The 72,089-nt window shown below is 42.6% G+C and overlaps 1 protein-coding gene across 1 annotated transcript; it reads right to left on the bottom strand.

Annotated features, from left to right (window-relative positions):
- Positions 1-16,744: 16,744 nt before the first annotated feature.
- On the bottom strand, positions 16,745-44,451 carry LOC134571249 (putative methyltransferase DDB_G0268948; the record flags this gene model as incomplete). The annotated part of the gene is made up of 7 exons (XM_063429423.1): positions 16,745-16,844; positions 19,484-19,621; positions 27,574-27,674; positions 34,983-35,196; positions 42,259-42,419; positions 43,751-43,775; positions 44,420-44,451. Coding segments are annotated over 7 exons (771 nt in total), but the record flags the coding sequence as incomplete, so codon positions are not given.
- Between the last annotated feature and the right edge of the window lie 27,638 nt (positions 44,452-72,089).

The raw sequence follows: 72,089 nt of genomic DNA, 5'->3' as shown, positions 1-72,089 counted from the left end.
GAGGACTTAGAGTCCTGGTGCCACCATCAAGGCATATTGAGATAGAGGGCTTTACACGGGAATGGGAAGATGCAGCAGCAGCGTGCTCCTCAACTTTTATGTCCATAGTGTGTAAATACGAGACCATAAATCTGACAAATATTCAAAAAACTTTGGACACTGAGATTGAGAATATTCAGAAATTTAAGGAAGACCCCCAATTCCAAAGTTTAGAGGTAAAATTAAAAACTAATCTAGATAGATTCTCATATCAAATCAAAATTAAGAAACATCACAAATTTGTAAGAGACACCACTGATTTTGAAACAGGGAGAGTCTATCGCCAGACAAAAAGGAAAGTAAGGATTGATTCGGACCATTTCAGTACCTCTGAATATGAATCCACTGACACTGAGGGGGAATCTATAACCACTAATCTAACACCTATTGAGCCAAAAAGCATACTAAGAAAGGGGGTTGATTTTTTAGGGCTAAGACAGGCAGACGAACTCCAACGTCCCAGAACAAGACAGGCATCGAGAGGCAGGGGACAGTGGAGACAACGACGCCAATAACTAATGATCTAAGGATAATTAATTTGTCCTCATTCACACTATCTGACACCCAACGAAAAACCCTCTCTAAAGGCCTGTCTTTTGTACCTACACCTGTATTTAATAAATTCATCTGGACAAAAGACTTGCACTTATTCGCTCGTAAATTGGCCCTACATAAATATCATATGCACCAAAAAGAACTCAAAGCATCCAGCCTAGGCCTAACAATAAAGGATATGGACTGCCTGGATGCTTTGGTCGAACTTCTTGATTCCAATGACCCCAATGCCAGTGACATCCCAACCACTCACCTTACACCAAAGAGTCGTTTTACACCTTACATAAAAGACTATAAGAACATTACGGTCTTCTTAGAAATGGTGTGCAGGGAAATTGAAGAAGTTGAATTGGGGACCATGCGTATTGAATCTCTTAGCAACCTCACAAGGATAGAACAAGCAGCACTAAAAGAACTCAAAGACAATGATCAACTGGTGATCAAACCGTCAGACAAGGGCGGTAATGTGGTCCTGATGGATCACTCTAACTACAAACGGATGGTACAGAAATTATTAGATGATAGGGAGACCTATCAAGTATTAAAATGCGACCCTACGACTCAATTTCTTGCCGAAATTAAAACTATGTTGAATCAGGCCCTAACTGACAATCTGATCACCAAAAATGAATTTGAGTTCATGCTAGTTAGACAACCAGTACTATCAACTTTTTACAGTTTACCTAAGGTCCATAAGTCCCTAGACAACCCTTCGGGTAGACCGATTGTGTCTGGTTGTGGCAATTTGACCCAGAATCTTAGTATCTTTCTGGATAAGATCTTGTCACCCATTGTCTCCAAGCTGCCATCATATATAAGAGATACAAAACAAATGCTAAGTTACCTCAAGGACATCTCCATCCCAGACCAGGCACTACTATGCAGTCTGGATGTAGAGTCACTATATAGCTCCATACCCCATACACAGGGAATTAGCAACATAAGAACCATCTTGGAACAAGAGCTACAATCCCCGCCTGCATACATTGAATTTATCTCTAATATACTCAGAACAATCCTTACTAGGAACATCTTCTTGTTCAATGGTGCAATGTACCAACAAATTAGGGGGACTGCGATGGGCACATCCTGTGCTCCATCGTATGCAAATCTCTATCTAGGTACCTGGGAAAACTACATCAGGTCCGCCCCACATTTGAGCCATTTTATGGCAATGGTCTTCTGTTGGAAACGCTATATAGATGACGTGCTCATTGTGTGGACTGGCACTGCACAAGACTTTCTAACCTTTGTCAACCTTTTAAATAGGAATGATCTTAACCTCAAATTTACCAGCGAGATGGGGGGTAAGCGGCTTAACTTTTTGGACATTACCATATCCATCTGCGAAGGGGGCATTGCAACAACCCTCTTCAGAAAGCAAACAGCTACTAATAGCCTTCTGAATTGGCACAGTCACCACCCTCGTCCCCTCAAAGCCGGCATACCAATAGGGCAATACCTAAGATTAAGGCGGAACTGTTCCTCTGTGAACGACTTCAAGGTGAAAGCATGGGAACTCCGACGTGCCTTTAAGGACAAGGGTTACCCCAACAGGGTCTTACGCAAGGCCTATAGCCGAGCAATTAGCACTGAACGTGAGTCCCTCTTGACTGACAACAAGATACGAGGGCAAGATCAGAAACTAATCCGCTGCATCGCCACCTACGATGCAGGATGGGATTTCATGATGAGCACTCTTAAGCGATATTGGCCCATTCTGACCTCTGATCCCCAAATCAAACAGGTAGTCACCACCTTTCCCTCTGTGACGGCACGCAGGGGCAAAAATTTACGGGACACCCTAGTACAGAGCCATCTTGCCCCCCTAAAGAAAGGAGGGAACAACTATCTACCTAAGGGGACGTACAGATGTGGGCATTGCAGTGCATGTCAATTCATTCACTTAAAATCCAAGAACTTTACAGGTAGTAACAACACGGAAACCTTTCCTGTACGCTCATTTTTTAACTGCAGGACAGAAGGGGTAATCTATCTACTAACCTGCTCATGCGGCATGAAATACGTGGGAAAAACGTTCAGACCCTTTAAATTGAGAATTAGGGAACACGTCAATTCAGTCAGAAGACACCTTGAAACTCCCATTTCACGCCATCTGAAAATCCACCACCAAAACTCAGCAAACAAGTTAAAATTCATAGGGATTGAACATATCCCACAGACTCAACGGAAGGGGGATTGGGACACGAAATTAAGACAACGGGAATCCTATTGGATTTATAAACTCAAAACCCTCTCTCCGGCAGGTCTGAATGAGGGGTTTTCCTTCTCAGCTTTCCTCTAATATTTTTCTCAATCCTCCTCTCATTTCAGGATGTCCTCATAATGGAGATTCCCACCAGTCCTATTGTGGGATATTAATTCAGGCACTGTATATTTTTTACACGTAAACTTTGTATATATTTTTACTTAGGGATGCTTTGTGTGTGTGTGTGTTTCTTTTCTCCTACTGGTATACCTCGTCTACATCTCTGTTACCATTTTAGGTAAAACTTATTCCTGTGACCATGTTCATTCCATAGATGTTATATCTCTGTTACCACTATTAGGGGACTTGCTTCTGTCCCACCCGCAGAGAGGGCTTATAGAACTTATCCCCACTCTGGTCGTGCTGCTATGGATGCATTCAGCACCACAAATATTTAGTATCCCTCCCATACACAATATTACTGATCACCTTAGCAGCTTTTTGATTGATGCTGCATGGGTTAAATTACTCGCTCGCTCTGCTCGTCCTACCCACTGTTCCATTACCTTTAAACCACGGCTTCAGCCGAGCACCGCGTCATATGACGCGATCAGTAACGGGGCAGGTCCAAAAGATGACAGACGGGCTGAGCGCCAATGATTGGAAGCCCCATCCTTCCCCCGTGTGACTAGAACCGCGTCAAATGACGCGGCTAGCAAGGGGAGGGACGGCAAACGGGACAGACCAATCACTACTGAGGGGAGGGACCAGCACCTCGGACAGACCAATGGGTACCGAGGAAGTACGGTAGCCCACGTGGTACCCTCAGCTGGTAACACTAACAGAATGATTTCACAAAGAGGTATTTAAACCAGTACGGGGAATCCAATCAGTTCATTGCTCCTGACGACGGCGTGCTGACACGCCGAAACGCGCGTCGAGCTAGACTCAATTTAATTTGTTCACACTTTTTTGGTAGCACTTATGGATTCGATTATTTAATTTAATTTTGTTTTCATTTATTAGGACAGGCAGGGATTTTGGTTTTAGTAGGCACTAGCTGCTCCCATACAGTGCCGAGGTACTTAAGGTCAGACCTCTTCTCTCAGCGTCTCTGCTTAGATTAATTTGGGATCTTGTGTGTCCCTTTTTAGGGGTCTCTCGTTGCTCTGTATCACAAGGGTTCTGCCTGGGGGAGCCTTAGGGTATTCTGGTAACAGTAGGCACTAGTACTCTTTTTATGGTGCCGAGGTATTCAAGGTTAGTCCTCTGTATTTAGTAGTCCTGCTCAGGTCCACGTTGGGACCCTGTTTGTGTCCCCTGATAGAGGACTTTCCCCTTATTTTTGCTCCTCCGTTTGCAGCAAGTTTCACCTACTACCTTAGATCCCTCTACAAGAGCTAAGGGGAGCCCAGTCCACTGAGGATTTAGTTAGGCACCTCCTGACCCCAAGGGGGACCTGTCACACTAATTGTCCTTTGACTGTTGGCATTACCTCTTACTCCTGTTAAACCTGTCCTGTACCTTCCCCATTGTTTGTTTTTTCCCTTAGGATTATTAAAGGTAGGGATTCCCCATTTTCTCATTATAACTCTCCACCTCAGGGACTCTCTCTGGTTCCTTCTTTTTCTTTCTATTTACTTACAACAAGGGTTATTCCCTTCCGGGAGAGTTATTGCAGGGCATTGTGACACTGATCCACCGGTCCTTATCTAGACCTCTGTATAAGTGCCACCACCTATCTAGTTTTCTACATATTGCCTCAATAATAGACACGTTAGGAAAAATATGTTTCATTTTTAAAGTATTCTAAACTCAACTACAGTACAGATCATATATATTTTATTGTAAGCATAATATTTAATCACACTCTTTTTTATTATATATCATTCATTTAACATGTTTTATGTCTAATGTTCTCTAAAATAAATAATAATTTAAAAAAACTGGTTCTGCGAGCATACACATTAGGACCTTGAACATATACATGATATCAGTAAAAGAAAAAAAAAAGGAATTTTATCTTGGTAGGCTTAACATACACTGTTCTTTGCCTATTATCCTAATAGGAAAGTAGACTCATATTTAGGAGGAGGGTGACTCCTCACATTGGGAGTAAGGCAACTCCTCACACACCTGCTGGCCTTGAAAACTTTAGTTACAAACAATGACAGTTTTGGTATAAAATAATTACACTGTCTGCTACTCAATTATACTGCTGAGCATACAGTTTTGCCTATTAGATTGGAGTCCTGGTGGTAGCCTCCTTACGTTACTTGCTGTTATTTTATTTTGTTTTAAATCTGTATTTAAAAATGTTATAACAAGATACAGATTCAAAAAAATACATAGAAAGCTCAAATAGTAGAACAGTTATGCATCCCGACAAATATGGCTAACCACAGTGCACCCCCCGTCGCCCCCATCCCCTCACAAGATCACTACACCTGAGGAAAGATAAAGCAGTGAAAGAGTCAGATATAAAGAGAAAGATAGGAAGATCAAGAAGAAATGGAAAATCCAATAGAAAGGAAAGTTAAAAAAGAAATAAATTATTCATTAATCGACTCTGTCCCAATCCACACAGACCCCAGCTAAGTTATACCTATTTCCATGGGTACTCCTCAGCACCCTGGGCTCACCTGACTGCTTTATTCTCCAGCTTTAAAGGGACACTATAGTCACCTGAACAACTTCAGTTTAATGAGGTTGTTCAGGTGAGAACTATAGCTCCCTGCAGCCTTTCTCATGTAAACACTGTATTTTCTGAGAAAATACAGTGTTTACATTGAAAGCTAGGAACACCTCCAGTTGCAGTCACTCAGAGTGAACCAGAGGGACTTCGGAGTTGATGGAGGCATAATATGCCTCCATCCACCAGTGGCGGATCCAGAGCCTGACCTCGGGAGGGGCACTTGCAGATTATTTAGAGAAATAATCCAGACACAATACCCACTACAGCTCAGTGTAGTGGTTATGGTGCCAGTAGTGCCGGGACCCCCTCCCAGAGTAAGTAGTCAAACCGTTTAAGAACAGTTTGACAACTTACCTGAGGTCTGCTTGGAAATGGGGCTGACGTAGGGCATAGGAGCAGGGGTGCAGTGTGTGTGTGTTTGTGTAAGAAGGACTGTGTGAGCAGTGTGTGTGTGTGTGTGTGTGTGTGTGTGTGTGTGTGTGTGTGTGTGTGTGTGTGTGTGAAAGTTGCAGTGTGTACGTGAGGACGGCAGTGTGTGTTAGGGGGGCAGTGTATGTATGTGGGGGCAGTGTGTGTGTATGGGGGCAGTGTATGTGTATGGGGCAGTGTATGTGTATGGGGGCAGTGTATGTGTATGGGGCAGTGTATGTGTGTGGGGGCAATGTGTGTGTATGGGGCAGTGTATGTATGTGGGGGCAATGTGTGTGTATGGGGCAGTTTATGTATGTGGGGGCAGTGTGTGTCTATGGGGGCAGTGTGTGTGTGAATGGGGGCAGTCTATGTATGTGGGGGGCAATGTGTGTGTGGGGGCAGTGTATGTGTGTGGGGGCAATGTGTGTGTATGGGGCAGTGTATGTATGTGAGGGCAATGTGTGTGTATGGGGCAGTGTATGTATGTGGGGGCAGTGTGTGTCTATGGGGGCAGTGTGTGTGTGAATGGGGGCAGTCTATGTATGTGGGGGGCAATGTGTGTGTGGGGGGCAGTGTATGTGTGTGGGGGCAATGTGTGTGTATGGGGCAGTGTATGTATGTGGGGGCAATGTGTGTGTATGGGGGCAATGTGTGTGTATGGGGGCAGTGTATGTATGTGGGGGCAGTGGGTGTGTATGGGGGCAGTGTGTGTATGGGGGATGTGTCTGTATGGTGCAGTCTATGTATGTGGGGGGCAATGTGTGTGTGTGGGGGGCAGTGTATGTGTGTGTAGGGTATGTGTGTGATAAGGATGGGGGGCTTTTTAAAATATTTTTTTTAATTTGATAAAATTATTTTTTATTTTTTTATTTAAAATATACATAATGTCCCCCCTCCCTTCTTACCTTTGTTTAGGGAGGAGGGGGGACATTTCTCGATCCCTGGTGGTCCAGTGGGGAATCCCTGGTGGTCCATGTGGTGAGAGTGAACTCTAGCCCCGGTCTCCAGGGCTAGAGTTCACTCTCGCGAGATCCGTAGCGTTGCCGTGGCAACGCTCCGTGCTCGCGAGAGAAGGACCTGGAGGAGCTGCAGACTGAGCTCCCCCGGGTCCTCTCTCTCTCGCTCCTCTGCCGGCGGCCAGCAAACAGTGCCTGCGGACCGGAGAGGGAGATCTCTGATCTCCCCTCCGGTCCATGAAGGCACATTGCAGTAATGGCGCTTGGACAGCACCAGCCCTGCATTAGCCGGCAGGGGAGAGGGAGAACCTCGGATTCTCGGGGGGGGGGGGCAATTGCCCCGTTGCCCCCCCCCTGGATCCGCCAGTGCCATCCACTCAGATCTGCTGTCAGCAGAGGATAGGGCAGCACTGTGCACAGCATCCTGTGATTCAGTATCTCCTCCCTCTGCATGCAGACACTGAACTTTCCTCATAGAGATTCATTGATTCAATTCATCTCTATGAGGAGATGCTGATTGGCCAGGGCTGTGTTTGAATCATGCTGGCTCTGCCTCTTTGTCAGTCTCAGCCAATCCTATGGGGAAGCACTGTGATTGGATCAGGCTATCACATGTCAGCAGACTGCTTGTTTTTCTGAGTCTAACAAGATGCAGATTTACAGCTTCAGGCTTGAATACAGAAAGATTTTTACTATATTTATGGAGGCATGAGGGGCCCAGGGGGGCTAGATGGTGGTTTCAACACTATAGGGTCAGGAATACATGTTTGCGTTCCTGACCCTATAGTGATCCTTTAACGCCATGCCTATGCCCTAGTAAAACAGATTACCCTCTCGACCTAGGTCGGACCTAGACTCTGCTAAGGGTATTATACTCTACACCTATAGTGAATGGAGAGGAAGGAACAAGCCACTTGCAATGCGCTTGATCAATGCTAAATTAAACAACAAAAAGGACAGATGTGGTCAGATTCAAGAAATCAAATGAAACTAACCGCATCTCTGGAAATAACTATAGCGGCAGTGTCTAGGATTATAATGCTGGCTGTCGGTAACAGGTGTAGCTGTAAACCGCTAAGGGTGTCACTATAGACCCATGAGCAGAAAAAATGCTACTAAATACCAAAATGAAGTATATACAAAAAGTGACTGCTAAATGCAAAAAATAAATAAAGTATATACAGTGGTACTAGGATTCCACGCCTGTCAATAGAAGGATATGTATAGGTAGGGATATAATGAGCCAAATGGCAACAGCAACTCACCCCTAATTATCAGCTTTAATATAGTGCACTATAAGGTGATGAGAAAAATCCCCAAGTCCCAACCATAAATACCTCCTATAGAGATAGTAGTAGATACAAGGTAAACAGAGGCTCCAAATGAGGCTAGTACAGGGGTGAAGGGAGATTGAGGAGGGTATGCAGTGTTAATAGCAGTCAAATTCGGACTGCTAGTTTTAAATTTAAACAACCTCTCTCCCTGTAAATCCTGTACAAAAAGGATTATAGGTCCCCAAATCACAACCATAAATACCTCTTACAAAAAAATACTAATGATAGGTAACAGGTGTAGCTGTGAACCGCTAAGGGTGTCACTATAGACCCATGAGCAGAAAAAATGCTACTAAATACCAAAATGAAGTATATACAAAAAGTTACTGCTAAATGCAAAAAATAAATAAAGTATATACAGTGGTACTAGGATTCCACGCCTGTCAATAGAAGGATATGTATAGGTAGGGATATAATGAGCCAACTGGCAACAGCAACTCACCCCTAATTATCAGCTTTAATATAGTGCACTATAAGGAGATGAGAAAAATCCCCAAGTCCCAACCATAAATACCTCCTATAGAGATAGTAGTAGATACAGGGTAAACAGAGGCTCCAAATGAGGCTAGTACAGGGGTGAAGGGAGATTGAGGAGGGTATGCAGTGTTAATAGCAGTCAAATTCGGACTGCTAGTTTTAAATTTAAACAACCTCTCTCCCTGTAAATCCTGTACAAAAAGGATTATAGGTCCCCAAATCACAACCATAAATACCTCTTACAAAAAAATACTAATGATAGATACAGAGTAGACAGAGGCTCCAATTGGAGCTAGTACAGAGGTAAAGGGAGATTGAGGACGGTAGACAGTCATAATAACAGTCAAATTCGGACTGCTGGTTTAATTTATAAAGCCTCTCTCCCTGTTAATCTAGCTAGACAGGCATAGAAAAGAAAGAGTAAAACAAATATACATTAAGTGATTAACATGGTGCTAAAACCACCAGTGCCCAGTGCTCATATCCGTGATATGAGGAAAAAACAAATTGCCCTTTGGCACAGGTGTACACCCAGAGACACTGAACTTTTTGTTCTCTGTTTTCCTCAATGCTAAATTAGCATTTTTCCTAGACTTGGCATGGGATGACTGATTAATTCTACCAAGAAGTCATACCCTCAATGGGCATTAATGCGGCTCAGTCCTGCCTAGGGATCTTAATGTATTCTCACATCTTCCTTAGACTTTATCACCAGCATATAGGTTCTTGTGCCTATGTTCTTAATTATAATATATAGGCACAGAGTTCTCTCTCTATTTTGTTATGACCTATTGCCTTATGCAACTCATGTAAACAATATAATGTCATAACCCAGTAACTTATCAGCTAGCTTAGCCCCTAACGGACTCAAACGCAAGCTCTGTCCTGAATAATATAGTCCTAGTACTACTTTAGATACCCCAGACTGGATGCTAGCTTGGTCTGTTTTTGTGCTAATGTTTAACCACGAGAATACCTGTGTTCATGTTATCTCTATCACATACTATGTTCATTTAAAATTGCGCTACTGTTTATATGCACGACACTCTTGTGCTTGCATTCGCTGTTGGGGCATTGCAAGCTTTTCTGTAATCACATGCACTGTAAAAATAAAGAAGAAGAAAAAAAAGAAAAAAAAAAAGAAAGGTGTGGGGGGAAAGGAGACCAGGAAATCATAACAAGTGTTGGACATGGGCTTAGGAAGGAATTTCATTGACAGAGGAATAATGGAATAAACAGGAACCAAGGAGACCATGTGGCCACATATCTTTCAGAGCTCAAGTTAAGGGAACCACTCATAGATTCAATAGTATGGATCTCCTAAACCCTCTGTAGCGGTACATACCCTAGCCGGGGGCCGGCCGAGGTCCTCTGTTCCCGCCGCGCGCGGTCCTGCATCTGCACGAGCCGCGCGCGGCTCGTCCAACGGAGTTTACAGGAAGGCGGGCACTGATCGCGAGTCCATTTAAGAGCGCGCCCGAGAGTCTCGGGCACGCTCTTAAAGGGACAGTGGGAGCCGAAATGTGAAATGGTCTCCCATTGGCCCCTGTCATTCCACATTCCCCATACACTCATGTTTTGGGGGCGTGGATATGACAGGGGCCAATCAAATTGAATACTAGGGTATTTATACTCACCTTTCTCTTAACTCCCTGCCCTATCGTGGTTTCTGATTTAGTTCCCTTTAGCGCTTGTATCGTTCAGTTGTGTTTTTTTCGTGCTTGACCTTGGCTTTGTATCTGACTCCGTTTTTCTCTTTATCCCTGCTTTGTCTTGTTTGCCGGCTTCCTGATTCCTGTGTACCAGACCTTGGCTAGTTCTTGTTTTCGCTGTTTCTCTGTTCCCTTGACCTCGGCTCGTTCCTGACTCTGTCACTTCTCTGTTCTACGTCAAGTCCGGCCATTCTAAGGTCCGGTAAGACGTACCTGCTTTATCTTGTCTCTTGTTGGAGTAAATCTTGCGTGTTGGGGTACACTACCGTGACACCCTCTTCATTCATTGTTAAAATGCTAGGGGTGAATTTTTGTCCCCAAAATGGTGGGATCAGTCCTCTCTCTGCTGTTAGAAGGTGTTTCATAAGACTTGTTGTACTGGTTAGGGACAAATAGCCCATTTTAAAAGTTCCAATTCATGTGCAATAATATCTCTTACCTCTAGGTGGTCCATGGATTATGTGATATTGAATGAGTAAAGATCAAGGCTGAATTTCCCATTAGGCAGAGTATGTACCTGTCCTGTAGGTGTAGGAGGCACCTGCTTGACATGTTATAAAACTCTTCCCTGCTACTGTAAAATTGTAGTGGGGCACTTCAGTCAATCAGCAACATGAATGCTCAACTGGGAGAACCAGTAGGCAGAGAGACTTATCAGCATTGGTAAGCCTGGCAACTGCTAATTAATTTTGTTGGGGTTCCAGAGGGCATTCAAATAAAAAAAAGTAAAGAAGTTACTACCTTAATGTAAATCCTTTGCTGGTTAGCAGTTCACAAAAATGTTCCTATAATTGATTACCGCTCCTATCATGCTTATTCAGTTTCTGGTTTAGTATGTTAGGAGTTCCGTGCTTCTGACATGTTTAACAGAGGCAGTTTGGTGTACTACAATTCTCATTGTGCTCAGTTAGTGTCAAGTTAAAAATTGTGGAGTACTAATCCACAGAAAATGTATTATAACGGAAAAGCTAGCTCTTGCTTCCTAGTTCTAGTTTGTTTGGAAGGGGGAGTTTGGGGGCGCAAGAGAATTCTGTACATACAGGCGCTTGTGATGTAAATCCGGCTCTCGTTAAGATGACTGCGGCACATGTAATAAGCCATGTGGCTTTGAAAGGAAGCTACTTCATGTAGTCATTTCCTGCCAAAGTGTGGCAGAATCTTGGATCCACCATTACTCAGGACACTAGTCACCTCATTCAAGTGGCTTTATCTGTGGCTATTGGTCAAGTGATTGAGCAGTCACTTATTCAGAGTGTTATAAAACTAGCAATCACAGGAGTGGGGCCTGACTGCCATGCCGAGTGGATGCATTGTGTACAAGCTCCGCAATTGAATCATAATTCTTATTACCGGCATAGGCTAACTCTCTCATACACACTGACACAGCCGACAAGGTTAGTTTGTTTTTGACTGGCCTACATAACTACTAATTTTCTCCATTACTTTCTTATGCCTTATTATGCTATAATATCTTTAATAGTTATCGGAGGTCCTATCCTTGTCTTGGTTATGCCTGCTGTTGTGGTGGCCAAATCATCCAATGACCCGTTTGGAATATAGCTGCCCATTTCTCATTTTTGAATACTAGCCTTTTTCATAGTAGCTATATGTCTTATTCATGGTTGTTTAGTATTTTTAATTTTAAAATGAGGCCTAGGATCTCAAGGTGTGACATGTTAAATCCCTCATCGAACTCAGAGCACCTATAGCTATTGAGTGATGCTTGTTGACGCTGCCTTCTATGTAATTGTACACCTGTCACCACTCTATATTTTTTTTTTTTGAATTCTTTATTTTTGGCGTGCGAGCTTTACAGCTTGCTTGAACAGCCACAACAGCTAGATCAAGCGCATCAGTTATATGTATAACAATAGTATGACATTTGCAATTACTGCACATTTTTAAGTGATGAAAGATAAACATTAAGGAAAAACTTGAGATTGTAGATTAAAGAGGTTGCGACAGCTATGGTAGGTGTGTCTGCTAGATATATAATTTCTAAATGGCAATGATAAGTGCTGTTATTCGGTACCTGGTATTAGCAAACTTAAAGTGGAACCGCAGCTAGGATACTTATAGAAAGCCTTCGCTCCCGCCTGGTCGGCGGCGCTATTAAGGGCGGTGGTACCTCGGTGGGCGCTGTAGGGGCATAACTTATCAATCACCGCTTTTGGAAAGCTGACCACATTGGGGTAGGGCAGGTGGACCCGTGCTAGTTCGGGTGCAGAGTAAGAGCTGTAATTGGCCGTTAGGGGGGCCGGTAGGTTAGGTATGAGGTGGGGCCGTGACCTAGCCTAGACCAATGTGGGTTGGGAAAGAGGGTCGTAGTGCCTGGACGGCGTATAACACAACTCCTCAGTAGTGAGCTAAAGCATGCTGTGTGCTGTTTGGAGTTGGGGGGGGGGGTTGGTTGGTATATTGGAGCCAGCTTCCCGGGTCAAACCCGGTATTTATAGTGTAAGATACAATAACGAAAACATGGTATAGATAAAAACATATTAAACTAAAACACATTAAACTTGAGCGCCATGTTAGACTGGAGGTGGTGGTTCCTGAAGTTTTCTCCCCCTGTGCGCCCTCTGCTCCGGAATAAATGGAGCAATGTTAGCTGGGTCCCATGTCGTTGTGGTTGTGTGGGGGTTAGTAAGGCCTAGTTTTGCCATTACAGTGTCCATCTCTGTTATAGCGTTGACTCTGTATTCAGTGTCCTGGTGTGGTACTATAAGCACATGAGCAGGTCCCCAGCGGTATGTCACCCCTCTGGCCGCCAGTGCAGTCGTCAGTGGTCGTAGGGATTTCCGCCATTGCAGGGTGGTGCGGGATAGGTCTGCGTAAAATGTTATGTCCATGCCTTTGAAGTTATAGGGGTCTTTTCCTTTGATGGCGCCCATGAGCGCAGCTTTGTCTTGCCCATTTAGTAGTTTGACCAGGAGGTCCCCAGTAGCGGAGCCATTGAGTTGTGGTGGTTTGGGTAGACGAAACATGCCCTCTAGCTGTATCCCTTTTGCTTGCTTGGCGGGTAGCAGGGTTGCAAATAGCCTGCGGAGGAAGTGGGGTAGCTCTGCCGGGGTCAGCGAGTCAGCAATACCTCGGATTTTAATGTGCTTCCATCTGCGTTTGTCCTCCATGGCAGCTAATTGGTGGGGCAGTGCATTTTGGGCTGTGGTGATTTCTTTCACCTGTGTCTGGAGGTCTGTCACCTGGGTTGTGTGAGCATGGGTGAGTTGCTCAACGGTGTTCAAGCGGGCGGTGAACTCTCTTACATCATCCCTCACTTGTGAAATCTCTGTCGATAATGACTGGCGCAGACCTGAGAGGAGAGAGGTGAGTATCTCTGTAGTCACCGGGGTGGCCCGCTGTCGGTTGGACTGGCTTTGCCGGCTCTCGATATGCTGGAGTTCCCGGACAGTGCAGTGGAAAATCATCCGTGCTGTCAGAGTATTCATCCACTTCGGCCGCCATCTTAAGGCCTGCAGCGCCATGCGGCCTCCGGAATAGTTCGCCAATATCGGCGGAGTGCCGCGGCCGATCTGGACGCAGTTTTTTCGTCTTTTTCCCCATTAGTGTTGGGGTGTCGTGGAGCTTATTGCCCAGCAGCAGGCAGCCGGTTTGGTCAGTTTTTGGGAGTTTGAAGGAGTCCGATCGGCGGAGAGCTGCAGGCATGCGACCGATCGGGCTGAGTGCTGGCTCCGCCCCCCGTCACCACTCTATATTGATGTCTTACCATCTTATATTATGCCTCAATAAAAATTTTGATTGGCAAAAAAAAAAAAAACAGCAGTCGGGAGTAAAAGTTTATGCCTTTACCACGATTTTGCCTTGGTTTGTTAAATAATAATTTAACATTTATGTACTGACTAGTATACCTCTATTTCTTGTTTATCTCTATTATTTATGAAATTGCTATTTAACTATATATGACATTTTCAAATTTGTTGCACCTGTCTTATATACAACCAAGGGGAGGGCAGAATGCTGTAATAGCACCATCCTGGCAGTGGCGGATCCAGGGGGGGCAACGGGGCAATTGCTCTCCCTATGCAGGGCTGGTGCCATCCACACACGTAGGGCTGCACCCCTCACACACACACACTACTGCCCCTATCCCGGCAGATTCCAGGTAAGTTGTCAAACTGTTCTAAAACAGTTTGACTACTTATTCTGAGAGGGCACCACGGCACTCCATCCACCATATCACTACATAGAGCTGTAGTGGTTATTGTGCCTGGATTCTTCCTTTAAATAATCTCCCAGTGCCCCTCCCGAGATTAGGCTCAGGATCCGCCACTGCATCCTGGGAGTAAAAGGCACCTTTTGTTGTGGCAAGAGGAACAAACAAAAATCTAATGATCTGGATTTTTTTTTCAGTTTGGTAGGAGTTCTGTATCAGCAGCTCAGAATGTATTTCTTGGAATAATGTATTTCTTGGAATTGTGAGCAAATAGTGTTCCGCCACTGGTCCTCCAAACAGGAGCTGCCCAATACTCTCTCACTCCCCCAAGAACAGTAGTGGACGCATTTGCTCATTTAGCAGTAGCTGCGGTCATTAATAGTGAAAGCTTACAAGCAGCTATTTACAGACTAGGTCAGGGGTAGGCAACCTTTTAGCAGCACTGTGCCGATATAGGATTGTGATGTCCCGTAGCGTGCCGGTCCTATTTTTTAAAATTTAGGTGTGTATGCTGCCATATTCTGCTTGTGTTATTTTTACTGCAGTTGCTTTGCATCATTGTATTTGTGCATATATGAGCTATTATATTGTATATGTTTATTAGTAGTTTATGGTATTGTGTATGATACATATGAATGTGGGCTGTGTATGAGGGCTGCTTGTGGAATTGTGTGTGGATGGATATGTCACATTGTGTGTTTGGTAGTGTGTGTGGGCTGTTTGGGGTATTGCATGTGAAAGGCTGCATGTGGGGTTTGTGTGCATGTATGTGGATTGTTAGCGGGTTACGTTTGTACAGATTGTGTGTATGTTTGTGTGTGAGCTGTTTGTATTATTTGTATAAGGGGAGGGTTATTCTTCATTTCTGTGTTATGAATGTAAATTAGTGATAGTAAAAATGTCTATATATTGTGTATACCTGTATTCAATATCTACTCAAAATGGCTGCTAGAGCACCCGCTCCCACCGACTAACTACCTCGTGTAACAAGATGGCGCCTACATCCGGAGTAAAATCCCGGGATGATGGTGACATCACGCCTCATAGGATGTGCATTAGATAAGACACTAAACACCTAACCAATTAGAGATGTATTCTCTCTGTTATCTACATTTTTGCATATGATGTATTTTTGCCTTTAAAAGGGGCTTGCCGCCCCATGAGTAAACATTACAAAGTTTTTTATTAACCTGATACCTGTGTCTCAGTGTAATTTACTTCAAAACGTGCACGCATTTATTTTAACAATTTGGAAAGGAGCAGATACTCAGATAAACACTTGGTTTGATCCACAATATCTGTGTATATCTAGCAGTATGGTTGGCTTCCCTGGGTTCCAGTGGGGACCAGGCTGGCCTGGTACAGGTCAAAGACAGGAGCTGCAACAGCAGCTGCAGGCTGCTCTACTACGTTGTGGATTCCCATTCACAAGTGCTTGGAGGAAGTGATCTGAGATAATTTCCTCTATGTGCTGCAATGCTTAAATTGAGGATTGTCCTTCACCATCTTTTCGTATTAGCAGATATTTGAAGTTTTACTGGGACTCCTAATAGGCCAGAGCCTGTTTGGCTCTAGCAGCCTTGAGTGCCGTGCAAAGACACCTCGAGTGCCGTGAACGGCACTAGTGCCGTAGGTTGCCTACCTCTGGACTAGGTTGTAAAAAAAAAAGTCATATACGTATGTGGCAACAGGAGTTATAGGTCAAAGCATATAATCTTCCTCAGTACAAATTGTGAGTTTTAGCAATATTGATGTATACGATGGAGAGAATCTGCCCTCTAGTGGGTAAATTTGACAACTGGGAACAAGACCAAACAAACCAACCAACCAAACAAAAAAGGCAATTGACTTTGCAATTATTTCAAACAAAATGACTAGTTGAGATCATTAAGAAGAAAAATATAGAGAGATGAAAAAAAAAACAATCATAAGGAATCATTATTCTGAAAAGTACACAAACCTCTAGTGTGATAAATCTTTCCTCAAATATTTATTTAGTAAAAGTGTAAATTCCAGAGATGTGATGGTTCCTGTTAATTCAGCTCTGCCCAATTATATTTACCCATTTTAGAAAAGTTAGATTTACCCAGTTATACTTTAATAATTACATTTATTCATGGTCCACATTTTTCCAATAAAAAGTTACATTATATATTAAAGGATCATCATTAACATGTCTGACTTCTTATGCATGGAGTTTTGGTTTGCATGCTAGAACACACACATGCCTAATGTGCAGCTCCAAAGTGGCATGAAAATCGGATTCTCCCAAAGCATCTAAGAACCTAGGGAAATGGGAGAGAAGAACAAGTTCATTAGAATAGGTGATTTGACCTCAGATCAGCACATAAGTGTCGTTTTCAGTAGATCAATTGGGCATTTGCTCATTAAACTCTGTTTGATGATTGTATTGTTTACTAGATAAACATTTGATTTTTAATAAATAGACCTTAGCTTACTATGCATATAATTGTGAACAGTTCATTTTAATAAACTTAATCTTTTGCTGTACCACTCCCCTTAGTGGTGCTACTGTTCTAGAAGTTCATGTATATCTGGTAGTGATTTGAGCCTGGTCTGCTGTCCAGTGACCTGGTCGTTCCCCTTATACTATAGTAATGGAAATGTAACATGAATAAGTGAACATCCATTGGACTAAATTCTGTGAAGATGACAAAATTCCAATGGAATGGCAATTTTAACATTTTCTTGAGCCAAATCCAATCCAACCTGCCCCATTATGCTGGAAGCATTCAATGTCTGGTTTAAAATCAGTGCATTTTGTATCCAAATCCTATAGAAAGGGCAAAAATGGCAAAATCAGGCCAAAACGCATCTGATAGGATGAACATTCGCAAATCATTTACTTGGTTTTTGCCAGTGAACAATAATTGTCTGGACTATTTGGCAGCACTAGAAAATAGTTAATAAATCCTTGGTGGTTTAAGCCATCCACCACATTGAAAAGCTAAAAAAAAAAAAAAGTTTAAAAAGCCTACAGGGTTCAATATGACCCCCATCTATCTGTAGGAATGTAAAGAAAGGGTCTTAACATATTACCTGATATCTATCTAAAGATAACTTATTTATAGCTCTTTAGTGTAGATTCTTCAGTCCCATGGACATGTTGCACGATTACGTTATAGGAACTATAGCCTCCAGCATGGCAAGAGGAACACGTTTGTGATGAAGTGCCCTTCGCCGCTTGGTCCTGGTGAGGCCTGCTTGCCAGCCTCCTGCTCTGTAACTATGGCTCCTGGGAGATTTTACCCTTTAAAACCAGCATTTGGGCTTATGAGACTTTTATTGGACTGTGAGACTTATTGGAACAATACCCCTTTAAGACGGTGTCCCCATAATCCCCAGACCTTCAAACTAACTTGTACATGGCTTTTTCCCATATGGTTCGGTAATTGGGGCTTACCAAACCATTTATTACACAGGCGGACCACACAGAAGTGGAAGCGTGTGGCTAATTTACCTCCCAGCCTGTGAGGTTGCTGTAGGTAAATTGCCGACCGCTGGGTGGCCACCGTTCGTACAAATGAACACGTGGCAGCGGCCATCTTTGTTACTCGAACGCGGTCAGCGGTTTGTGCAGCCAAATCCATGGAACTGAAATCGGCTACACATTTGCATGAATACCACTGACCCTTACCTTCTCCTCCACTCAGTTTTCAGCCGCAGTGTCTAAGTCCCGTTCTGCGATTTGAATACACAGTGAGACTAAGCTATTTTCACGAACGGTGCCCCGTTCGTGCAAGCGAATAGTACTTAGTCATTTTTCTGAGTGAAATTGACCGACCGCATAGCCCAAATCTATGGAATTGTTTTGGGCATGAAAATGTGCTTGCGGTCGGTCACAAAGGACTTCCGACTAACTTTTTAACCCCTGGGGGGAATTGCCTGAATTGGATATGTTTATATTTGAAGTATGCTGAGTAAGAATATGTGATTTTTATGGAGATTGGATGTATAGTTTTAAAGTTATAGTAAATGTGTTAACGTATATTTTTCCTTCCTGTGATAATTACATTAACCCATTGTGTACAGTAATTATATCACAGGCAGAGGGGAGGATTTTGTGGGAATGAATGCGAGTGTTTTACTGTATATTACATGTTTTATTGCTTGTTTTACAAAACCCTGTGGGTGGGACTATGTGTGTAAAACCTGCATAAAATAAAGCCCTTTGGTGCTGATTAAAAGAGATCTTCTTGACCCTCAACACGTAGTCTTGTCTCATGATTGGAGGGGATAGCTATACTCACACTGGGGATTGCTATGCTCTTCATACTCCCTTGAGCTTTAATCACTTAGCCCTTTTAAGAGCTGTTCCTGATACGCTCTACTGGAGGAGAAGTCATTCCAAACACGGTCCTGGAGGTCAGAAGCTGGTACAGGGTGAAAGGAAGACGGCGAGACTCCAGCTAAGCTACGGCGGTTGTGGAGTCTGCGATGGTTGTGGTGTCCGGCGCAAGCTAGGAAGCGTCCATCAACGGAAGGTACTCGGTCGGAGTACAGAGTGATCCGTAACAACGTTCATAAGAAGTTTGAAGGACACAGTGACTGTAATAACCAAGTACCTGAGCTAGGAAGAGAGTCCATAGAAGGAAGATAGTCTGTAGTTCTTATGTTGAGTGTTCAATAGGTGCAATAGCCAGATGGGTTGAGATAGCCACAAGGATATACAAGTTATAGGAATGGACAGTACGAGTATTGACAAGCCAATTATTACTAGAATATTGTCATGATACATTTAATTCTCTAAAATTCAGTGTGGAGTGAAGTGCATAGCTCAACTTTCTTTGGAAAGATATTTTTAAATACAACATTGTTTTTCTCATCTATTGGTTTATGTAGAAGCTTATACTTTTGGAACTTCATTTTCTACAGATATCTTACTGCTATAATATTTTCTTACCTTTTTTCTACATTTTGCAAAAACATCAGGGCTTCTTTTCTGTCTTCTTTCAGAAATTCTTGGTACATATATATTGCCTGAATCAGACCCAACAGATATGTTACAGTTACCGGATAGATTTCAAGTATGTCACTGATCCTGAAAAATAGCAATATGCTAAAGTTAAACTGTTATCAAATACAGTAATTCATTGATTTTGCTGTAGAATATGATGTTTATAGCATGTATCAGAGACAGGCAGTTAAATAGCAGATGTTATTTACACTTAAAATATGGATTTAAAAAAATACCCTGAAAGTTCTTTTTCAGTCTTATCCATTTAAATGTTGAATAACTGCAATGAAAATTAATAATTAAAGTTGATTAACCAGGTTTTTGTTTTTAGCATAATAGCATAATACAATTCGCTCTACAAATTTGGTTATCGGTTACTTTTTCATCCCATTAAAAACCAACAAAGAGATTGCTGTGTAAATGTAGCTTGTATTTTACCTTCAATTTTCTAGAGTATATATTTTCCCAGTTCCTTTGATTTTTAACAATGGTTAGCCAACAGTGAAGTTACATGGTGAGTACTGATAAGAAGAAGTAGGGTTTAATATTTTGGAACCTACCACATTTTTAAAAGTTCTTTATTTTTATTGTGCAAGTGTTAACATACATGCTTGGTACGCCACGACAGCTTTAACAAGCAGAGGATAAACAGGCAACATAAATCAGGAGCATGGCAACTGCATATTTTTTTTTTATAGTGGAATTACAGGTTAGAATCAGTAGCGTGTTATTAGATTTCAGTTGGCAAGTAAAACAGAACGTTGTAGTAAGCAGGCTAAACTGATTGACGGGGTCAGAATTAATAAACTGGTAACAAACAGGCATGTATTAGTCTACATATTCACAAGCAGCGTAGTAGTGAGAGAAGAGTATATTTGTGTGAAAGATGTAGAGTGTGATCAGGTATATATAGTGCGTTAATCTGTGCGAGTTACTGCCTAAATGGTATAAACGTTAAGAAAGTTATTAACCGTAAGATGTGTTGTAGCTTATTCTCCCAGGAGGCACCCCCATTAGGTGTGCGTGTGGTAGGTGATCATGTTAGATAATACCGGAGATTCCAGCAATGAATACAGATGATAGTCACCAGCACCTCCACGAAGGCAGGTAGCAATAGCGAGCAGCCAAAAGGCCTTACTCACAGCTCAGTTCCGGAGCCCTGGTCAGCCTATGACAGCTAGGGGTACAGCACAGTCCCACCTCAAGCAGTCACACTGCATGGCATAGCCCATAGATGCGGGCAGAGAGGTCAGTTTTTTGGTCACTTTTGGGGTCCCAATCTTCGCCTCAGGCTGAGGTTGCGACCTTGTTTGGGGTCTTGTGAATGGGTTCCGTGAGGCTGGGTGAAATGCGAAGCTTGATCCGCTGCCATGTTGGGACTTTCCCCACTGGTGGAGCTGAGATCTTAGGAGGGGAACTCTGCGGTAAGCAGCAGGTACTCGTTGATGGAGGGGCAGGATAGCACTTTCCGCCATTCCAGTTGCCACCAAAAGTTGGAAAAGAGCCGGTCCAGCCTGGAGAGGATGTCATCCCGGTCAGCGCTGGAGCATGGAGACCACCCGGTGTCTGCCATGTTAGGTAAGGCGCCGCTTTCTCCTGTGCACTTTGCGTTTATGCTTGAGCTGGGTAGTCCCCATGGGGTGGAGGGGGGGTAGTAACAGGGCACTGGCACATGACTAATAGCCTTCGGGCTTCTCCGGTCCAGGAGTTCGGCTGCCACTCCTGCTTGGCGCACAATACGCCGCTTCCGCCATGGTGGAGCCATGAGTCCAACGGGTCATTGATCGCTTTTCAGTGTAGTTTGTGTGTTGGAGGTAATGGGCTTTGCTTGGTGTGCCCCGGCTTTAGCAATATCAGACTTATTCGTACCTTTAGTAGCAAGGCCATGGAGGAGCTCAGCCAAAGCATGTCTGCTCTCCATGGCGGTCAAGCCAGCCCCCCCCTGAACCTACTATATTTTTAAGATTATAGGACACTATTTTACCCCAATATTTGGGGTAAAAATAAAAACTGCCTGTGTCTTATATCAAACGTATATTTTATTAACCCATGTTCATTAAGAGTAATTTGCCATGTGGCGGTTTATACTTAATTGAATAAAGCCCAAGAAAGTCTATCACACCTCCAATTTTCCCTGCAGGGCTGGTCAACAGAGAGGCCTACTCTCCAGCTGAACATTATTCTGATATACAATGTGGACAATAACCCAAGATTCTAGCTTAGACAATTATTTCGTGAAGTGTAACCTTAAGAAACCCCATTTCAATGGGAGAAAGCTAGTCTGTTGCGACTTCCAGTGTGGTCCAACACGCAAAACTATGCAACATCTATATAGACTATAGAAGATGGACAGAACGTAAACCGGTCCTTAAAATGACCGGGTTAATATGTTGAAAGACAGACAATGGTGAAGGGAAAGCCGAGGTCATGGAAGCCAGATCGATAAGGAAAGCCAAGTCAGGGAAACCAGAGATAAGAGTAGTCAGGAATAGCCAAAGTAAAAATACCGGGAAGATCAAATAACAAGAACAAGGAAAACACACTCTCAGGAACCAGGAACCGAAACCACAACAGGGCAATGGGCTAGGGAACTTCAGGGGTTTAACCCCTTAAGGACACATGACATGTGTGACATGTCATGATTCCCTTTTATTCCAGAGGTTTGGTCCTTAAGGGGTTAAATACCCCTTATTGTGCTGTGATTGGTCAGAGCTTGGCCTCTGACCCCAGAACGTGTGTGTCCGTCGATGTTGTGACGTCACACGCACATTTGCTTGATCCTTGGAGGTGAAGCTACAAATGGCCGCTGTAACGGCACCCCCAGGCATAAAAGGGGGTTAAAAGCCATTTAGTAGATCTTCCCTTCCAGAGACACAGGCACAGCTACTGGAGACACCAATCCACCGAACCGGAGAAGCATATGAATGCTGTAAACAGCCGAATAGGAAAAGGTTTACACTCCTAGCAGTCAAACTGGAACAGCATACAATAAATCCCCCCAAGAACGAGACAAGGCTCCGTTTTGAGGGTCAAGCAGGAACAGCCAGAGATGTGGGTTTATTGTTCTTATATACACATTAGTACCACCCACAGGGTTTTGGAAAACAACCAATAAACACGTACAATACACTCAGACACTCCCACACAAAATCCTCCCCTCTGCCTGTGATACAATTACCTTACACAATGGGTAATATAATTATCACAGGCAGAGAAATACAGTTTTTCCACATTATTCATAACTTTACAAGTATGCATCACATTCACATAACTTACATTTTCAGAATCACCATACTCCAAATACGAACATATGTCAAAATCATCCACATTGGTCCATTGGTTCAAAAGATAGATCGTAGTCCTTTGTGACCAAAGGAAACATGGCTTTTCTGCGCAAAACCAGTTCCACAGAGTCTTCTATCCTGGAGATAATTGGGAAGTAATCCAATTATCTCCAAGGACAGAGGCAAAACTCCATTAAGCACGTGGCAGTAAAAAGACAGAAAAATACAATAAAATACACAAGGTTACATTTATAATACAGACATTCAACATATCCCCAGATAGCTTAGGTCTGAGCGCACATTATTACTGAATGGCTCTCAGACCACACACATACAGTTCAATTGCCATGGATCCAAAGTCTTTTATTACACGAATAGGCTCCATGGCATAGCTATCTGGGTTAAATGAGTTCATTCAGTAAATCCGAGAATCTACCGAACGCCAGAGCAGAAATACATGAATAGACCTTTCTGCATAGGAAAATAAAGTATTTAAATGCATAGTCAAAAGGCAGCAGGCAGGCAACCAGGCTCCTCCAATGCACAGTGGTGAGATTGGTCTCGTCACAGCCGCGACCTTGTGGTCGGTGCCATTTCGTTTGCCGCTTGTGGAGGGGACAGACGCCCCAGCGGGACGGCTCACTGCTGATCAGGTCGTGTGACATAGTCGTAGTGATGTCAGAATTCGGCAGCCCAAGTTGTAAAGTCCATTATTGGAGGTCTGCACTTTATGCTTTGCAGTGATTTCCATCTAGTGATCAACTTGTGAGCCTTGTTGCATATCACTTCAAAAAAGACTTACTAAGTGCGGCACATTGGTTTCTACCAGCTCTACCTTGAAGATGTCTCCAATTCCTTTGGAGAGATCACCCCTTGCTATTTACTCGCCTACCATTTGGTCTCAGCTCAGCATCCTTGTGTTTCAGCAAAACGAATGAAACTGGGATTAGCTCTATCATATCTGGACAATATCTTTCTCAAGGCCCAGGGTCAACCTCCTCAAGTCCAGACCAGTTTTGCTGTCCACTTTCTTCAGGAACTAGGTTTCATAGTCAACACAGAGAAATACTGGGCTCATACTGGCCCAAATAGTGCAACTCATAGGTGGTTTAAAAGCCCTTCTTTACAAATTTGCTGACATCCAGAAAGAAGATCAGTAAGCTTCTCTGTTAAGAGTCATTGACTCTGGGATTTGGCCAAAATCATCGGTCTGCTCTCCCCCAGACAGGCTATTTTTCCAGATCCATTGTGATCCAGAGTGATTGCTCCCAGCGCAGTGTCTTTAGGTTTCCCAGTGTCTCAGTGTCCTCATGTCTCCCAGTGTCTTAGTGTCCCTATGTATCCCAGTGTTCCTTAGTGTCCCCATGTCTCCCAGTGTCTCAGATCTTAAATTCTCCTTCAGCACTTATTGTTTTGGGTTTCCCATGGCTAGAGAAACACAACCCTGTGATGGACTGGGGTCATCTAGATATTATATCATGGGGAAAGAACTGTCAGCAAACCTGTCTTGATCAGGTTCATCCTGTATGTTTACTAAATGTACCTACAGCCTCTCCTTTATCCACCTCTGTTCCACCCCAGTATGCTGACCTAGCACAAGTTTTCGAAAAGAGGGAGGCAGACAAGCTACCTCCGCATCGTCCATAAGACTGTGCCATCAATCTTTTACTTGACACTATGCCACCCAAGGGTAGGGTCTACCCACTCTCTGAAAAAGAGAACAGGATTATGGAGGAATACATACAAGAATCCCTAAGAAAGGGCTTCATTAGAAGATCCTCCTCTCCTGCAGGGGCAGGCTTTTCTTTTGTTTCTAAAAAAGAAGGGGAGCTGAGACCCTGCATCAACTATAGGAGTCTCAACAGAATCACTAGAAGGAATGCCTACTCCATCCTTCTTATTACTGAGCTGTTTGATCGCGTTAAAGGATCAAATTCTTTCACCAAATTGGATCTCAAGGTTGCTGATAATTTACTGAGAATAAAGGACCACGATGAGTGGAAAACTGCCATCAATACTCACAGTGGGCATTACGAGTATCTTGTAATGCCTTTTGGGCTCTGCAATGCCCCTGCGGTCTTTCAAGACTTCATAAATTATGTACTCCGTGAGGTTCTGCATATATGTGCAGTGGTATACTTGGAGGACATCCTCATTTTCTCCCCAGATCTCGAAACTCATCATCAACATGTTAGGATGGTGTTAGAAAAGTTATTACAGAATGGACTGTACTGTAATTTAGCGAAATATCTCTTTTCGACCAAACCTCAATACAGTTCCTTGATTAGGTCATTGCAGAGAAAGGTTTCAGTATGGATCCATCAAGTTGGAGTGTATTACTTCCTGGCCACTACCTCAAGGTCTTAAGGCTATTGAAAGATTCGTAGGCTTTTCTAATTATTATCAAAAATTTATCAAGAACTTCTCTACTATAATTAGTCCTATAACTAAAAAAATCTATTGCGGCTTTTAACACTATGAAGACAGAGTTTTCCAAAGTCCCTGTCTTGTTTCACTTCGATCCCTCACTACCCTTTATTGTTGAAGTGGATGCCTCTGAATCAGGAGTGGGAGCTGTTCTCTCTCAGAGAAAAACCCTAACGAATCCCTTCACCCGTGCGGTTTCTTTTCCAGAAAGCTATCTGACGCCGAAAAGAAGTAAGACATAGAGAACAGGGAATGCTTAGCTAATGTACTGGCTTTCAAAGAAAGGCGATATCTATTATTGGGTGCTAACTATCCCATCTGAGTAATCACTGATCATAAAAATCTTTCATACATTGCTGATGCCAAGCGTTTATCCTCAAGACAGGCGAGGTGGTCCTTATTTTTATCACGTTTTCAATATACTATCACTTATAGACCCGGGTACCGTAACGTCAAAGCTGATGCCATATCTAGACAACATGAACCATTAGAAACCACACCTGCTGTTCCTGAAACCATTGTTCCTCCAGCTAATATTATAGCTGCCACTCGCCTGGTGGTTTCCTCCTTGCTACTCGTTTAGATCAATATTAGACTTAAGCACCTCCTGAAAAACCAAATGGTTTATTATACGTTAAATAGAAAGACAGGAAAAAGATTATGTCTTTATTTCAGAATTCTAAAACGGCAGTTCTGCTGTTCGTACTACCTCCAGTGATGAATATGAGCTACGGTCTCTTGTTGGCTCACGCTTTTATCGTGGTACCCTGCAATACATGGTTTACTGGAAGGGTTAGAGCCCGGAGGAATGTTCCTGGGTATCTGCCTGTGATTTGAACGCTCTTGGTCCGGGCCTTTCATGCTCCTTTTAGTTTGAAGCCTTTGGCTCCCCGCCATTCTGGTGGTCGTCGGGGGATGGCGGGGAGGGGTAATGTCAGGTCTCCGCGCGCGGCGGCTCGCCACTACTTCAATTGTGCCCTCGCAGCAAACGGCGGCTTCCAATGCCTTTGCGCAGCTCACGGCACCGCCACACTTCCGCTTACCGTGAGCAGCGGCTTACGGTGCCCGTGCACCGCTCGCAGATGTGTCAGTTTCCCTCAGTGGCCTTCTGGACGCTGCACGCTCACGTGCAGCATGTTTAAATAGACGCCCAAGTCAGTCACCTGACTCAGTGCACAATAGTGACATCAAGACCACAGGTTAAAGTGGGAGGTACAAGTACCTCCTACGTGTGATAATTAACTCTGATTGGAAGTTAGTCAATCAGAGTTGCCCTAAACATATAAAAACCTGCCGTTCCCATGTCTCACTGCCCTGTTGTGGTCTTTTGATAGCCCAATAGCGCGTATACTCTGTCCGTTTGTCTGATTACAGAATTTTTGGCTTGTCTCACCGTTTATCGTGTTTTCTCTGACCCTTGACCTCTGCTTGTCTTATCAATTTTCTGTCTCTCTGGTCCCTCTGACTTTGGCTTGTATTCTGACTTCTCTCTGTGTGCACAGCCCAGCCACTCTAAGGACCGGTACTGCACTTCCTGTGTCTGTGTTCTGTCAGCGTGTCTGGTTCCGGAGTTTGTGACATATAGACACTTGAGGAGCTGTGACAGGACTGAGTTTTACACCCTATATAACTGTTCCCGCAGCTCTACTATAAAGGACAGGATACAGACTGGATTAAGGAGGAAACTGACCCCACACCCCACCTAAGCTCTAAAAATGGCACATAAGTGCTGTAATAGGCACCCCCTAGCAGGGGGGGTTGGTCAGATTATGTGTGTCTGCCTCAGGCAGAGTAGGCACCTGCTTACCTGATTGGCAGGTGCCCAATATGACGAAATACATGGGGGGGGGGGGGTTGGAGGGAGGTAGGATGCGGTGGCAGCCTCGAGGAAGTGCTCTTCACTGCCTCCTAGAGTCCACACACCTGTAGGCAGGTGCCTTCTCTGCCTAGTGAAAAATCCAGCCCCTTGAATAGTGCTGTATGTCATTGAGCCTTGCTGCACACATTTTGTCCTCTGAGGAAGAGATACTGCTAAGGGGCAACAGGTATGCTACATCAAATCTCTTGGACTGCTTTTACATACCGTTCTCACTACGAGAATATTATAAGAAGGAAGGAGCAGTAAAAGCTTGCTTCCATTTCTGGTATTGCACTTATGCCACAAATTACATAACATGAGTAATATTCTGTGGGCTTACTGACAGAATATTCAAGATATACCCATGACAACGTGAAAAAGCTGGTAAGTTGTGTGAATACCTGGATGCCATGTGTGCAGCTAAAAACTCACGTGGATATTTCTTCTGTGGAATTGTCTTGTCTTACCTGTCTTTATCAGAGAAGGGCACGGCTTCAAATATAGTTTGGTATTCAGACCACAAGTGCTCCAGTACCTGTGTTGAATACTTAGAAATATGTCTGACAGCCTGAAAGTAAATATTGTTTTTTTTTAGAAGAGAGAATACTTTATTTTAAATTTCTCTGAAAATGTATTTTCTTAAACAAAAATATGACTATCAAGAATATATGTCAATGGCAAGATATGTGCAAAATTGCACTATAATTACATCTATATGGATAGGAGTAAACACTTAAATAGGGACATAAGGTCTAGGACAAATAAGCAGTGAAGTGATTTGGTGGGATGATGCATTTTGTCATCATGGACATGCTTGAATTGCTGCTTAAGAGGCTGCCTGCAAGCTGAGCAGTGTAAACAATGCCTTTTCTAAGAAAAGGCAGCATTTAGATTACTGCCTATGGCCACCTCTTATAGCTGCTACTCTGGTAACCACTAGAGGGACTTACCGTTTTTTTTTTTCTACACAAAACGCTCCCCATAGATATGCATTGAATTAATGCATCTATGCAAGGAGGTTCAGTATGGCAATTAGCCATGCATGCCTTAAATCAGGATTGATGATTTCAGTCAACAGAAGTGGGGTGACTAAGGCAAGACCAGTCTGGGTGAATAAAGTTAAGTAATATCCTTTTTGTGTGGCTTAAATTAGGGGGGCATATAAACCAAAAACACATGGAGAGGCCAAATTCAATCACAATAGCTAGGTGTAAACCATATAAGTGCTCCCTCAAATACAACAATCTATATATGATACAGAATGCACACTATAACAATCATAGATATCAATACAAATCTTTAAAGAGTATACAAATAACAAAAAATTACAAAACAGAACAACTCAAATAGTAATCAAAAGTAATTTACCCAAATCTTTCAAGCCTCAAGGCAACCAGCAGGTGCCGAAACTTTGGGGTAATTGGTGGCTTGTGTTTCTGCCTTCAGGCTTTAAAGATTTGGGTAAATTACTCCTTGTTTATGTGTTTGATTTAATTTCCAATAAGAGATAACATGTTTTCACATACCATACTGCATTATGGGAGATGTCACTATAGCAATAAATTGCAAGGAACATTCAACTGACAAATCACTGGTACCAGCAGGTGCACTTGATGTTCCCTTAGTTATGGAAACCTTTTTTTTTATGTTAACATTTTTGTGAAAGATGTAAGAATCTGGTGACCTTTAAGCTGTGTATTGAAGAACTAAAAGACACTCACCAACTTCTTCAGCACCCATTAGTCCAAATTAATCTCAAAGTCTGAGAAACATTATTGATCTTTATGGGAAATCTATTTGCAGTATACAGTATATTATGTCAGGTTGTGTTATGGCATGAAATCACACCCGATAATTGGATGTAAACTAATCAGTAGACTTGGGCACTGCTGACATTTTAATTTTGCCCAAATAAATTTGGATGAGAAAAGAAAATAAAAAAGAGTTTGTTTAATCCAAGCCTAATTTCATCTGTGTCTTGATTTGTTTTTTGAAGAAATTCAGATATTTTGTTTTGGAATTTCATTTAGACAAATGAAATTCCAATCCGTTTTGTGGGTCGCATCTTGCAGCCGTTAAGCAGCCGTTAAGCTTTGTGGATTGCTATATTTACGGTTCCCAAATTAGGGTGCTGTTTAGTAGATGGCTCCTTTTTGGATTCCTTATGGCAATCCCACAAGTATTAGAGAGCTAACCACTAAGAAGCTGAAAGACAAAGTTTGTGAAAGGCCCTTCCTTTTCGTAATTTTGGTCTTTTATACAATGTTACTAATACTATGCTGCCCAGTCACTTTTTTTGTGTTTGCTTTTTAACAACCACTGGCTGCTTGCTGTTGTAAAGAGACTAGCAACTGGGCAGCTATTGCAGCTATTGTTGGTACGGGATTGGAGGAGGGTCCACTAGGTCCACTCCCCATTATTATTTAGGGTCCCCACCTACTGCCAACGGGTGGAGGTCTGTTAAATTTATTTAATAGCCACCACTTGCAGGGTGTGAGGGGACACTTTGTCCACCCATTTATTTAATGGCCCCCGAAGGTGGACACTAAGTTCCCCCATTTAGTTTAATAGCCCCCACTCACATGGCTCAGGTGGAGGCATGGGGGGACACTATGTTCCCCCCTAGGAAGTAGAGGGGAGTTTAAAATTTTTCAATATTACAAGGAGGGAGCTGCGAGCCAATAGCTCCCTCATTGTAATAAAAGATGTACTAATGAAAGAACAAACTGCACGGCCGAAATTTCGTCCAACAAGCAATTTGTTCTCTGTATTCGTTTATTCATCTTTCGGACATATGGACGAATAGCTTATATTCACATAAAAACGTGTTTGTCCCCTCTGATGAGCTTCACTGGCGAAACGTGCACGTCAGGGGCTCTGGACACATACTGACACATTATTGATGTCGGCACCTAACTCTCTGCTTATCAATTGCTAAATTACCGACATCAAGTTCTTTCATGTCCAGCATCTCAGGAGTGCATATTGGAGACTCTTAACACTAATTTAAGTGCTCTGTACATACTTTATTTCTCTTTCTTTTTCCTTTATTATGTTTATGGGGGGAGATTGATAAGACCAGGCATTTTATTAAGGGGTGCCCTCGAAGGCACAAGACTCAGGAATCTTTATTCTATATGCCTTCCTCTGTCACTGTCTGCATATTTTCTACTACCTAGGCAACCTGTTCAAAACTGTTTGCAAACCCTCTCTTTATACTTTGACCTACTATTTAGATGCAGCTAGCACTTAGGCAACTTGTGTGACTTTTAACCGGTTAACTGCTGCCTGTCAGCAGTCCTTCACAGGTGAGCTACTACTTTGTGCTCCACTGTGGTAAAGCATAAGATAACTCAGTGCAGGCAGCCGTTGTTACACTAGAATATACTGCTAGGTATCTTGGAGATAAAACAGAGCCAGGTCAGCAACCCCTTATTTTACACTTTACTGCTTGACAGCGACCTTAATTTATTATCAATACGCTGCTATGATCTAGGCAGCTTTTGTGATATTTAACTGGCTAATCGCCGTCTGTCAGAAATCTGTCTGAGCTGAACCATTATCTTGGATCTTTCTGAGGTTAAGCACCATAGAACATTATCAATTATTGTATGTTGAGCTTACCCATGTAGTTAGTTGTACTATCATGTAGGGATTTACTTATCCATAAATCTTTTAACTATTGACAGCACTGGTTTAGCAGTTGTCTTATCTCCCCCCTCTTGTTACAGCTATTAGTGATATATAATATAGTATCACTTCTATTACTTGGGAATACACTGATGTTATATTGTAGCAAAACAGTATTGCTTCAGCATTAGTGTTATGTATACACTTTTACAGCTTGTATAAGTGGTCAGAGTTTTACTCACTGTATAGTCTCCACCCACTCCTGTTGTTCATATGATTTTTCTTTAATATATTTTTATTTTAGATTTATTTATTAAAAGTTACTTTTTAAGCCTATAATCTTCTCAGTAAATCATACACGGGTAGAATGGCATTTTTTTCTTTTTTTTGTTTATTCTCTATGTCTGAAAACGAATGCCCAAATCTAATTATCAGCGTCTGTGCCGTTTATGCTCTAGTTCTGCAGAAACATTGAGTTAGGGAATTGCAAATTAGTCTTTAGTGGGGTTCTGTCCTCTCAGGGACTCTAAAGCTCTCCTCTCACGCCAATGTAGGGTTTTTAGGGAAATAATATTCTGCCTCTTTTTCACAACTTTATTTCCCAGTATTGACTGTTAGAGTTAGTGGAGAGTAAGGGAAGTAGTGAAGGTACCCCATCAGGCATGTGGATGCATGCCATATCAAGGTTGGCTGTGTTCAAAAGACTGTGATGATGATTAGGGAGTACATATGCTGACTAAACACAGATGCCTTACAAGGCAGTGTTGTGTTTATGAATGAAGTAGAGGAAACGTGTGTATGATCGTACAGAGAAAGTGTATGCATGAACTGTATACAGAAAATTAATTTTAATAGACAGCATTTATAGTTGTGTTTAAAAGTTTGCATACCCTTGGAGAATTGGTAATATATGTACCATTTTTAAAGAAAATGTGAGTGAGCCGGCCAAAAACAGTTATTTTATTTCTCACGGGATTCATAGTCAACTCGGGTTATAACAGAATGGCACAATCATAAAATAAAACATGGCAACAAAGAAAACAATGAAATATCCCTGTTCAAAAGTCTGCATACCCTCAGTTCTTCCCCTTTAGAATCAATAACAGCGTGCAGTCTTTTGTAATAGTTTTCTATGAGGCCCCCAATTCTTGCAGGTGGTATAGCTGCCCATTTGTATAGCTGCAAAGTCTTTGGTCGTCTTTCATGAACCGAATGTTTGAGATCTCTCCAGAGTAGCTCAATGATAATAAGGTCAGGAGATTAATTGATGGCCACTCCAAAACCTTCAAATTTTTTCTGCTGTAAACACTGGAGGGTCAACTTGGCCTTGGGGTCATTGTCATGCTGGAAAATCCAAGAGCGTCCCAGCCTTTGTGTAGAAGAATGCAAATTGTTTGCCAGTATTTTCTGATAACATTCTGCATTCATCTTGCCATCAATTTTCACAAGATTTCCCATGCCTTTAGAGCTCACGCATCCCAAAACATCAGTGAGCCACCACCATGCTTTACAGTAGGGATGGTATTCTTTTCCCTCTAGGCCTTGTTAAACCCTCTCCAAACATGGTTGTGACAATAAAGCTCTATTTTGGTCTCATCACTCCAAATTACAGTGTACCAGAAACTGTGAGGAGTGTTGTAACGGATCACCTGGCACCCCGACTCGGTACCTCTGTTGAAGGATGCTCCTAGTGCTTCCTGAGGACTCCAAGCACAGCAGCAGACACCACAACCACTGAACCGGAGAAGCATACGAATGCTCTCAAGCACATGAATGCTGTAAACAGCTGAACAGGAAAAGCATACAATCAGCTTACACTCCTGGCAATCAGCATACAATCCAATTCCCCCAATAACGAGACGACACTTCGTTTTGAGGTCAAGCAGAACTGACTGTACTGGCACATACAGCCTCTTTTATTCCCAATCCACAAACATAGTACTGCCCACAGGGTTTTACAGAACAACCAATCAATACGTACAATACACACAGACACTCCCATACAAAATCCTCCCCTCTGCCTGTGATATGATTACTGAACACAATGGGTAATATAATTATCACAGACAGAGAAATACAGTTTTATAAAACATATCACAGGGACCCCAAAACATATAAAGTATATCCTCAGAACCGGGGGATCTGGGTGAACCACATATCCAAAATTCACCCAGGTTTGGAAGATACAGTTTAAAGGACCACTCTAGTGCCAGGAAAGCATACTCGTTTTCCTGGCACTACAGTGCCCTGAGGGAGCCCCCACCCTCAGGGACCCCCTCCCGCCCGGCTCTGGAAAGGGGAAAAGGGGTAAAACTTTTTCCAGCGCTGGGCGGGGAGCTCTCCTCCTCCTCTCCGCCTCCGTTCCTCCCCGTCGGCTGAATGCGCACGCGCGGCAAGAGCTGCGCGCGCATTCAGCCGGTCACATAGGAAAGCATTCATAATGCTTTCCTATGGACGCTTGCGTGCTCTCACTGTGATTTTCACAGTGAGAATCACGCAAGCGCCTCTAGCGGCTGTCAGTGAGACAGCCACTAGAGGAAATAGGGGAAGGCTTAACTAATTGATAAACATAGCAGTTTCACTGAAACTGCTATGTTTATAAAACAATTAGTTAACCCTAGCTGGACCTGGCACCCAGACCACTTCATTAAGCTGAAGTGGTCTGGGTGCCTAGAGTGGTCCTTTAATGCAGATTCCGCAGAACATATACAGATTATATAAAAAATAATTACTGTATAATGTGTCCCCTATTGTATAGTTTAAAACTACTGCACAATGTCTTTGTGCACCAAATACCGGCGAGATGGCACCGTGTAGAAAAGTCACAACAGTGTCTGTGAGTTAAAATGTCCGCCATCCATTGTTCTCACCATGTGCTTCATCCATTGTTCTCACCATGTGCCTCTGATACATGAAATGGTGGCCACCCAGTAACTCCACAGTATGTCCCCAGATGGTTCTTAAAGGGCCAGTAGCAGCATAATACAATACAACATGCCCAAATAGTGTATTTAAAGGGTCAAATCTCCCAGGGGCCATAGTCAGCAGGCAGGAGGCGGGCAAACAGGCTTCTCCAATGCCCAGTGGCGAGGTTGGTTCGGCATCAGGTGTCAAGGTGTTTTGGGGCATATTCTAACTGGGCTTTTTTGTGGCATTGGCGCAATAAAGGCTTCTTTCTGGCAACTCAACCACAAAGCTAATTTTTGTATCATCGTATTGTGCTATAATAAAATCATACATACACAGGTAGCAGCAGATTTCGCAATTATGTGTCTTACTCTTAAAAAAAAAAAAAAAGGAAATAAAAGTACAATGATGGTGCAGTATGTTATGAATAATATGGTGATAAAGATATATTCCAAAGGGGCACTCACGTTTTCCAGAGCTTAAAGAGCTCTATTTTAGGAGCCTGGACGGAACAATCCCCATCTAAGGATTTATTTTTGCTGGTATCAGATTCCCAAGGTAGTGCGGTTCATCATATGAAAAAAATAAGGATGTATACCAATGGTACAGTACGTATGTAAAAGTAGGATCAAAAATAATATTTGACCTACTTACATTTGCTAGAGCAATGAACTGCTCTAGTGTATGGAGCTTTAGGTGGAACAATCCCCACCTAGGGATATATGTAGATCCGGAACAGCAGAGTGATGGTGAGAGTATAAGGAGCTCAAGAATGACTGGGTATTAAAACAGAATCTTTATTAATAAATAGAATGAGCCGTCCAGGCTCCTAAAATAGAGCTTTTTAAGCTCTGGAAAACGTGAGTGCCCCTTTGGAATATATCTTTATCACCATATTATTCATAACATAATGCACTATCATTGTACTTTTATTTCCTTTTTCTAAGAGTAAGACACATAATTGCGAAATCTGCTGCTACCTGTGTATGTATGATTTTATTATAATAATTCTTAGCGATGTCAACCTAATTTACTAGCATGTGATTATAAATGGCTTCATATGACCACTATCCTTCAATAAAAGGCATTATTTTTGCATGGTTAGGCATATTTTAAAAGTCAATGCCAATATTTCTGCCAGGGTATGCAAACTTTTGAGCACAACTGTATGTGCATAAAAAGGGGTATTTAACAGAGAGGAGAGAAAAAAAATAGATGGACTTCGAACAGAAGACCAAATGATAGAACAAATGGAAGGGAGCACAGAAAAAGGCTAGGAAGCTATGTGAGACATTTGACAGAAATGTGAAAAAAGAAAGCACTGGGAGTCTTATCTTACCTCATTAAATATGTTTGTAAGGGTCTCTGAGATGTCTTTATAATGAACCTCATTTTTTAACAAACAGGAGCTTAAGGCCAGACAGCCACCAGGTTTGAGGACTCGAGCGGCTTCTTGCATGAACTTCTCCACATCAAACCAATGAACTGCAAGACTTGCATTTATTACATCTACCGAGTGGTCTTCTAGAGGCAAACTTTCAGATGGTGATAATCTATAAAAGACAAAGGGCTGGCTAGCAAATGCAAACTATGGAATACATGATTTTAGAGCGTAAGGCACTTTTAGATGTGGATTTACAATAAATGTACAGTAGATGGAGTCTCAATCTAATTTAGTAAAAACCTCTACTTTATTAATTATGCTATTTTAAATTGGTTTAAGGTGCAAGGAGCATCCATATTACTGGGTCTCTATAAAGCTGCTTATATTTTCTTTTGCAAAATATGCTATAGCTATAAGGTGGGCTACCTGTTTATAGGTGGTCTATATATTCATTACTAGTTTAGGCAGCAGTTTTATTTACATTTTCTGGTAAATTGGTCTCTGGAACAAAACATTCGATAAGCCTTTGCTGAGCTGCCGTTATATATAAAAAAATAAATAAAAAGAAAAAGTAGTAATAACATAAATAGTCTAAAATTGACTAATGTTGGATTTCCTAAGAGTTTATATACAAACTAAATATACTATATATGGCTATTTCATATGTCATGGTGCAAAGAGTTCCTTAATCCCAGTGTATTAGAAGATTGTGGCTCCTTACTACAGTCATTTGTAAAAACATGGCAGCTATAAGGCTGCCCTTGGATCAGTACTGGAAAGAGGCAATTTAAAATTTCCTTTGCCATCTAAGCTCTGTTTAAAAAAATATAAGTGTACAGTACGTGCGACTTAAGGGACACTATAGGCACTCAGACGACTTCATCTCAATGAAGTGGTCTAGCTGCATTGTTCCGGTCTCCTTAACCCCTTAAAATCAAATAAAAATACCTCACTCTAAATATAGTATCACAAGTAAATCAATAATCAAGTATGATTTAATGTACAAAAAATAATTTAATGGAATATGTATTTGCAATTCAAGTTAAGAATATGTACATATAGAATACTGATGATCTCACTTTTAGTTTGAAAATTCATCCGAATTGATCCTTTGAAATTCATTGATAGAACATTATTGTAACAGAGCAGAAACTGCCTCAAAATTCATATATTTACACACAAAAAAAGCTCTGCATCCACTGGTGCCAAGAGGTATGGTTTAGAAATCAATCAAGTACCTGATATACAATAAGAAGTGTATATAGCATGGAAATCCATCCCTGGAATTCATTAATTGAGAATTGCTGTAACCGTGCAGAAACTGCCTCAAAATACATATATTTACACAAAGTTATGCTTGCACTTGATATCAATAGATAGTCTCAAATTCATAAGTATATACCTCATTGGAAATCACAATGTAAATGCAGAAAATAACTTAAAGCTCTTATATATACACACACTCAATGTCCTGGCACAAAGGTTAAATTCATTAGTATGACACTGTTCACCCCACTTCTAAAGCTATGCATAGCAATCTATTAGTGCACAGTCCTGATGTATCCAACTCCTGGCAAGGATCAATGTATCAAGTAAACAGCAAAAAAACTGCAAAAAAACGCAAAAAAAGGTGGGGAGAGAAAATGAAAAAAATGAAAAAAGAAAAAGAACAAATGAAAAAAAATGAAAAAACGTAAAAAAATTGTTAAAAGGGAAGAAATGAATCAAAGATAAAAAATGAAAAAAATTAATGAAAATAAGTCCTTGACAAAGTCACTTTAGACGTATGCAGTCTTATTATGGGTGGATCTCACCGCTTTCTCTGCTGTAACGCTGATGTTGGTATGATGATTTCTTTATGAAATAGTTCAAGGTGTTCTTCAACCTGGAAAGGCTCCAAACGTCTGGATGGAGTGTCAGATCTAATGAATTTGTGTTCCTCGGGCTGCGTGCTCGGGATATACCGTCCCTTCAATGGCCCTACCATTGAAGGGACGGTATATCCCGAGCGCGCAGCCTGAGGAACACAAATTAATTGGATCCTCACAACAGAAATAGCCAGAAACACCAACGAGGTGAAACTGGAGATACAGGCCGTGGGAGCGCGGGATCGCGGACGGCAGCGCTCGAGCAGAGACTCGAAACCACGGTGGTGGCCCACAACACTGCTGTTGCCCAGATTAACCGCCTAACTACAAGGCTGGCGACAGTGGAATCGCCCCTAGATGAACTGGGAAACAGATCACGCCGGAAAAATGTAAGATTGCGTGGCCTCCCAGAACAGGACGGTAAGGGATCCCTGACAACGGTGGTAACCGCCATCCTTAAGCCGCTGTTGCCCGAGATACCAGAGCAACAGTGGCACATTGAGAGAGTTTCGGGCGAAACGGGTGGATGATCAACGCCACAGAGACGTGATTATAAAATTCCTTCACTTTCAAACAAAGGAAGCTCTCATGAGATGCAGCAGGGAGGGCCCATTCAAGTATAGAGGTACAGAGTTGACCTTGTTCCAGGATCTCACCCCAGCCACCCTGCAACAGAGGAAGGCATGGCGACCGATCACCGCCTTACTGCAAAAGCACCACATTAAATATGCCTTGGGATACCCATTTCGGTTGCTGGCCTTCAGGGAAGGCCGCACAAAAGTCCTGCACCTAAAAAGTCCTGCACCTGGCAGCGTTCCTAAGAGATCTGGGAGTTCAGGAGCCAGGGGAACTAGAGGTACCTACTTTGATGGCAGAAGAGCTTCTCCCCCTTCCACGCGAGTGGCTCTCAGCGGGGGCTTAGGATGCCAGACGGGCGATTTCTTCGGGAACGGCGGAGGAAGGTGTGGGGTAATTGTAAGCGAGGCTGTTCCTCGGGCGGGCGGATGGCGATAGTTGGGAGGGGGATTTTGATCGGTTATGGCCCCACATTGAAAAGCTCAGATGGCCCTGATGACCAGGCTTCCGGGGAGGAATTTGGGGGCCGGGAGCTCCCATTCAATGCGGAGGCTACCGCCTAAGTTGGGTGGGCTAGAGATGCCTTAAGGACTCATCTATACTATTATTAGCGTGGTGACTACTTCTGTTCCGTAGGGGGGTATCACCGGCCAGGGGACAGTAGTCAGCTTTCACCCTCGCTTACGGGGCGAGTCCAGGGGGGCTACTGGTGCACATCTCCCAATAGCGGTTCTGGGACTCCGGTGTTGTAAGGTTACTGTAAGGTATGTAGAGACGAACACTGTCCTTCGAAAAATTTTAATGGTTGACCAGGCTGTCGCAGGGGCGGGGGGCCCTGGTTATGCCTAGTAAACACTGACCCGCATGGATATGGTTGTCAGCTGCCTGTAACAGATCCCCCTGTTTTCCATTGGATCTGCAATCTATGTTGTATCAGCCACCTACCATGTTACCTGGGAACCTCTACCCTTTGTTTTATTGCCATCATCCACCTTGCCTTGCACTTAAAGACAAAAACAGTTTCTGGCCCTTTAATTTTGTTGTGCAAAGAATGGGTACGTTTGATATGGCACTTCGGATACAGCCGAAGTGCCGAAGTAGTCGAAGTGGCCGCCATTAGACAATCAAACACGTGGCGGTGGCCATTTTAATGCAGAAGAACGCGGTCAGCGGTGTGTGCCGTCAAATCCCTGGAACGGAAATCGGCCACACATTTGAACGAACACCGCTGACCTGTACCTTCCCCTACCCTTCGACACCGCGGCTGGAGACTAAGTCCCGTTCGAAGATTCGAACACCCGTTCGAATGGGACTTTGTCATCTTTTCATGGGAAATAGACTGCCACTCGACTAACGACCACCGCAGAAGTTTAACCCCGTATAGTTTCCCTTTGCGGTTATCTTAAATTAGATACCAATACCTCACTCAATATGATTTTAGAAATCTATTATTCCCAGACAACCACATATAATGGACTAATCTTCATATTTAGGGCAGACATCTAGTAAAAGCATGTGGCACATTGCCACGTAGATGAAATATAAACCTGATGTACAATCTTGAGCTGCATCTCATGAAAATTACTTACTGACAGTAATTTGTTAGCGTGAGAGAAGCTCTGCACCCCTCTCCCTTTATTACTATTATAATTATTTTATATATATTTTTTTATAATTTCCTTTAATTCTCTATCATAATACATTTAAAGAGGAGGATAAATTCTGTACTTAAGTATCCCTTTAAATATGCATGCATTTAAGACATTATCAGTACGCTATATATGATGAGAAACACCTAAACCATTTGTTACTTTGCAAGGCAGATTAAAAATGCATTTTAATTAAAGGGACCCTATAGTCACCAAAAAGATTTTAGTTTAATAAAGCAGTTTTTGTGTATAGATCATGCCTCTAGTCTCACGGCTCAATTCTCTGCCATTTAGGAGTTAAATCACTTTGTTTCTGTTGATGAAGCCAGAGTTACAACTCCCCTGGACAGGGCTAATGCTAATCTCTCGCTTTCATCTTTCAACTAAATCCATACCCCCTGACAGCAGTGTCCAGTAAAGCAGGATTTTGGTGGGCGGGGTGAAACGGTGGGACACTGACGGGAATCACGTAATCAAAACTGCCCAATGGAACAAACATGCCCAAAAAGGGGGCGTATCTGCACAAAGAATTCGATGGTCATCCTAGCGTGAATGCACGTCAGGCAGCCTGCCAATCATGCAGGATGACCAACCAATGGCATACTCTGTAGACAGCACCCTGAGCTTGTCATAAATACGTCTAATTATGCACTAGCTCTACGCATTCTAAAGACTGTCCCATAGCACTCGCTGGTCCACTCCTCTCCTAACCTTCTTACTAGCAGGCAGAAGCTCCTGTTATACAGTCTGGGACAGAGAAAAACGTGTATGTAGTGAGTGTTTGTTTCTCCTGCTCTATAAATTGAAGTGTAATCACATATAGGAGGCTCATGCAGAATCTAGCCAACTATTAACAGAGCAAGAAAAAAATAAATTCTAAATAAAACATATTTTTTTATTTTTGTGTCAATCTTTCTTTTATTGAGACATACGAGATGGGGTACAAAATAAAGAGAGGGAAATGCAAGAACGTTTTACAGTATAGGGTTAGTACATCGTTAACGTGAGAAATTACATTTCCTGAATAGTGATGCCTCATTTTTTGTTGTTTTGTTATGTCGTGTAGCAAAAACATATTCAAGTCAAACAGTGTAGTAATACGTAACGAAAGTCATTTAGTTCTGCGCTGTATACACCATTCAGTCTAGATAGCAGGGTGTGCTATGAGATTTTATGCTATATGAACTGAGGAATAGCGTTATTGTGCTTCTAGTGGGTCAGTGGAAGCAAAGTTAAACATCAGGCATGCCATGTACTATATAAAAGGTGCGGTGGTAAGCAGTAACAGAGCGATACATCACGTGACATTTAAAATAGCACTTAATAGTAGTGTACAGGTTAGTAAGGTTACGCACGTTATGGTACCTCATGACTAGTAAACAATTATATAACACATGAGTCAGGTGTGACGGGCAACGCCTGGATGGGCTTGCTTAAGCTCAGTTTAAATGGTAAGAAGCATGCTAGCCCAGGCACTCCCTCATTTGCTTTTATGGGTACCGTTCAGGTACATGTTAATTGTGTGCAGGAGTGTGTTGTGGTATCAGATTAGCTCTGCAAGAGCAACAATGCTGCCCAAGCTATAAGATTAGTCATATGGCTAAGATTTGTCGCACAAAGTAAACTTAAAGTAAACAGCACATCTATGTGGTGCGACATACCAGGAGAAAACAGTGCAATTTTAACCAGGGCTGCGTTAAAGGCAATAATTACAAACATAGCGTTTCATCGTTTGTAAGTAGAATATAGAGAAATAAAAAAAAAAGAAAGTGAGAGGAGAGAGTTAGAAATCTCTGCGTGTTCGCAAATCAGTCCCGTTCAGCCCATGCCGGTTCGCGGCAGGTTGTCACCAGGGATGGAAAGGCAAAGGGTGTCGGAGAATTGCGGGGCGAGGACCCCCTCCAGCCCCAGGCCCTTATAGAGGGTGGCAACGTCTGACCACTGACTCGAGGGCTCTGTGAGTTCGAGGAATTCCCATATCGGGTGCAGTTGGAGCCGGTTTTCCATCGCCGCCTGCGGTGGGCATTCCTCCTGCAGGGTGGTCGATGCTGTGGAGGCAGTCTCCTCACGGCCCTCAGCCTGGGTGGGCTGCGTGCTTGCGTGGTTAGCTTGGGGTTAGTCGCTGTACCCGGAGTGGGGTGCCTCTTCCCCCCAACCCCAGCTCCAGTCTTGCGGTCTGGCTTCCCTTGTGGTGGTATCTTTCTCCACTCCCCGTGGGCACAGTCTAGCTTGCATTTATCTGGCAGGGAGTGCAGGTTCGCTTGAGGTGCTTGCAGCCGTTTTCCTAGCCTGTGCCAGAATCGGGCAATAGCAGCATCTATTCGCCGCTGGATGTTGCTGTGATCCTCCGTCTCAGGTAGGCATTTTGGCTCGCTTGGTGTGCGTGTCGCCGCCATTTTGGGTGCGCCATGTGCTCGGCTGCCCTGGTGTTGCGGTTCGTCGAGTTGTATGGTTGGCTCATTACTGCCACTCCAGTTGCTTGATGTGGACCGAGATGACCCCCATCGGTCCAGGGGGGGGGGTAGGAGGTGACAATCTTGAGGGATCCATGTCCAGGTCAGTCAGCATGGGGAGCGGCCGTCTCCCCGCTGCCCGATCTCCGGTAGGACTCAGTGCAGATTGTCGTGTTCCCAGGGGGTTACAGGCTTGATTTTGGTATCGGGTGATACCCCCGGGTGTCCCCTTCATGGTAGCTCCTCTCCAGTGTGCGATTGCGCTGATTTGTTGGGGGATTACCCCCGAAAAGTGCAGAGTGAAGCTGGAGCTGAGGTTCAGCACAACCACTATGCCTGGATGCTAGGCTCCGCCCCCAAAACATAATTTTCAATAAAGGAAATATAAACATTAGATTACTCTTTACATGAAGTGTTTATGAAGGCTGTGCAAGTCACATGTAGGGAGGTGTGACTAGGGCTGTATAAAAAAAGTGATTTAACTCCTAAATGGCAGAGAATTGAGCAATGAGACTGCAGGGGCATGATCTATATACCAGAACGGTTTTATGAAACTAAAATTGATTTGGTGACTATAGTATCCCTTTAAATATAGTGTTTCCTGGTGGCCATCTAGTTACAGAAAGTTAGATTTTTGTGTAAATAAACACAAAGCCTATTATAACTAAATCAAAAGCACACCTACATATAAGTAATATTCTTCTCAGAAGTGCATGATCGGGCTACATTTAACTGACTCTCACTAGTGTCTGCTCCAATCACTTCCTGGAAATGAGCAGCAAGTTTCCGAGTAGAATTTCCTGTCCCACAGCCAACGTCCACTGCTAATTTAAATTGCTTTTCCATCTACAAAGAAAAAAAACAAAAACATCATCATCATGTGGGTGATGACAGTTAACAAGAAGATTTTTTAAAATGTTTATGTATTAAGGAGGTATTAAACTAGAGGCAAGTTTTCAGAAAAAAAATGTAAATATTTCCATTTTATTAGAAATGACAATGTTTCATATTGGGTCATACACTGCATTACAGTATAACATTGCCATGTGAGTTAGTTGGTCTGTATGGGAATCTGTGCTTGCTTGAGGCCCCGGTCCCACAGATGAAGTAGTGGGAGCTATAGTGTGAGCACTCTGCGGGCATCATCTTGGGCGGCACTTGCCTTTGCAGCAGGGTCCTAAAGTACCTCTATTTGGCTGGGCTTTGGTGAGTGGCACCCCATCGCCAATGTGTGGTAAGTCGGGAGAGTGTCAGGCCCTCCGTACTCTCCAGTATCATCAATGAGTGACTCCAGGCTGGCTCAGGCAAAAGCAAGATAAGTCCAGGATCTGCGCCTCTTTGTGGGCATGAAAAAAATGGCATCAACTGATTCAGCGAGCCCCCCCTCGATCCAGTGTGGTTATGAATGGAGGTGGATGAATCAAGTGAGTGGCGATGTTAGCGCAGCCTGCACGGAGCTGCCGGTAATGGCGCTGAGTTGGCTTGCTGGTAAGCTCCGCTCCCCCCATAGTACAACATTTCAATACATATTGTAAAAGATCATTTAATGCAGCTCTGTCACTTTCAGTATTTTATAACGATATACTGCATTGAAATTCCAAAGTTATCCAAAGTTACCATAAGGCAAAGTAGGGTCTACATTTTTCTTATGGTAAAGCCCGAGATTAACAAATATTGACCCCGCTGTCAACTTTTGTCCAATCCCTTCCGCTATCACAAATAATGCGGGCATGGTCACACTCATTGTGAGATGTGATCTACAAAGGTTCTTGCGGTCTTGCGGGATCATCCATAGTTTTGTACTCATGCATACCACTGACACAGCTCCTGCCAAATGAAGTGGATACATATTGCACATTTGTGTAATGGATGTAGTGTTTGTGTGTTTTAGATACAGTGTGTGTTTGTGTAGTGGATGCAGAGTGTGTGTTTGTGTAGTAGAGGTCGTGTGTGTACAGTGAATGCAGAGTGTGTTTGTGTAGAGGATGTAGTGTGTGTTTGTGTAATGGATGTAGTGTGTGTATGGTGAATGCAGACTGTGTGTTTGTATTGTGGTTTTCACAATTCATTTAGTCAGAACCAAATTTCCTCTAGTGACTCATTCGTTTTTAAAAGTTCAGACAGACATTTTTGATACCGGAGAAACTGACGGAAGCCAAGCACAGAGAGATGGACACAGGTTTCTTCAGGAAGGAAGAGATTCTTTATTCGGTTCACCGATCGGGACTCAGAGGGACTAATGTCACCAAAATACAACAAGTTCTGAGCCCCGGACAATAGTGTAGGCTCCTTATATAAGCATGTAACTCCTCCCATAATAAGCTCCACCCACACATTCTCTTACCCAATCAAACGAACAAGAACTAACTTCCTGTTTGACCGCATGGCTTGCCCAGCACAATGGAGGAGGGGAATACTACATCCGGTATTCTCGCACATGCTCCGTACACTACTGATCGTATCTTTGCCACGTGCAACCAACCGACCGATACACCAGTATATGCACGTACACATGCCACGTGGTAATCTCGGCCTACTAAATTTATTTTTACCGAGATTCCACCACATTTTCATTTCGGAGAACAAATTTGGTCATTATTCTGGTTCGAAATAGATTTCCTCCTAAATCCTACAAGTATTAGGAAGCTATCTACTAAAAAAAAGCTGAAAAAACAAAATTGATCTGTCAGCCAACTTTACTAATACTAATTTAAAAAGACTTAGTATTAGTAAATAAGGGAGGTTATAATCTCCCTTCTGCCCCTATTCACTATGCCGCAAGAAGGGGCATGAAAAGAATAAACAAACCTCCCACCCCCCCAATTCAATAAAGGGGTACCTGACACAGGTCCCTCATGGCAGGGCTGTCTTTAACGCGGGCCCTGTCCCTGCTGGGGGGCCCAAGACAGCTGCTCCGTTTGCCCTCTGCCCGCAAACTATGGAGGCCCATCGGGTGGCCCATGCACTTAGGGCCACCCGGTGGGCCTGTGTCAGCAGGGGCCCGGTCGCGCGCTGTGGCGCTTTAACAGCGCGACCGGGCCCTTGCTTTTCGGCAGCCGACTGGGAGGAAGTGACAGTCGCACGTCACTTCCTCCCACAGAAACAGGAGCCGCGCGGGAGGAAGAAGCTGTTCCGGAGGGGGCCAGGCCGGGAGAGCTTAACTCCCAGCCACCCCAGCCAGCCCACTGGACCCCAGGGAAGCCACCCTCCAGGAAAAGGTAAGAAACTGGATGGTGGTTATCAAATTTTGCATTAGAGTGTGTGTGTCAGTGTCAGTATATATGTATGTGTGTATGTGTTAGTGTGCCAGTATGTCTGTCAGTGTATCTGTGTGTCTGTGTTTTTGAGTCTGTCAGTGTCTGTGTGGTTCAGTATGTGTGCATGTCTGTCAGTGTATGTGTGTATGTCTGTCAGTGTGTCAGTATGTCTGTATGTGTGTTTCAGTATTTCTGTCTGTCTGTGTGTATGTGTGCCAGAATGTCTGTATGTCTATGTGTGAGTCTGTCAGTGTCCGTGTGGTTCTGTATGTCAGTGTATGTCAATATGTCTGTCAGTGTATGTGTGTTTCGATATTACGATATTACGTGCACCCATACTTATTATATATAATTTTATTCAGGGGAAACAGGGTTTTCATTGAACATCAAATATTTAGGTATGAAACATAATTTAATATGAATACAATATTTTAAAAAAAGGGAAGAAAAATAAGAATTTAAAAAAAATTCTTAGTTCTACGAGACATTTTAACTGTGAGTGTCATAATTCGGTTTGCTTATACTGCAATAAAATACACATATGTATTCTGCGATATCTCATGTCTAACAGTACCCCCTATGTACAGGTTTTATGGTGTTTTGGGAAGTTACAGGGTCAAACAGAGCATGTTACATTTTTCAGTTTTTTCACATTGAAATTCGCCAGATTGGTTACTTTGCCTTTGAGACCGTATGGTAGCCCAGGAATAAGAATTACCCCTATGGTGGCATACCATTTGCAAAAGTAGACAACCCAAGGTATTGCAAATGGGGTATGTCCAGTCTTTTTTAGTAGCCACTTGGTCACAAACACTGGCCAGTTAGTGTTAATATTTGTTTGTGTGTGAAAAATGCAAAAAAACTAAATTGAACGCCAATTTTGCCCAGTGTTTGTGACTAAGTGGCTACTAAAAAAGACTGAACATACCCCATTTGCAATACCTTTGGTTGTCTACTATTGCAAATGGTATGCCATCATGGGGGTAATTTTCATTCCTTGGCTACCGTATGGTTCTAAAGGCAACATAACCAATCTGGCGAATTTCAATGTGAAAAAACTGAAACGCAAGCCTTATATATGACTATGTAACTTTTGAAAACACCATAAAACCTGTACATGAGGGGTACTGTTATATTTGGGAGACTTCGCTGAACACAAATGTAACGGACCGTTTCACTTACAAGAGGATAAAACCCAGTTTAGGCGATAATCCCCTTTCCAGATGCACAGGCAGCTACTGCAAACACCATTCTCCCGACTGGAGACACACGAACACTGGATCCGAGAAACCTTTTAAATTCTCCCAAGCATATGAATGCTGTAGACCATTGAATAGGAACCATACGAATAGGCTTGTACTCCTAGCAGTCAACTGGAACAGCATGCAATAAATCCTTCCCCCCAATAATGAGACGACACATCACTTTGAGGGTAAAACAGGAACTGAGGACTGGCTCATCCAGCCTGGCTTTTATTACAATAATACACATACAGGCCACACCCAAGGGGAGGCATAAAATAACCAATCACATACATGGTTCAGCCCACACATCCCCTCCCCTCAGATAACATTAAACCCAATTATCCGGTACACCTTTTCAGCCAAGTTCTGGATGTACCCCAAAAACAGGGGGTACACCTTTAAATCCAGCATCGCTGGATAGCCCTTATTCAGGGGGACAACATATTCAAAATTCAAGTCATTCGGATGAACGGTTCGTGAGATATGGGGTTCCAAAGATTTGACCGACCGCATGGGTAAAGTATCCGAAAACAGTTCCATGCATTTTGGCCCTGCGGTCGGTCACAAACAAGGGAATGAAAACAGACGAATTGCCTGTGTTATAGAGCCTGGAGAGGGTTTGAATGAATTCCCTTGTTTGTGGGGTTCTTTCTACCGAACGGCGGGTCATTCGGTAGTTTCTATACGAATTTCTGGAAGTATGGAGGTCTCAGCGGTGTTTGCCTAGTCAAGTGTCCGATTTTAGTTCCAGACACTCGACGGCAAAACACCGCTGTTCGGTAGTTTAAGATGGCCGCCGCCACGTGTTCATTTCCCTAATGGCGGCCACCCAGAGGACAAAGCATACATTACACTCATTGCCAATTACCCGTTTGCAACATTGTTGCAAACGGTAATTGGAGGCACACTTATTCCTGGGTGGTCTGGTTGTTCGGTAGTTTCACTCAATATAATGAATGGAGTGATTCTACCGAACAATCAGTTGAATGCTGCATACATATCCCAGGTTAAACTCAACACATAAATACATATGTAATATTAAAGGCAGTATACTGGAATATGCTCCACAGTCTTAAAGGGACAGTAGTCCCAAAAGTCCCAATATGTCCATCGCTGATTTTAAAGGGCCAGTAGCAGCAATATAAAGTACAATATGCCCAAATATAGTTTTTATAGAGCAATATGTCCAGGGGCCGTAGTCGCAGGGCAGGAGGCTAGCAACCAGGCCTCTCCAGTTCACAGTGGCGAAGCTGGTTTCGCCACAACAAATATTAGTGTTGCAAAACAGTAAAACATATCACACCAATTATATCGTCCGTGTAAGTGCCATTTGTGTGTGAAAAATGCAAAAAAAAAGGCACTTTTACTGACAATATTGTCGTTGTAATACATTTTACGGTTTTAAAACACTAATATTTGTGTTCAGTGAAGTCTTCTGAGTAAAACAGTACCCCCCATGTACAGGTTTTATGGTGTCTTGGAAAGTTACAGGGTTAAATATAGTGCTAGCAAATTAAATTCCCTGGACATTTGGCCTGGGTTGTCAGGCAGGTCCCGCTAATTGTAATTAATAAAATGACCTAATTATGTAAAATTATGACAAATATATACATAGAATTGAATACATAGAATATTTATAAAAAAAATTCATTATTTTTATATATATATATATAGTGGTATATCCAAAAAGAGAGGAGAGCACTCCAGAGGACTTGTTTAAAGCAATTTATTCCGTGAAGAAAATCGTGAAGAAAATCGACGTTTCGACCCGCAGGTCTTTATAAATCTTGATAAAGACCTGCGGGTCGAAACGTCGATTTTCTTCACGATTTTCTTCACGGAATAAATTGCTTTAAACAAGTCCTCTGGAGTGCTCTCCTCTCTTTTTGGATATACATTTACGCTGTGCAGCACCGAGGCTTTTTTCTGCTGTTCTATTTAAAGGTAGAGTGCCAGACTCTGAACATTGTGTTTATATAGTGGTATATACGTATACTTCTGTATATAGATATATATTATTTTGTTCTACATGTATTTTATTATCAATATATATATATATATATTAATTTTAAAATATAGTTAGAACGAATTTACACACATATATATTATTTTTAATTTAATTTTTTTAACGTATTTATATATTTATTATATATATATTTAATCAATATCATTGTACGTGCATTTTGATATTAATATAGTTATAATTTATATATATATATATATATATATATATATATATATATACACACACACTTAGATCATATATATAATATATATATATATATATGATCTAAGTATATATTATTTAATTTTACACTGTTTTAAACTGTATTTAATTTTTTTTTTCAGACAGTAGAGGGAGTACCTGTCATTACAGGCACTCCCCCTGCTGGCAATGCCTTGGAAGGCTATGCTGTCCATGTGATCGTGAGGTCCTCGCATGGACCTCACGATCACATTGCCCAGGGGGGGCCGAAGAGGACGGATGGGGGACTCCCTGGGCTCCCAGGTAAGTCCCCACACCGCGATCGCCGGCGTGTGATCGCCGGCGACCAGGTAAGTAGAAAGGACGGCGGAGATGTTCTATGCCGCCCTCCGGCGTTTAGAGCTGGTTCCCTAAGAACGGCATAGAACACCCTCTGTCCTTAATGAGTTAATAAGGGTGGAACATAGGGTCCCCCTCTAGCCCACACAATGGAGGACCTACTGTACCCAACCAGCCTCCACCTATTGTCTGCGGGTGGTGGCCCCGAGTAATAATTGGAGGGAACCTTTTGTTTCCCCACCAGGCCCACACATTGTCGCAGGTGGGGTCCCCAAGTAATAAAGGGGGGGTGACCTATTGTTTCCCCTTCCCAGCCACCACCCATTGGCATTTGCTAGCAAACTTCTCACCCAATGACAAGGGGTCCCCAAGCCCAAAGTCACCCCCATAATAAATAAATGTCCTACCTACCCCCCCTTACCCGAATATTATTATTATTGTTAATAATAATAATGGGGGAGGGCAATAAACAAAAACTTTTTTTCGTCAATTTTCTTTTTTCAGCTCTAAAAAAGGCGAAATAAAAATCCATAAACTAATCCTTACTAAGAATTTTTTTTTAAAAAGACCTGAATGCGGGGGGCGTGGCCAGCTGAGTAAGCGACCAGACGTGTCTGTGCAGAGCTCCCGCCGCATAGACCCGAAAATAGCCCAAAAAGCCACGAAAAAGAGCAGAAATAGTGCTGATTAGCAACCCATACCTCCAATACCAAGATGGGGCGCAAACACCGCAAATTAGCCTATGCAGAGGACCTCCATCAGACCGATATCCGCAGGTCTTTCGACGGGCCGCGGCCTCAGGCCCAGACCAAGATGGCCCCCAGCAGACCATGAGGCTCAAGTACCTCAGGCAGCTCGGAGGGGGAGGAAGACGCGGTGGCCCCGCAGACAAACAGCGGCATACACCAGAAGGCAGACTCAGACGCTGACACATCCCCATCAACCAAAGGGGACATTAAACGCCTGCTTTTGGACCTGCGGACGGTGTGGAAAGCCGACCTTGCAGTGATACAAACGGAGATCGGCACCCTGACACACCGCTTGGATGAGGCTGAATCCCGAGAAGGTGAACGAGATGGCCGACTAGCTGAGACCCAAACACAAGTGGCCACTATGTCTCTACAGATTGAAAGACTCTCGAAAACGGTCGCCTCCTTGGAAGCCAGGCACCGCAGGAGGAATATCAGACTCCGAGGAATACCGGAGTCCGTGAGTCAAGCTGCCCTGATGGACTTTGCCACTAAGGTGGCGGTAACACTAGGGGTACGGGCAGAAAAGGGTGAGCAGCCTTTGATGTCGGTGTTCCGGATCAGAAAGGCCCCCACTGCCCCTGCGGACGCTCCACGAGACGCCATTGTGGTCACACGGGACATTTCCGTCAAAACAGCCCTCCTATCTCGCTCAAGAAACCAGGCCGCTGTGACCGTGGAGAATCACCACATAAAAATATTTGATGACTTACCTTTTACAGTCCTGGTAGAAAGGCGCAAGTTCCAACCGATCACCAGGGCCCTGAGAGATCACAGCATCCGGTACAAATGGGGAGCATCTGGCACACTAGTGGTGCCCCACGGAGATTCAGTGCTGGCCCTCTCGGCGGGAGAGGATCCAACCCGGCTCCTCAACGCGCTGGGGCTGCCTGCAAACACACTGCACCCCGGGAACACAACAGCTCCCAGCCAGACCGGAGCAACATCAAGCAGCATCCAGGTCCCTCCATAGACGGTCAGCTGAGGACTATACAGACCACCCACCATGTGTGCCTCTATGCTTGAGTCTCTCCTTCTCTTGTATGGTGCAACGGGACGGAAAAGAAGAGGCGCAAACAGCACCCGCAACACCCCCCACCGACTTGAAGGGGCAAAAGACTGACTCACAATACTCTCCAGGCAATTAACATGGGACGCTTAAACAATCTTAAATGGGTGACTTATTGCCTAGTATTCTTGTGATATATGTGGATGTTGGTCCCAGTGATAGTATATCAGCTCACATGTCTTTGAAAGCCCATAGGGACTACCAGTGTATAACATACGCCAAAAACCTTAATATGCACATCTCTTTTTACTAAATAGGCCCTTTGATTGCTTAACCCAGTCACATGAGGCTTCAAAGGTGAACTTGGAGGGGCAGTTTGCCATATACATATATTTTAGTCTTTATGATTTTTTTTAATTTTTCTTAAATATGAATGTCTCAGTATCTATCAGTCTACCAATCCTCAGATACCATAATACTGTTTTTTTTTTTTTTTAATTCTTTATTTTTGCTGTGCATGAATAACAACCGTTTGTCAACAATGCCATAACAGCATATTCCAACGTAGTGAACATACAGATTTGTCAACTGTTGTATAGCATTTAGATGGAACATACACATTTTTATGTTAATAAGTCAGGCTAGGTACACGTAAGTCATTCGCATTAGTTATAGTAAGTTACATCGCCGCTTGGTAACAGTAGTTTAAGGTGAACGTTTCTATTGCGTATCCTCGCTTATAAGTAGTTTGTATGTTAATGTATGCTTTGCTATGCTTTAGTCTGATGTGTCAGGGAAGATTACAAATGCAGGTGTACATACAGATTGGCCTACTGACATATAATAGAATAGTAAATTAACAAGCTTAACTGAATCAAGTATTTAAAGTATTTAAACTATTTAAAGTATTACAATGCCAAATGTGCTTTCGCTTATAAGCAACCAGTGATTACACTGCCAATCGCGTCTAAGCCAATTGCTAGATTCGTGTGCTGTCCCCTTTCGTTGCCAAACGTTACACTAAGAGGAGAATTAGGCGGGTGAACATAGTACAAATGGCTAAACAGATGCTTATAGAAAACAACAACTTATGTTAAGATGAGTACTCAAGTGAGTAAAGATTGTGCTACCAGGCAGGTTGTGGCAAGCTTGGTTATCGTCCGCTCCAATCATGCTGTTAAGATCCTCGTGTGCTGCCACCTCAGTTGTGGTATTAGGAGCTGACATGTCCGTGTGCTGGTAGCCACCGCCAGAGCTTCAGTTGTTAAGGCAGCCAGTTGGGATACCAGTTGTGATCAGGCATGGTGTCGGTCAGCATTCAATACTCCGGCACAAGGATAGTTCTCTTAGGGCTCCACTGAGTCCGTTGCGACCCTGGGACCCACTGCAGGTCAAAGTGTCCCTGTAACCAAGCCGTTAGGTGAGTGCTGGCATGATGCTCCAATGTCGGTCTGCGGTTTTGGATATATGGAGCTCTTGTGAGGCGTGCCCATGTAAGGTAGGCGCTGGGTCCACTGCCGCCTAGTAGGTCTGCTTGCTGTGTGGGTAGTCAGCAGGGCCGCGGGTCCCCGTTGTCCCGACGTGGTTGCAGCAATAAGCCATGGGTGGTCGTAGCTCCTGCCGTGTGTTGTGGGATCTCTCCCTCAGCGCGCCTTCTCCAGCGAGCTATAGGTTGGGTGCAGCGGCCATTTTGTGTAGGCCGCATAGTAGCTGACGGCGGTGAGTCTCTCAGAGGGGCTGCTAAGATGTTGCCTGCCCGTTGGGGGCCGGGATAACCCCCGCCGGCCCAGAGGGGGGGATATACGGGGCCAGGAGCCCCTGATTCTTAGTAGTTGCCGGTGCGTGAAGTGAGGCAGCGGCCGTCCGCCCCACTCCCTTCCCGGTTAGGCCTCAGTTTTTCCAGCCCTGGAGCATCTCACCAGGACCTGGTCCACCCGATTTCAGGTGCTCCAGCTGCACCAGGACACTCCAGGGCCAGCAAGCGTGCCCCTCCAGGGGGTTCCAAGCAGGATGTGGTGGGTTTTTACCCATTTTTAGTCGAGTTCCCCTGGAGCCATCGTAACTTGCAGCCTGCTGGCATGGCCGCCCGGCCCCGCCCCACCATAATACTGTTTAACATGAATGCGGCACTGTCAGGGTACCTGTGGTCTCTACCTCCGAAAGAGGTAGAGACTTAGCTGTTCCTCCATCCAGACGGCCTGATGGCCCCCTTCCCCACGGTCTATCCGGTCATGCAAGGCCGGCCGCGAGGGAGTGACTGCCTTTTACAGCATCTAGGCAGGAAGTTGTCATCAGGACACTCCTCCGGAACGACCTGTCACTCAATTGCTGCAGGACCAATCAGGAAGCCTCGGAGGCGTGGTTACTGCTCTGAACAGGGTATTTAACAGAGCTTCTTTCATTAGCTCATTGCCCTGTCGTGGTTCTAGCTTGTTCTAGTCACTCAGTGCTTGTGTATTCTATTATCCCTTTTGGTTTTGACCCGGCTTGTTTACCTTACTCTGCTTATCTCTGTTACCCTTGATTCGGCTTGTCTCTCGCTTACCTGTCTTCTGTTACCCTCGACCTCGGCTTGTCTTTGACCATTCTATACTGTACTACTTACGTTAGTCCGGCCATTCTAAGGTCCGGTATACGTATCTGGCTACTGTTTGTACTCTGCGTGTTGGATCCCTGTCCCGATCCTGAAATTACGACAGGGCCAATGGATCCTGCAAGTACAAACAGTCAGCTGGCTTCTCCTGATCCTAGGTTTGAAGCCATGGATCACAGAATGGATCAGATGGCGCTTGCGCTACAGGCTCTATTATCTCGTGCCAATAACCCACCAGAGGAGATACGTAATACCCCTGTTTCTCCTGTCGGTTCAGGTCTAGAGGTAGCCACAGTGGGTGCTTCTTCTCGCATTACCCCCCCAGTACGCTATGGTGGGGCTCCTGAGAAGTGTCGTGGTTTCTTAAACCAAATTAGTATCCACTTTGAATTGCAACCTCGCTCTTATCCTACAGATAGGGCAAAGGTAGGATTTATTATCACCCTACTTATTGAGAAAGCTCTGAGATGGGCCAACCCATTATGGGAGAACGATAACCCATTAGTTTATAACTATAACGCCTTTGTAACTGCTTTTAGAAGAACATTTGACCCTCCAGGTAGAAAGGTTAATGCCGCCAGATTACTGTTGCGTCTGAAACAGGAGAACCAAACACTGGTGGATTATGCACTAGAGTTCAGGTCTCTGGCGTCGGAGGTCAAGTGGAATGAGCAGGCGTATATGGATGTATTTTTGAATGGCTTATCTGAAGTAATCCTTGATGAGGTTGCTACCAGAGAACTCCCTGAGAATTTAGAGGATTTAATTTCGTTCATCTCTCGTATAGATGAACGTTTAAGAGAGAGACAGAACAGTCGAGAGAGGAACCGGAGACCTTCTTTTAGGTTAGCCCCCGCTTTTCCAAGTCCTGACTCCACGGTATCTTTGCTTCCTGAACCTATGCAGATAGGGTATACCCGCCTCTCTGAGGAGGAAAGACAGTACAGGAGAAGAGAGGGTTTGTGTATGTATTGTGGAGTTAAGGGTCATTTACTCTCGAACTGTTCTAACCGCCCGGGAAACGCTCGCACCTAAGTCTCTCTAGAGGACAGGCCTTGGGTGTTTCTATTTTGTCCTCTACTCCTAATTATAAAGATCACAGGCTTCTGCTACCAGTTTCCTTAACTTGCGGGAGGGAAGTAGTAAGGGCTATGGCTTTGATAGATTCCGGTGCTGCTGAGAATTTTATCGACCAAGCCTTTGCTAGTAAAAACAAGTTCCCATCCCAGCTAAGGGAGACACCCTTGGCCGTTGAGGCCATAGATGGTAGACCACTACTAGACCCTGTGATCTTTCGTGAGACCATACCCATTGAGTTAGGTGTTGGTGTCCTACACGTGGAGAATTTATCTCTTCTGCTCATTTCGTCTCCTTCCGTTCCCATAGTTCTGGGGTACCCATGGTTGAAAGAACATAACCCTATTATCGATTGGGAGTTAGGGGAGATACTCTCGTGGGGCCAGGGCTGCCAGGATCGGTGTCTGTGCAAGGTTTCTCCATTAGCTAATATTAACATACAGGAGAATCCTACTCAGTCCACAGAGAGACAAATACCAGACCTTTACCTAGACTTAAGGGCAGTGTTTGACAAGAAGAATGCAGATTCTTTGCCGCCACACAGGTCATTTGACTGTAAAATTAAGCTTCTACCCGGGACTATGCCTCCGAGGGGCCATGTATATCCTTTGTCTGTTCAGGAAAACTCGGTTCTAGAGGAGTATATTCAGGAGAATTTAGAAAAGGGATTTATCAGGAGGTCTTCTTCTCCGGCCGGGGCGGAGTTCTTTTTCATTAAAAAGAAGGATGGCACGCTGAGACCTTGTATCGATTACCGAGGCTTGAATAAAATAACTGTCAGAAATGCCTATCCTATCCCACTGATTACCGAGTTATTTGATCGTCTTAAGGGCTCCAAAATCTTCACCAAGTTAGATCTCAGAGGGGCTTACAATTTGGTGAGAATCCAGCAAGGTCACGAGTGGATGACGGCATTCAATACCCGGTATGGCCATTACGAATACACTGTTATGCCATTTGGACTATGCAATGCTCCTGCAGTATTTCAAGATTTGATTAATGAGGTACTTAGGGAGTTTCAGCATGATTGTGTTATTGTTTACCTGGACGACATACTAATACACTCTAAGGAGATTGAGACTCACCATAGACAGGTCAGAAAGGTGTTACACAAACTTCTGCAACATGGTCTATACTGCAAATTGGAGAAGTGCAGTTTTGATCAGGCTCAGGTAGACTTTCTTGGGTACGTGATTTCTGGGGAAGGTTTTAAAATGGATCCTGGTAAACTCCAATCTATTTTAGACTGGCCTTTGCCCAAAGGACTCAAGGTTATCCAAAGGTTTATTGGGTTTTCCAACTACTATAGGCGCTTCATTAAGGGTTACTCCTCTATCATTGCGCCTATTACCAATATGACCAAACAAGGGGCTGATACTAAGTTCTGGTCTGAGGAAGCTCTTGCTGCTTTTAAGACTCTCAAGGAACTTTTTGCCTCAGCTCCCATTCTAGTTCATCCTGATACGACTCTGCCTTTCTTGCTCGAGGTCGATGCTTCTGAGACAGGAGTTGGGGCTGTTCTGTCTCAAAGGTTAGGGGTGGATAAACCGTTACACCCTTGTGGTTTCTTCTCTAAAAAATTTCTGGGCCTGAGAGCAGATATGACATCGGGGAGAGGGAATTGTTAGCGGTCATTAAGGCTTTAAAGGAGTGGAGACATTTACTGGAAGGGACACTACACCCTGTTACCATTCTAACGGATCATAAGAACTTGTCTTATATTGGGGAGGCGAAGCGCTTGTCCGCCAGGCAGGCTCGCTGGGCCTTGTTCCTCACTCACTTTAATTATGTACTTACGTATAGACCTGGTTCTAAGAACTCTAAAGCCGATGCATTGTCTCGTCAATATGAACCATCCACTATAACTGAACCACTTCTGTCCTCCATAGTTCCTAAGGGGAATATCATCGCGAACACGAATCTCAGGATTCACTCTCCATTGCTTTCTGAGATCATGAAGTTTCAGCATTTGGCACCCAAACAGACCCCTGGGGATCGACACTTCGTTCCTGCCGCTCTCCAACTGGAGGTGCTACGCTGTCTCCATAACAGTAAGGTGGCTGGGCATCCTGGCATCCACAAGACTTATGCGCTGGTCTCTAAAGATTTTTGGTGGCCTGACTTACGCAAGGATATTAAAGAATTCATCGGGGCATGTGAAGTTTGTACCAAGACCAAGCTACCCCATTCGCTTCCATGCGGATTTCTACACCCTTTAGAGGTTCCTGAAAAGCCTTGGTCCTGCCTGGCAATGGACTTCATTGTTGATTTGCCTATCTCTAAAAAGCAGACTGTCATCCTCACTGTGGTAGACAGATTTACTAAAATGGCTCACTTCATTCCCTTACCTAAACTCCCATCTTCGCCCGAATTAGCGGAGATATTCGCCAGGGAGATTTTCCGTTTGCATGGGATACCTTCCCAGATTGTCTCTGACAGAGGCTCCCAATTTGTTTCCCGTTTTTGGAGATCATTCTGCTCCCAACTAGGCATCAAATTGAATTTCTCCTCTGCCTATCATCCTCAGTCCAATGGAGCTGCTGAACGCACTAACCAAAAAGTTGAACAATATTTACGTTGTTTCGTTTCAGAACACCAGGACGATTGGGTCGGTTTGATTCCTTGGGCGGAGTTTGCACATAACAATCTCATTTGTGATTCTACGCAGTCTAGCCCTTTTTTCTTGAATTATGGCTTTCATCCTTCCATCCTTCCTTCGGAGTCTTCTTCTCAAGGGATACCGTCGGTGGATGTTCATGTTGCCAATTTAAGAGAGTTGTGGGATCAAACTCGACAAATCCTTCTGCACAATTCTACGCTGGTTAAAAAACACGCTGACAAACGTAGAAGGGCAGCACCGGTGTTTGTTCCAGGCGATAGAGTATGGTTAAGTACTAGAAACATTCGGTTAAAAGAGCCGTCCATGAAGTTTGCTCCTCGATATATTGGACCTTACAGGGTACTGTCCCAAATTAACCCAGTTGCGTATCGTTTAGCGTTGCCTAATGCCTTACGCATTCCTAATTCATTTCATGTTTCCTTGCTAAAACCATTAATATGTAACAGGTTCTCCTCCACGATCGCCCCTCCCCGCTCAGTTCAGGTGGAGGGTCAGGAGGAGTATGAGGTCAATTCCATCGTTGATTCTCGAATCTCCCGGGGGAAACTGCAATATCTGGTCGATTGGAAGGGTTATGGTCCTGAGGAGAGAAGTTGGGTACCTCAGGAGGAGGTGCATGCTCCCCGTCTCCGCAGGGCGTTTCACTCTCGATTCCCTTCTCGCCCTGGTGTATTTCGCCCGGTGGGCGTATCTGAGAGGGGGGGTACTGTCAGGGTACCTGTGGTCTCTACCTCCGAAAGAGGTAGAGACTTAGCTGTTCCTCCATCCAGACGGCCTGATGGCCCCCTTCCCCACGGTCTATACGGTCATGCAAGGCCGGCCGCGAGGGAGTGACTGCCTTTTACAGCATCTAGGCAGGAAGTTGTCATCAGGACACTCCTCCGGAACGACCTGTCACTCAATTGCTGCAGGACCAATCAGGAAGCCTCGGAGGCGTGGTTACTGCTCTGAACAGGGTATTTAACAGAGCTTCTTTCATTAGCTCATTGCCCTGTCGTGGTTCTAGCTTGTTCTAGTCACTCAGTGCTTGTGTATTCTATTATCCCTTTTGGTTTTGACCCGGCTTGTTTACCTTACTCTGCTTATCTCTGTTACCCTTGATTCGGCTTGTCTCTCGCTTACCTGTCTTCTGTTACCCTCGACCTCGGCTTGTCTTTGACCATTCTATACTGTACTACTTACGTTAGTCCGGCCATTCTAAGGTCCGGTATACGTATCTGGCTACTGTTTGTACTCTGCGTGTTGGATCCCTGTCCCGATCCTGACAGGCACATTCAAAGTGTTTAACACAGAGCGCCCGTCAGCATCTGGTGTGCAGCGAATATATGAGTACCATTTTAGTTAATTTTCAGTCTAAATATTAAGAAGGCTTTATAACATACAAATTGTACAGCCTGTTAAACACCTAGGCCAAATCTTAGATGTTGCATAGAGGCATCTCGTAGTTGTACATAGTATACGCTTGTTGTTTTTACCTTTTATATATTTGGTTGTGCTGATAGCAATGTACTTTGTTGTGTCTTTAGATAAGAATGCTTAACATGACTACGTCATAGGCCCGTTGACTGTCTATTCCAGTCATATGAGGTTTCAAGTGCGGATTTGGGGGTGCAACATGCCATATACGTATGCTTTAGATTTTCGTTTTTTCCCCCTTTACTTCCTTCTCTCTTTTTTTTTTAATTTCCTTAAATATGAGCGTCTCAGTAACTCCCAGTCTACCAATCCTCAGATAACATATTGATGTATGCTAGGAATGTAGCATATTTACAGTGCTTCACACAGAGAACTCATCAGCACTTAGTGTGCAACGGCTATATTTATAACATTTTCCTTCATTTTAAGTTTTAATACCGAGAAAGTCTCATAACATAAAACTTGGGCAGCCCGTTAGACGCCTGGCCCGACTCCTCTTAGTCACATAGAGGCATGTCGTTGTGGCATAGGGTATAAGCATGTTGTTCTTACCTGTTCCATATTTAGACGAGCTGATAGCAATGTAATTTGTTATATCGTTAGAGATGATTGCTTAGAACGTTTAAATTTTGAGTTATCACAAAAACCCAGAGAGACTGTATATGTACGTGCCAGGTGCCGCGGGCATACTATATGACAAACTTATCTCATCTTTACAGGGCTTTTACTTGGCCTTAAACAGTGACATAGACCGGGAAGAGGGAGCCCTTTATTATGACCACTACCTATATGTCCCCACTAGGTTGTATTGCCCTCCCGGGCCCTCGCTCAACCCGACTTAGACTTATAATAGTGCAATTACTAAGTACACCATGTCAGGGACGTGTCTCACAAGCACATATCTGATCTTATGTTTTAATCTTATCAGACACGTACAAAACAATTCTTTCCCTTCCCTGGTTACACGGTACACAGTCCGGTACGGAATGCACCAGGCCCGTTTAAGCTGCCAACAATTAAACCCAAATACCCTACACCATACTGCTCATACTAAACCCAGCCTACCAGCAATCAAGACATATTACCTGAACTGAATCTAGACCCTCACGAGCAGGAGGGGTGTTAAATAATTGTCACTGAATACACCTGAGACGCTAACATGTCCGACCAAGAGAGACTAATACGTTTTATTACTTGCTGTATTGTTTGATTCATATTATTTGTACTACTTTTAACTTTCTGTAACGAATGTTTGTAAATTTCCATCAAAACCGGTGGGCATTTCCCCACCACACAAAAATAAAGAATTAAAAAAAAAAAAAAAAAAAAAGACCTGAATGCAAAAAAAAAATAAAAAAAAAAAAAAATCCCATGCCGGAAAAAAATGAATCCATCTTCACCCAATGAGGTGTCATGGAGTAACACTTCCGGGTTTGGCACTCAGCTGTGAGGAGCCGGACCCCGCCCCCCTCTGACTCAGCTCTGACGGTATTTAGGGAGACTGGGCCAGAGGGAGGGTGCTTGGTGATTGTTTGAGCTAACGTGTGAGCTGCCTCTGTGGGCTCCACAGGCTCAGCTACTGGGAACTGCTTCCACCAGACTTACCTCTCCACAAGCTCAGACAAGCCCTTCCAGCCTTTGAGCAAATGCAAGGATTGCTGCATGCCATAAAGGATTACTGGAGAACGGATACTTTGCTACTTTGCAAGTGGACCATATGTCTGGACTATTGGAGGACTACCCATATTGACCTTAAGTATATCTTTCAGCTATTTGTCTACAATATCATTTATTAATGAACTATTGCTTGCTTACTCAAATCTTCATTGCTATGAAGGACAACTCACATCATGCTTAAAATGAAGGACAACTCCCATCAGGCTTGTTCACTATGAACTGTTTCTTGCTTTGCAATTACATTCAGTGCTTCAAGTTACTAATCTCATGAAGGACAACTCCCATCATGCTTATTCACTATGAACTGTTTCTAGCTTTGCAATTACATTCAGTGCTTCAAGTTACTAATCTCATGAAGGACAACTCCCATCATGCTTATTCACTATGAACTGTTCTTGCTTTGCAAATATTCTTAGCTACTTGATTATTGTTCCTATTGAAGATTATTCTCATGAACTAATATTACTTAACCCCTTAAGGACGCATGACGGAAATTTTCCGTCATTGCAGCACTCCCCTTAAGGACGCTGGACGGAAAATTTCCGTCATAAATGAAAATTAACCCCTGATTGCCACAATCGCGGCAATCGTGGGGTTAATCTTCCTGTAGTGTGTCTCCCTATCGGAGGCACACTACCACAGGCAGTTTCACTTTCACAGCCCATGTGATCGCTCTGACCGGGAGTCAGAGTGATCAGACATGCTGCAGTGAAACCCGATCTGTTTCCCTGCAGCTCCGTGTGAGCTGTGAACAGCAGAGAGACAGATCGGTGCTGATCTGTCCCTGGCTGTAAAAAAAAAGTGTTTGTTGCAAAATCCCACCCCCCCTCACCTCTTTCAAATAATTTAACCCCTTCCCTGCCCTTTGATCACTGCCTGCAGTGATCAAAATACAGATCACAGTATTTCACTGTGATCTGATTTTTTTCTTTTAACCCCTGAGGGTTAACTTTTATTTTTTTTAATCCTCAGGGGTTAAATGTATTTAATTAATTATTTTAAATATTTTAAAATATTTATTTATTTAGCTAAGGTGGGTAGAAGTTAGTGGGGAAATTTGGGGATTTACGGTTAGGCTAGTTAGGGGTTAAAAGTTAAAAAAAACAATAAAAAGTTAAAAAAACTTTTGAAAAGTTTAAACAAAGTTTTAAAATAGTACAATAAGTTGTTAAATGCTAAAAAAAACTTTTTAAAAGTTAAAAAAATGTTTAAAAAAGGGGGGAAATGCGAATTACCGCTACACTTGGTACAGGCTAGCGAAAAAATGATACCACGGTAAGGTTTCAAATATGCCTTTTGAAACACCCTGGGGTGTCTTCTTTAGGAAATGGTATGCCTTTATGGGGTAGCTGGAATAATTAACCTACAAACACACCTCCAAAGTGGGGCATGGACACAGCGTAAAAATGTAAAGTTTGAAAAAACTTAAATGGCTGTGTCTCAAATGTGCCCCTTAAATGTCTGCATATACCTGGCAAAGGTACATATGGGGGTATTGCTGTGCTCAGACGACATAGCTGAGCAAGATAGGAAGTATTATATAGCCGTAGCACACATAAGGTTTGCAAAATATACAGTACAAACTCATTGTGTGTGTAAAAAAGGCAGTACAAAAAATGCTTATTACCACTACACTTGGTACAAGCTAGCGGAAAAATGATTTCACGCTAAGGTTCAAAATACATCTTTTGAAATACCCTAGGGTCTCTTCTTTAAGAAATGGTATGCCTTTATGGGGTAGCTGGAATAATTAACCTACAAACAAACCTCCAAAGTGGGGTATGGACACAGCGTAAAAATGTAAAGTTTGAAAAAACTTAAATGGCTGTGTCTCAAATGTGCCCCTTCAATGTCGCATATACCTGGCAAAGGTACATATGGGGGTATTGCTGTGCTCAGGTGACACAGCTGAGCAAGATAGGAAGTATTATATAGCTGTAGCACACATAAGGTTTGCAAAATACACAGTACAAACTCACGGTGTGTGTCAAAAAAGCAGAAAAAATGCTTATTACCACTACACTTGGTACAAGCTAGCAGAAAAATGATCCCCCACTAAGGTTCAAAATATGCCTTTTGAAATACCCTGGGATGTCTTCTTTAAGAAATAGTATGCTTTTATGGGATAGTTGGAATATATAGCCTGCTAAAAAACTTCAAAGTGGGGTAACAACACAGCGTAAAAATTCAAAGTTTGACAAAACCTGCAATGGCTGTGTCTGAAATGTGCCCCTTCAACGTCCCCATATAACTGGCAAAGGTACATACGGGGGTATTGCTGTACTCAGACAACATAGCTGAGCAACATATAAAGTATTATAAAGCCGTAGCACACATAAGGTTTGCAAAATATACAGTACAAACTCACTGTGTGTCAAAAAGGCAGAAAAAAATGCTTTTTACCACTGCACTTGATACAAGCTAACGGAAAAATTATCCCACGCTAAGGTTCAAAATTTGCCATTTGAAATACCCTTGGGCGTCTTCTTTAAGAAATAGTATGCCTTTTTGGGGTAATTGGAAAAAGCAGCCTGCTAACATATTTAAAAATAGAATACGGACCCATTAAAACTCTCCATGTAAATTCACACTTAAAAACCTGAACTTATCACATCTCTTTCACAGCACTGTAACTTCACAAAATAGTGTCTGGGTCATACATTGGGCATATTGTTTTACTCAGAAGAGGTAACTGAGCATACTTAGGGGGAATTTATGACAGTGGCACTTATCAAATGTAAGAAATACCCAGCGAAAATGCAACATGTATGTAAAAAAATATATATTTTTTTCTCACCACAAAATTTGAAATAAATTGGTGAAAACATGGTGGCAAGTTAAGGTATAATATATGCCTAATAACATACCCTTGGGTGTCTGCTTTCTCAAATGGAAGGCCTTTATGGGGTTATTTGAACAGTCAAATGGCTATAATGCCACAAATTCAGACATATGACCATCTATGAAAATTCCAACTATAGAAACTGAAATAGCATTATCTCCTATATGGCACTGTAGCTTCACAGAATAGGGGCAAAGGTATACAATGGGGGTATTGTTGTACTCAGCAGACGTAGCTGAACCCAATATGGGGTTCTGTACAGGGATAGCACACACTAGATTTACGAAATACACATTACAAAAACCTTGTTATATGTGAATATGCCAAAATAGAGAAAAAACACAATTTTACTCCAATATTTAGCAGAGATTGGCGGTGAAATGGCTACGCAAAAAGTGTCAAACAAACCTTAGGTAAATAGCCTGTGATGTCTACTTTATATAAATATATACTTTTGTGTGGCAATTTTGTTTCCTGTAATGGGTATTAAACTTCCAAGACAAACATACCAGCTTCTAAAATTGTTTCACTTTGAAATTTTATTTTAGACCTTGTAGTTTGTGACCTGTAACTTTCAAAATAAACTGAAATCCTACACATATTATGTACTTTGTAAATCAAGACACATAAATTAATTGATTTTGAATTACTTTTCCTAAGCTGTACATATTATGCACACATTATTATTGCCAAAACGTGGGGAAAAAAGCTTTTTTTTTTTGTTTTTTTCCACATTATTTTGCATTTTTTTTGTAATAAATGAGAATTTATACATGTATAGGTCACATCAAATTAAAGACCTTTTTGTTGTCTAAAAAACGGTATATAATATGTGTTGGTACAATAAATGAGAGAGATGCAAATTGCAGTTGAACACAAACAGCAAAAAATGCAAAAATTGCTTGTGTCCTTAAGGGTATGTCCAGCTTCTGAAGCTGTGTCCTTAAGGGGTTAATGCATCTCTGAAGAAATACTTAATAATGAACTTTGTGTTGTTGATTACTTGCACTTCTTCTTATTGGATTATTGCCTAAATGCAATTCATTTAAGTTTAACACTTATTAAAACTTCTGTTGAATCAAGTTACCAGTGGTTCTCTCTTTTCTTAAAGCTACAGTATTGATACTTAAGGATTCTCCATTTCTTCACTATTGTAATTAGGGAGTTTACAAGCTGCAGTTGAGTTCCAACCCAAATCACCCCTAGTAGCGTAACATAAGGGCTATGAGCAGACTGACCTGCAGGGCAGGGAAAGGCTAGTAAATCCTTCCTAGGCAATTTGACTCAGATCAATCTGATTGGTGAGCTTAAGTTATCCAATCAGAGTGCTCTGACAGGGAAGTCTTGAGCCTTGCACGTAATCGAGATATACAGGTCAGAGCACTCTGATTGATTGACTTATAAGCCTTCCCACACCCTGCAGAGCTCAGTCTGCTCAGAGCCCTCGCTGGGTGAAGATGGATTACTTTTTATCGTCTGGATTTTCTAAAAAATTTATTTCCAGCGTGTTTTTTTTTTTTTTTTGCGTTCGGGTCTTTTTTTTTATTTTTATTTTATTTTATTAGTTAGACAGAGTTTTACAAAACCAAAACAAACGAAATAAAGCAGCTAAAACTTACCTTTTATCCAGCACTGACACCGCTGACACACAGCAGCCGATCTATCTTCTGTGAGTTACTGAACTCGGCTCAATCTGCAAAATCTACCCAAGATATAACTCATTTAAGACCTATACTAAGTGTATGTTTACATTCACTTACCTTATGTTCCACATAGGTTAAAATCAGATCTACCACCTTTGAGGATATGGGGATCATATATTTGTGATATACTTCTGAAACGTCCTGGTTTTTGAACAATTCAGCAGCCATCTAAAAAAGTTAGACACTTTTTTTTTTTAATATATAATTTTTATTTTTCTTAATATTTATTTCACATTAGACAAGAAACAAACTTAAAATTGAACATATATAAAAGACTAAAAACAGTCAAAGTAACACAGGAAGTATAGATATTACACCAAAATTTACATGTAGTTTGTATATAATTCTTATGTAATAATATATATAGAATTAAGACCAACTACATCTGGTTTCCTCTCTTTCAACAATAAACCAAAACAGAAAAAAAACAAACAAACACGAATAGAGGAGCATAGCGAGAGATTATCCACAACTGATTAAGTTTAATATTGCAATATATCATACATACTATGTAATGAAATAGGGATCAAATAGGTTGTATCAATATGGAAGGGAAAAGACGATAAGTAGGATAAAACATACTTCTTTTACCCTCTCCTGTCTTTCCAACCTCTTCGCTAAAGCTTAACCGGATCAAACAACTCAGCCCTCATGAAAACATTGTGCATGTCTAATCCCTAAGGGAGGTTTGAGCCCTAGTATTCTCCATCTTGGAGACCCAATTTTCCCATTGTTCTATTCGTGGACTAAAATTTTTTTCCTGTCTCAAGATCCCTATCTCATTTCTACAATTGTTCTGAACCTGAGATTTTATAATTTCCCAGTGTGGAGTATCTGGGAGTTTCCAGAATCTTGCAAGTGATGCTTTAGTCTCCGTAAGTATGAGTATAATTAGCGCTTTTTTAAACAATGGGAGATTAGGCCAACCAAGATGAAGTATCATTGATTTACAGGTGAAGTCCAAATCAACCTCCACCTCTTCTCTACAGAATTTTGCTACCTTCTTCCATTAATTTTGAGATATTGTTGGACATGACCAACAGATATGGACATAGTCAGCCTGAGGTGACATGCATCTACAGCACGTATTTTGGGTATCTGGATACATTTTTGATAATATATTAGGAACGTAATGCCATCTATTAATAATTTTGTAGTGACTCTCAGTTATATTTAGGCAATGTGTAGCTTTATTTACTGCATTATTTGCATTTATCCACTCTTTTCTAGAGATACTGGTCCGTAAGTCCTTTTTCCAGGATTTAAGAGCTGGAAAGACTGGGATAATTTTAAATAGATCGCACAGGTTTGCACATCTTGATACCGATTTTTTATTACTCTTAATATTTAGTATATTTAAGAAAGATTGTAAACCTTCTGAAGTTTCTTCTACTTTGTGTTTGTTTATAAAATGTTTTATCCTTAAGTATGTAAAATTTTCTTTATATGGAAGGGAAAAAGTTTGTCTAATTTGTTGAAAAGGAACAATCTGATTTTGTTGCATGATCTGATCGATTCTATGAATACCGTTAGCCTTCCAAATTCTAACACTTAAGTCTTAGCTGTTAGGATATTTAATGGCAAGTCTTTAATAATTTTATCTACAATCTTGAGTCTCTTTTTCCAGTTTTTCCATTATGACATTAGATTATTAGTGATTAAACCCGTGTAGAGATTATCCTTATTGCTAATTTTCCAAAATATGGATTGTAAATCTGGGACATTTATTCTTATCGCTTCTATTTTGGCCCAAGCTTCCTCCATAGAACTCTCTTTCAATGTTGTAACTATATGAGCCAATGCGCATGTCTCATACAACTCTAGCATGTTAGGCAAACCCATTCCTCCATTTTTAGAATTAAAATTTATCTAAAGCAGACTGGATCATTGTAAGCCATGGTTTTGGGACCTTCAGAGGAAGCATATGAAATATGTAGCTCCATTTCGGGATTATATAAGATTTTATTGGATTTATCCTGCCTGTCCATGAAATCTCTGCGTTTCTCAAGTCTCTTAGTTGTTTATTTATTTGTTTCATTAAGAGCAAGATATTATTCTCTACAATTTTATTTGGATCCCTAGAGATTTTTATTCCCAAATATTGGATGACTTTTACCCATTCAAAGTCGTATTTTGCTTTAATACTTGCTTGCACATCTTTAGTTAGAATTTTTGGCAAAAGCATGGTTTTATCTGTGTTTAGGTTAAAGTTCGAATACTGGCCAAATTCTGATATAACGTAATAGTTCCTCAATTGATGTTTCTGGGTCTGAAATAGTAACCAGGACGTCGTCCGCATATAATAATGTTTTGTATTCTTCTTGGCCTATTCTAACTCCTTTAAATCTTTGGATTATCTCTAATTTCACAAACTAGAGGTTCAATATATATCAGATACAGCAGAGAGGAGAGTGGACAGCCTTGTCTTGTTCCATTTGCGATTTTAAACCAGTCAGATATAACTCCCCTCCCTATGGTTCTAGCCATTGGGGCAATGTACAAAACCATAATGGCGTCTAAAATCCAGCCCTCAAATCCAAAGGCTTTCAGAGCTGCCCTCAGGAAGTCCCACCTGACCCTGTCAAAGGCCTTCTCCGCATCCAAAGACAGGGTCAGAAGTGGGACACCCGACTCATGAACAGCATCCATAATATCCACTATTGTCCTTACACTGTTAGTGGAGTATCTGTCTCTAATAAAACCAACCTGATCTTTATGGATCAAGTTCGGTAAAATGGTTTGCAACCTGTTTGCTAAAATGCCTGAGTATAATTTGATGTCTGTATTTAGCAACGAAATAAGACGATAGTTCTTTATATATTCTGATGTTTTTCTGGTTTATGTATTGGAATGATGTTTGCATATAGCATTTCTTTTGGAATGTCTTTTTCCTTTACTATGTTATTAAACAAATCTTTTAGATGGACCAGCAGAATGTCCTTAAATTGTTGGAAAAATACATTTGAGTAGCCATCTGGACCAGGGGTTTTATTTATTTTTAGAGTATCTATTGCCTTCCCGATCTCTATTTCTGAAAAGGGTTCACTAATACATTTTAATTGTTCCATAGATAGTTTTTACATAGATTTATTATTCTTAAAATATGAATCTGGATTATTTTGTTGGTTAGGTAGGTTGTACAAGTTCTGATAAAAAGTATTAAATGCTTTACCTATTTTTTCTGGAGTAAGTTGGAGCCCCTCCTGCGTAATGATTTTCTGTATAGTCCTATTCATTTTTTTCCCCTTGATTTTATTTGTAAGGATCGTATTTGCACGGTTGCCTGTATAATACCATTTTGTTTTTAAATATTCTAACTTTCTAACAGTTTGCTGTAATAGTATTTCATTTATTCTGTCCTTGATATTTGTAATTTTATCGCTGGTTTGTGGCTGGATGGGCTATTCTTATTTATTTTTAAAAGCTCATAAAGAGAAGTATATAGTTCATTCAAGGGGATTGCCTTATTCTTGTTTCTAATGGAGCCCATTTTAATAAAGTAAGCCCTCAACACTTTTTTTTATTATTCTCTCTCTCAATAAATCCTGAAGAAAGTCCCAGATGAGGATTGACTGAATTGTCAATTTCTTTTTACTTATGCTGAAATAAAAATTAGACTTTTTTACTGCAAGACCGTGAGTGCAGCCATTTATGCATATTGTTGGATATATATCCAATCAGTTTGTCTGAGAGTGAACACAGCAGACTCTGGCCTGCAGATCCTCCAGGTGCAGAGCTGCAGACAGTGAAGTTTCTTGCGATCGCTGACCATCGTTGCCGCTCTGACATTTGTGGAGATCAAGAGGCTCCTATCACGTTGTCTGAAGCTCTGCACCTGGTGAAGCTGCAGACCAGGCATCAAGGTCACCAAACCACCAGGGAGAGAAACCATAGAAACATAAAATAACCAGTCAGCCCATCTAGTCTGCCCAATTTTCTAAATACTCATTAGTCACTGGCCTTATCTTATATCTAGGATAGCCTTATGCCTATCGGATAATGCTTAAATTCCTTCACTGTGTTAACCTCTACCACGTAAGCTGGAAGGCTATTCCATGCATCCACTACCCTCTCAGTAAAGTAATACTTCCTGATATTTTTAAACCTTGACCTCTCTAATTTAAGACTATATCCTCTTGTTGTGGTAGTTTTTCTTCTTTTAAATATAGTCTCCTCCTTTACGGTGTTGGTTCCGTTTATGTATTTAAATGTTTTTAGCATATCCTCCCTGTTTCGTCTTTCCTCCAAGCTATACATGTTAAGATCCTTTAACCTTTAAGTTTTACCCTGCAATCCATGAACCAGTTTAGTAGCCCTTCTCTGACCTTTCTATAAAGTTATCAATATCCTTCTGGAGTCTCCAGTAGTGTGTTTTATTATATATAATAAAACACCGTATCTAGTGCATGAGAGTATTTGCAGCATATTGAATAATAAAAACACAGTGGCAAACCATAGGGTATGAAAACAAAGATTTCTGTATTACATATTCTATACTCTGCCCTTGGGTTTTTATGCCCAAGATGCATTATATTGCACTTATCCACATTAAATGTTAGTTGCCACAGCTCTGACCATTTTTCTAGTTTACCTAAATCATTTGCCATTTGGCTTATCCCTGGAACATCAACCCTGTTACATAGCTTAGTATCATCAGCAAACAGACATACCTTACCATCAAGACCTTCTGCAATATCTGCAAAAATATTAAAGAGAATGGGTCCAAGTACAGATCCCTGATGTACTCCACTGGTAACAAGACCTCGTTTCGAATATATTCCACTGACTACAACCCTCTACTGCCTGCCATTCAGCCACTGCCGAACGCATTTAACAATATTGGAATCCAAACCTAAAGATTGCAGTTTATTGATAAGCCTTCTATGTGCAACAGTGTCAAAAGCCTTACTGAAATCTAGGTAAGTAATGTCTACTGCACCACCCTGATCTATTATTTTAGTTACCCAGTCAAAAAAAAAAAAAAAAAAAAAATATCAACAATAAACCCATGTTGTCTCGGATCTTGAAATCCATGTGTTTTTAGATGTTCAACAATCCTGTCGTTTAACATGGTTTTCATTACTTTCCCCACTACTGAAGTAAGGCTTACTGGTCTATAGTTGCCCGACTCCTCCCTACTACCTTTCTTGTGAATGGGTACAACATTTGCTAACTTCCAATCTCCTGGGACTACTTCTGTTAACAATGATTGTTTACATAAATCTGTTAATGGTTTTGCTATACACCACTAAGCTATTTTAATAACTTTGGGTGTAGTCCATCAGGCCCCATCAACTTATTTGTCTTTACTTTTGACAGTTGAAATAGAACCTCTTCCTCTAAACGCACATGTAACAAATGACTTATGTGTCCTTTTTCCTAACTGAGGTCCCTTTCCTTCATTTTCATCTGTAAATACTGAACAAAAATATTAATTGAGGCAGTTAGACCTTTATCCTCTTCTACATACCTTCCTTTTTTGTTTTTAATTCGAATAATCCTTGTTTTACTTTCCTTTTCTCATTTATGTATCTAAAAATGTTTTGTCCCCCCTTTTTACTGACTGGGCTATTTTCTCTTTTGTGTGTAATTTGAAGCTCTTATAACTTGTTTAGCCTCCGTCTAATCTTATAGATCTGTCCATCTTCCTCACTCTGGGTTTTTTATATAATTACTATATGCAAACTTATTTTTTACTATTTTGGCCACTTCTTACTGACAAGCCTAATGTAATTTTCTGTTTGTCACGGTTTTCACCGTGCCCTCCAGACGGCCAGGCGTGTTCAACCCACAGGTGCCAGATAAGGGATTTGAACCTGGGTCCTTCTGCATCCTAAGCCTGCGTTCCTTCTGATCTGGGTGACCAGCATATCCAAAAATCACTCAGATCGGTGCAGGGATTTCTATGGAAATCTTATTTGACTGACCGCACACGAGGCTCCTGCCCAAAATAGTTCCATAGAGTCAGGTTGTGCGATCGGTCTCTTTCGGGAACTCCAAACACAATGAAATAAGGAAAGTAGCAGTTCATGGGTAGGTTCAGTCTATATCCCTCGTTCGGGAGTTTGCTCCCACCGAACGCTGTTCATTCTTGTCAGGATCGGGACAGGGATCCAACACGCAGAGTACAAACAGTAGCCAGATACGTATACCGGACCTTAGAATGGCCGGACTAACGTAAGTAGTACAGTATAGAATGGTCAAAGACAAGCCGAGGTCGAGGGTAACAGAAGACAGGTAAGCGAGAGACAAGCCGAATCAAGGGTAACCGAGATAAGCAGAGTAAGGTAAACAAGCCGGGTCAAAACCAAAAGGAATAATAGAATACACAAGCACTGAGTGACTAGAACAAGCTAGAACCACGACAGGGCAATGAGCTAATGAAAGAAGCTCTGTTAAATACCCTGTTCAGAGCAGTAACCACGCCTCCGAGGCGTCCTGATTGGTCCTGCAGCAATTGAGTGACAGGTCGTTCCGGAGGAGTGTCCTGATGACAACTTCCTGCCTAGATGCTGTAAAAGGCAGTCACTCCCTCGCGGCCGGCCTTGCATGACCGGATAGACCGTGGGGAAGGGAGCCATCAGGCCGTCTGGATGGAGGAACAGCTAAGTCTCTACCTCTTTCAGAGGTAGAGACCACAGGTACCCTGACAGTACCCCCCCTCTCAGATACGCCCACCGGGCGGAATACACCAGGGCGAGAAGGGAATCGAGAGTGAAACGCCATGCGGAGACGGGGAGCATGCACCTCCTCCTGAGATACCCAACTTCTCTCCTCAGGACCATAACCCTTCCAATCGACCAGATATTGCAGTTTCCCCCGGGAGATTCGAGAATCAACGATGGAATTGACCTCATACTCCTCCTGACCCTCCACCTGAACTGAGCGGGGAGGGGCGATCGTGGAGGAGAACCTGTTACATATTAATGGTTTTAGCAAGGAAACATGAAATGAATTAGGAATGCGTAAGGCATTAGGCAACGCTAAACGATGCGCAACTGGGTTAATTTGAGACAGTACCCTGTACGGTCCAATATATCGAGGAGCAAATTTCATGGACGGCACTTTTAACCGAATGTTTCTAGTACTTAACCATACTCTAGCGCCTGGAACAAACACCGGTGCTGCCCTTCTACGTTTGTCAGCGTGTTTTTTAACCAGCGTAGAATTGTGCAGAAGGATTTGTCGAGTTCGATCCCACAACTTTCTTAAATTGGCAACATGAACATCCACCGACGGTATCCCTTGAGAAGAAGACTCCGAAGGAAGGATGGAAGGATGAAAGCCATAATTCAAGAAAAAAGGGCTAGAATGCGTAGAATCACAAATGAGATTGTTATGTGCAAACTCCGCCCAAGGAATCAAACCGACCCAATCGTCCTGGTGTTCTGAAATGAAACAACGTAAATATTGTTCAACTTTTTGGTTAGTGCGTTCAGCAGCTCCATTGGACTGAGGATGATAGGCAGAGGAGAAATTCAATTTGATGCCTAGTTGGAAGCAGAATGATCTCCAAAAACGGGAAACAAATTGGGAGCCTCTGTCAGAGACAATTTGGGAAGGTATCCCATGCAAACGGAAAATCTCCCTGGCTTATATCTCCGCTAATTCGGGCGAAGATGGGAGTTTAGGTAAGGGAATGAAGTGAGCCATTTTAGTAAATCTGTCTACCACAGTGAGGATGACAGTCTGCTTTTTAGAGATAGGCAAATCAACAATGAAGTCCATTGCCAGGCAGGACCAAGGCTTTTCAGGAACCTCTAAAGGGTGCAGAAATCCGCATG

Source organism: Pelobates fuscus, chromosome 8 (assembly GCF_036172605.1).
Source record: "Pelobates fuscus isolate aPelFus1 chromosome 8, aPelFus1.pri, whole genome shotgun sequence".
NCBI classification, from domain to species: domain Eukaryota; kingdom Metazoa; phylum Chordata; class Amphibia; order Anura; family Pelobatidae; genus Pelobates; species Pelobates fuscus.
The sequence above is the reverse complement of the archived record's forward strand: the minus strand, read 5'-3'. Positions and strand labels throughout refer to the sequence as shown.